The sequence below is a fragment of the Tursiops truncatus genome, chromosome 14, assembly GCF_011762595.2.
Source record: "Tursiops truncatus isolate mTurTru1 chromosome 14, mTurTru1.mat.Y, whole genome shotgun sequence".
NCBI classification, from domain to species: Eukaryota; Metazoa; Chordata; class Mammalia; order Artiodactyla; family Delphinidae; genus Tursiops; species Tursiops truncatus.
Window position 1 is genome coordinate 82,967,684 of NC_047047.1, and position 72,089 is coordinate 83,039,772.

Genomic DNA, 72,089 nt, shown 5'->3' on the forward strand with positions numbered 1-72,089 from the left:
TGGGCGTCTCTCACCCAAGTCCCAACAGGACATTACGTGGGAAACTTTGTGGGTATGAACCAGCTCCCTCTACCAAATGGGAAAGCCGCCGGCCCTCAGCACTCCAGCTCCTGCAAAGGCCAGACTTCTGCCCCCATCCACGTCCCAGGTAAGAGAAGAGACCCCCAGGTAAAGGAGCTGTCACTGCAAGCAGGGAACAACCGGCACGGCTGTATTTCTGTAGCTGTCAAAGTACAGGGGGCAGAGCCACAGATTTTAATGTCGACGTGCCTTAACTTAAGAAATAAAAACAAAAGAGGCTTGCAAAAACTGGGTCTGAAGTCCCCGTGGGAATCACGAGCAAAGGCAGAGTGAAGGCGGGGAGGGGAGGCTGGGAGCACGTGGGGCAGCCTCACGATCAGAGGTCCCCCCCAGTCATTTATAAAAGGCAAGTGCTGCCTTCCCCGGGGCCCCCCAAGCACCACACTGCAGGTGTGATTTACGAGGAAGAGACTGGCTATAAATCAAACCCCCTTGGTTTAAGCAGTAGTTTTGATGTAGCCGATCAATTCACATGCAAAAGAGAGTGAGGAAAAACTACACCATATTATAAGCTACAAATATCATAGATTCCAATTTCAAACGTGAACCAAGTTTCCACTCTCTGACCAAGTGCCCTCCGTGGAGTTCTTTGCAGGGCAGAGACCAGAGAGCAACAGCTGGGGGCCTCCAGGTCACAGGAGGGTGGCTTGATGGGCCCCAGGTGAGGGGCTTCAGAGCTGGGACCTGAGGGGTTCGTTCCTTGTGGAGCTGACCTGACCCTCAGGGCTCTCAGAGCAACCTCATCAGGGACAGACCCTGGGCGGTGATTATCCTCATCACCATTTTTGCCCCTTGCTGTGTGGCCGCTCTGGTGTTCGCTGCATCAGGAAGGAGTAAAAAGACAAGGCTCCAGGCGGATTCTCATCACCCCATGTATCTGGGGGTGAGAAAGAAGGTCTGGTTCAAGAGCACCCAACTGGCTCTCGGAGTTTCTATGGGACACTTGTTCTACTGATTGGACTTGGATACTGTTTACTGTCTTTTTTTTTTTTTTTTTTTTACATCTTTATTGGAGTATAATTGCTTTACAATGGTGTGTTAGTTTCTGCTTTATAACAAAGTGAATCAGCTATACATATACATATGTTCCCATATCTCTTCCCTCTTACATTTTCCTCCCTCCCGCCCTCCCTATCCCACCCCTCCAGGCGGTCACAAAGCACTGAGCTGATCTCCTTGTGCTTTCCGGCTGCTTCCCACTATCTATTTTACGTTTGGTAGTGTATATATGTCTATGCCACTCTCTCGCTTTGTCCCAGCTTACTCTTCCCCCTCCCCATGTCCTCACATCCATTCTCTAGTAGGTCTGTGTCTTTATTCTTGTCTTACCCCTAGGTTTTTCATGACATTTTTCCCCCCTTAAATTCCATATATATGTGTTAGCATACGGTATTTGTCTTTCTCTTTCTGACTACTTCACTCTGTATGACAGACTCTAGGTCTATCCACCTCATTACAAATAGCTCAATTTCGTTTCTTTTTATGGCTGAGTAATATTCCATTGTATATATGTGCCACATCTTCTTTATCACTGAAGAAGTCAAAGAGGAAATCAAAAAATACCTAGAAACAAATGACAATGGAGACACGACGACCCAAAACCTATGGGATGCAGCAAAAGCAGTTCTAAGAAAGAAGTTTATAGCAATACAATCCTACCTTAAGAAACAGGAAACATCTCGAATAAACAATCTAACCTTGCACCTAGAGCAATTAGAGAAAGAAGAACAAAAAAACCCCAAAGTTAGCAGAAGGAAAGAAATCATAAATATCAGATCAGAAATAAATGAAAAAGAAATGAAGGAAACGATAGCAAAGATCAATAAAAGTAAAAGCTGGTTCTTTGAGAAGATAAACAAAATTGATAAACCATTAGGTAGACTCATCAAGAAAAAAAGGGAGAAGACTCAAATCAATAGAATTAGAAATGAAAAAGGAGAAGTAACAACTGACACTGCAGAAATACAAAAGATCATGAGAGATTACTACAAGCAACTCTATGCCAATAAAATGGGCAACCTGGAAGAAATGGACAAATTCTTAGAAATGCACAACCTCCCAAGACTGAATCAGGAAGAAATAGAAAATATGAACAGACCAATCACAAGCACTGAAATTGAAACGGTGATTAAAAATCTGCCAACAAACAAAAGCCCAGGGCCAGATGGCTTCACAGGCAAATTCTATCAAACATTTAGAGAACAGCTAACACCTATCCTTCTCAAACTCTTCCAAAATATAGCAGAGGGAGGAACATTCCCAAACTCATTCTACGAGGCCACCATCACCTGTTTACTGTCTTAATGGTTCATAATTATTTCACTTCTTGTTTCCTTTGAGAGATGAACTCCCCAGAGCAGGGCTCAGACTTTGGTCCTCTTGCATTTCTCAGAATGCTTAGCGCTTTGTTTGGGAAATAAGAGATTCTGCGCCATCCTTGCTGGCTTGAATATCCAAATATCTATGGAAACAGGGGAGAGCCATTGCATGAATCATCAAAACCCTGGGGAGATTCAAAGCCTTCATTTCAGCTCTGAAATTTTGTTCTATTTCCCCTCCAACCTTTTATCATAAATACCACTAGAAAAAAAAGGGAGATTATGATGTCACCTCTTTTTGCTTCTCCTGGCCTCCTGCTGGTATTGAAATGATCAAGAGAGTAGAAAAGTGGCCAAAAACAGGTAGAAGGGAAGAGATGCAAAGGACTTAGAGAACCACAGAGAGGAGGCTGGTGTTGCCCTGACTGGCACCTTCTAAACACCTGCCTCTTTCTTTCGAAACTGTCATGTCTCAGAGTCCATAAATAACGGAGGCTTCTTTGTGGTGCATTCATGGCTTTCCCAGTGGGGCAAACTTAATTTTACACATTTGCATATGTTTTCACATTAGGGTTTCAGGTTGACTTTGAAGTGCATTCTTTCAAGGACAGAAGGGAATTCCTAAGAATTCACTGACAGTAAAGTTTATGATAAAGCACTTCATCTGCATACCAGGGCTGTAGGTTTGGATGTTCTTGGAAACTGTTATCCTTTTCACTCTTAAAAAAAAAATCTGTTTATTGAATACAAATGCTCAGTTTTTAATAAAATTTTGGAGTGTTATCGACATCTGTTAGAGGTGATCTACCGGTTATCAGTACTTTCTAGATTGTCATAATTGCTGGCGGGGAGAACCAGGCCATATTACCAGAGAGTAGCCTCAGTGGATTCCAGCTAAAACAGAGACCATGTGGGTCAAATCCCAGAGGGGAATTGAGGTTGAATTGGGTAAAGGGAAAGCCAGAAACTTTCTGGAACTGCTCGCTTGTTCCTTCAGCAACCATTTACGGAGTGCCCTGCACTCGCTGAGAACAGTGATGAGGGCTTGGGCCTCTCAGGGGAGAGGGGCTGTGGTAATGGACGTGTCCAGGGCCACGGAAAGGAGAGGAGGGGCTGGAGGAAGGGCCCTTCTGGGCAGGACAACTGACCTACTTTTGAGAGATGCACTCTTTAGGCAAAGAAGTGGGGAAGGGTGTTTCAGCTGTGTAGACACATGCCAGGATTTGTAAAGAAAATATCCAGGTAAGGCATTTTCCAAAACACAACTATGATACAAAATCAAACCCTTTAATCTTAAAACACTGGTTACTGGCACGTTAGAGGAGGTACTGGACTGTGAATTGCGTACCCTCCAGCATCTTTTCTGTATACTCAACAATTAGCACCACCTCCTGGCACAGAATAGGGGCTCAGTTTGTGTTTATGGAAGAATCAGTTTACCTCTTTTTTTTTTTTTTCTGGCCGTGTGGCTTGTGGGATCTTAGTTCCCTAACCAGGGATCAAACCCATGCCCCCTGCAATGGAAGCATGGAGTCCTAACCACTGGACTGCCAGGGAAGTCCCTCAGTTTACCTCTTATATGTGTGTTTCCTTCATCTTCTTTTAACACTGAGCAATTAGTAGTAGAATAAAATGTCACCATAGCTGGTAATTCAATGGCTATCTTGGAGATAAGGATGAGATCTTTAATCACTAAGAAAGTTTACTCTGTTTGTAATAACCACATTTTCTCCATCTAAATCAGGATGGTTCTTCTAGGGTGATGAATGACTTTCCTAAGTGACCTACTGCTTCCAGGGCCCAATGGAAGAAGGCAGTGGTTTTATTTTTGAGAGTGAGAATTTTAAAATAAGAGAAGTTTGTAAGCTGTGGGTTCCCTTTGTGCCAAACTCAGAAGGAGAGCACAGGTTTCTGGCTTTTCGGTCTCCTTACCTTCCCACACGAAGACACAGCAAACAAGGAATCAGGACCAAAAGAGTCCGGCATCACATACACAGCCGGGCTAACCCTTCCTCTGCTGGCAGCCTAAGAAGGCACTCACTTCTCAAAAGAGTTGAACTGAGGGACTTCCTTGGTGGTCCAGCGGTTAAGACTTCATCTTCCAGTGCAGCGGGTGTGGGTTTGATCCCTGTTCAGGGAACTGAGATCCCACATGCCTTGCAGCCAAAACAAAACAAAAACAAAGAAACAAAACCCATAAAACAGAAGTAATAATGTAACAAATTCAATAGACACACACACAAAAAAAGGTTCATGTCATGAGACCCCAAATCTGAAAAATAATCATTTGTCACTTCTGGGCCACTTGCCATGGGCTAGTCACTCTTAGGTGTTCTACAAGCATGAACTCATGTAATCCTCACAACAGATTTAGGACAAGGACACTGTGACCATCTTCATTTTACAGATGGGGAATCTGAGGCATGAGGAGGTTACAAATTGCTCAGGGTCACAGACTGGTAAATGCCAGGGCTGGGCTCTGAGGCCTGGCAGCCTGGCTGCTGGGTGATGTGCAGACTTCCCATCTCCGTTCTGAACAAGGCAAAATACTAGAAAATGGAGGAGACCATCCCACGGTAATGATGCTAGGATGTTTTGTGGTCAAAACCAACATGGAAATAGATGGCACTCTGTGTTTTGGTTTAAAACAACTTTAAATGTTGTTATAGGAGCATAACAGAATGGTTATTGCTTTTTTTTCAACAGTTACTGAGATGTGAGTTTTGAGACCCAGAATTTTTATGAGCTCTTTAAGGCTCCAAAGATAAGAATCCTTAAGAACTAATCATGAAATGAGAAACACAGCCAGTAAGAATATACTCCTTTCCTATTGATTAGAATAGATTTTAGATAGTTCTTATATGCATGTGATACAACATTCAAAGCTACGAATAGAATACCATGAAAAGTGAGTCTCTTCCATTTCTGACTCCCATTCACCGAATTCCCTTCCTCAGAAGCAACCACAATTAGGTCTTGTGTACCCTTCTAGTGATAGCCTATGTGTATATAAGCCTATGTGTCTGTATAGTTTATTTTTGGGAGGGAGTGAGGCACAAATCGTAACTTACTATTTATAAATAGTTCAGGACTTTGCTATTTTTACTTAAGACTGTAGACTTTGCTATTTTTACTTCAGGCCGTATGCTGGAATTCAATATGAACTTGGTCCAAAGTAGTACACTGAATCTTATCAAACTAGTCATTATTTATAAAAGCAATGATTTTTCTACATAAAATTTGCATCTTACAAAATTATCTTATTCGTGATAGTTTCTCAATGATTCCTTTTTATTTTCCAAATTAGAGGTCAGAAAATCTGAATTCCTCTTTCAAATTTTTATACTTCATTTGTATTTCTTTGATCAAATTGGATGGGCTACTACTGCTAGAACAATGTCAACAGCTGTGGTAACGGACATTCTTTTCTTTTTCTTGACTGAATTGGAAGCTACTAGCTTTTCTCCATTAAACATATTGCTAACTTTTGGGTTGATACACACACGAACTAAATATACATACACACATACTTAATTGACATTCTTTCAATAGATGTTATATCTTTATATCATGTTGAGGAATCATCCATCTTTTCCTATGTTTAAGAATATTTGTTAAAAATAGATGTTAATGTATATAAAATGCTTCTTTATCTTACACGGAGATGATTATTTGTTTTTTTCTTTTGATATACTCATACGATGGCTTGTGAAAATTAACAATAAATTTTAACCATTCTTGCATTTTGAGATCAATGTTACTTGGTTGTTGTATATTTTTCTTTTAATATTTGGTTTGGGATTTTGAATTGCTATTCAGAAATGAGACTTTTCCATGTCCTCTTTGTTTTTATTGTTGTTGTTGCTCTTAATCAATGTTATGCTAGCTTGAAGGAAAAAAAATGGATTGCCAGCCTCCGTTATTCTTCCATGATCTAGAATAGTTTGAAAGAACACTGGAGTGAATCTGTTTCTTAAGGGTTTGGTAGATGTCCATTATCAAATAATTGAAGCTCACTGCTTTTGGGGGATGTTAGCACTTAAACAATTCTTTCTACTTCCTCTATAGTAATTGATCTAATTTGAATTCTTAATTTTTTTTGATGTGAATTTTAGTGATTTATATTTTCCAGGAAATATTTCAACTCAGATTCTTAATTAGAGCCACATAGAAAACTGGTCTTGTATGATTCCTAAAATGTCTGCCCTTATTATTTCTTATAGTGTTTGTTTGTGGTTTCTTATTTGTTAAAATTAAGCTAATTAATAGCTGACTTATTTATTTACTTATTTAAGCACCTGTATTTATCATGACTATCATTTTTCAGTTTTCTAATTAATCAATTTCACATTTTATGTTTGCCAATTCCTTCCCTCTCATTCTTGGCTTTATCTATGTTCTTTCACCTTTCATTGGATGATCTATTCATGTATTTTTGTCTTTTTCTGTTTATTAACGTATCTAAGCAATTCTATGCCTTTTTTTCCTGAGCCCTGCTGTAAATGTAAACCATAGGTTCTGCTCTATAGCTTTTAAAATGATTGCTGTTTTCTAGTTCTAATAAAATTCCAGCTTTGATTTCTTCTTTGACTATGAATTGAAATTGTTTAAGTTTCCAAGTGGTTAGGACTTGTTTGTTTGTGTGTTTTTGTTTCATTGTTAATTTCTAGTTTGTTCATTGTGGTCAGGGCATTTGGTTTCATTATGTCTACTTTGGGGAATTACTTGATTTTTTTTTTTTGGGTCTAATTATCTTGGTATGTGTATGCATATTTCTTCCAATAGTTTCCAAGGTTTGCATTTTTGTGCTCATGTTCTTTATATTATTTTAGAATATACTTAATCCTCTATTTCTTCAATGTATCTATTGACCCTGTCAATTTTTCCTTGGACATATCTTTTGAGTCTGCATACTAAAGCCTTTTATTTCTGGAAAGTTTTCTTAAAATATCATTTAAATATATGTATTTACCCCTGTTCCATCCTGGGGACACCAATTAGGCATATGCTGGATCTCTTGATCTGTCTTATTTATCTTTCATTTTCTTCCTAGCCCTTCCTAATTCTTTGTTTATTTTAATTTTATTTTGATTGTGCTTCTCTGTCTCTTGATTGCTGTGTCTTTTGCTAGGTTTTCAGTAGTTTCTTTACTCTTCAGAGCTGCTGTCAAAGTGGCCTTCATTTCTGTGATGGCTTCATTTTTCTCTCCTACATCTTTTCTGAGCTCTATTAACTTGTTTTATCTCCTATTCTTAGAAAACCATGGATTCCCTGAGCTCCTGTATCTGCTTTGACATCATGTTTTGTCAAGGTGGTTGCTTTTTAGTTTTTTAAAATATGAGTTGATATGTTGTAGGTCACAATTTCAAGCTTCCCCTTAGTAACATTTTTCTGGTCAGTGTTTGTCTTTTCTTTGTTTTACTGGATCTTTACTTCCTTTTCATGCAGTATTTTAAAAAAATGATCTGGGTGTTGGATCCTTTTTGGTCATTAGTTATATTTGAAAGAGGCAAATTCTTTCTGGTCCAGCTAATTTCAAAGTGACACAATGGAGAGCAGGACCATGTATCATACAGCAGGAGTGACTACCTAACATAGACGCTTAGCAGAGTTCTTCAGAGGACACAAGGCCTTATGTTTAAGAGTATTCTTTCCAGCCTTTACTTTCAAAATCACCTGACATGTTCAGAGGCAACTCTGCCCTGAATAATGCTGGGTTTCTCTTCTGCTTCCTGCTTCACTGATGGACAGCTTCCTGCAGATATGGTGGACCTGACTGATTTCCCATCCAGTCCACCACATCCTGCTTTCCTTTTGAGTTTTGTACGAATCTCAGTCCATGGAAACTTCCCACTTCCCACCTCTGCCTGCTGTCCTCAAGACAGGAGGTGAGCTTGACCCTTAGGCTTGCCACTTTCTTTGGGACCTTTACCCTCTCAGCCTTGTCTACAGTCTACAGCCATGGAATCCTCTCTCCTGTTTGACCATTACTGAATTTCACTTCCATTCCTTATACAGCATGGTTTGGGGCTTCCTATGCCTCTGAGTTTTGTTAAAACTTGCAGGTTGATTTTGCAAGAAGGTTGAAATATCTTCTTTACACTTCTGTATTAAAACTGGAGGTCTCCATCATGTTTGAAAAATATTTGTGTTTTAAATACAGAGAAATTCAAATTTTGGAAAGCGTTTTGTACTGTAACATGTGTAATATTTTAGGATTCTCTCTTGGCAGATATTTCCTAGCAATTCAAGAATTTTGTTAAATACATAGTTTTGTACGGCTTATAAATTTAACTTAGATTATCAGATAAAATGTTTTGATATGAAGAAATAATGATGTGATTTATGAATTCTTATACTCAAATAGTTTTAGTTTATATTCTATATAAATACCATTTTGGTAGATTTTGCATGAAAATCTCTTACAAATTTTCAGTTTCTAAGAAAATTGATGCCACATGCTGAAATCCTCAATGCTGTCTGTTGTAAAACATACACATTTATATTAAAAAAAATCATCATTTCCCTTTGCATGATTCAAACATTAAGGCCTGTTCTCATCTCTCTTTTGTACCATCAGGTGGTGCTAAATATGTCATCTTCTGATGATTACATTTTCAGGAACGTTCTCTATGCATAGTTAATGAAGTCAGAACCTTTGAGTAGATTGACATGATTATTACATCAAAATTAAAAATAGCATGATTAGAAAGTACAACAGCTTAATATAATTACATAAACTATAGAGGATGCTAAGTATCAACAGCATTTTTAGTGTTTCAACATGAATCTCATCATATGTGAAAGTGAATTCATGGCTTTTTGTAAGGAATGGCTCGGGCGTATCCTATCCATGTTTAACAGAGAAGTTATGTAACTTTCCTTCAATATCATTTCACCCCTTTGTTCTTTGGTAAGTGAAAATTTGCTTAGTTTATTTGTCTAACATCAGCATATCTGATTTCTCCATGTCATATTTGATTGGGGTTTATTGCATTAATCTTGACCCTGGGATGAAAAATCGTTTCTATAATTTGCTTAACTGCAGAACCTGGAGGAGGAACTCCACATAACCGTGACCTCAACACATTCTTTTTCTTACATTTACTTTTCTGCTCATTATGGAGGTAGAAACATAATAGACCTTCCAGAGGGGAGTGGGTGACTTTTAGTGACTCTTGATTGAATTTCAGAGGCCAGACATTATACTGAATAGTTTGCATTTAGCAGCAACATAATTACTAAATTTCTTTAGCAAGGGAAAAAAAGAGAGAGAGGTCATATGTTACTGATTTCCAAATCCCTGGGGAGCGCTTGCAGTTATTCAATGTTGTATGCTTTTTAAAACAGATTTTCTGCTTAAAAACAAATATTCACTTCCTATATTTCAAAACTACAGTATCACCATGAATGCAAGTATTTGGTGATTCTCCATTATCTCATATTTAGTAAGTGTTTTTTTTTTATTATTTTATTTTGTTTTTACATCTTTATTGGAGTATAATTGCTTTCCAATGGTGTGTTAGTTTCTGCTTTATAACAAAGTGAATCAGTTATACATATACATAGGTTCCCATATCTCTTCCCTCTTGTGCCTCCCTCCCTCCCACCCTCCCTATCCCACCCCTCTAGGTGGTCACAAAGCACCGAACTGATCTCCCTGTGCTATGCAGCTGCTTCCCACTAGCTATCTATTTTACGTTTGGTAGTGTATATATGTCTATGCCACTCTCTTGCTTTGTCACAGCTTACCCTTCCCCCTCCCCACATCCTCAAGTCCATTTTCTAGTAGGTCTGTGTCTTTATTCCTGTCTTACCCCTAGGTTTTTCATGACATTTTAATTTTTTCTTAAATTCCATATATATGTGTTAGCATACGGTATTTGTTTTTCTCTTTCTGACTTCATTCTGTATGAAAGACTCTAGGTCCATCCACCTCATTACAAATAGCTCAATTTCATTTCTTTTTATGGCTGAGTAATATTCCATTGTATATATGTGCCACATCTTCTTTATCCATTGTTCATCATCGGATGAATGGATAAAGTAAGTGTTTTTTAAATCATTAAAACTTTCATAGCTTCTCTGTTTAACCATCATCAGGCTATGCAGTGGAGAGCTGGATGTGGAAAGCACAGATGCAGGGATATGGTTACCTGAGCTAGGTAAAAGTCAGTTTAGGGGCCAGAGGTCAGAAGAACAGGGACGTTATGCACAGGCAGCTCACACACAGAAAGGATGGGATGAGACTCAACTAGGATTTCATATCCTCTCCCTGGCACTCCCCAGGCCATCCTTAATTATCGTAATTATCACAATCATGACAAAGACCCAGAAGAATAGCCTACTATGATTAGTTAACTGCCTGACACACCTCCATGACGCATTTTCCCCCCACAGTTTTTGGCTGTGTATCCCTTGCTTACCTCTTCATAGGACAGAAATTTTATAAAATTATTTTCTGTCTAGTGAGTAGAAAGAGAATCCAGTCTTTCTCCTGGTGTAAATGATGGATACTTGTTTCAGATTATTGGCGGTTTAGGGAGGGCTCTTTCAGCTGTGGGACTCCATGCTGGTGGTGACACTTTCTGCAGAGCTGCTTCCCGGGATGGCCTGGGAGAAGGGCAGCCTCACACTTCCAGGTGTGGGTTAGTGCACGACTACCTTAGCAGCTCCGTCAGGTCCTTGCACCCCTGGTCCCCAAGCTCAAGAGCTGTTGGTGGTCAGCTGGCCCTTCCGACTGGGCTGTGATAGCCCCAAGCACAGAGCAAGATCCGCAGGACAGATGGCTGCTGTTCGGTTCCTTCCTGATGGTCAGACCTGGGGCCTGGATGCACAGTTTGGGCCAGTTTGTTGGCAGTGGGCTGGCCAGTGTGGCCACAGGGCTGCCACCTGAAGCTTCGGTCCGTCCCCGCGACCATCCCCAGGGCAGAGAGGGAGGCCTGCAGGCTGGAGCTGAGCTGCGTTCTTCCAGGGAGGGGCTGAAGGTGCTGCTTCCTCCCACGTCTGGGAAGAGAGCATGTGGGGCCTCGGAAGGGCACTGGCAAGTGATGGGCCCTGAAGCTTAGGCTGCGTAAGCAGATGGCATCTGCTTGGAGAGCATCGTTGGCTGTCATGACCCTCCCTGAAGGTGGAGATGGATGTGGGATCTTTTCTTTCCCAAGCTCATAATATGGAACAGCTATGAGGCGTGTAAGTGTGTATCTGAGCTTCTGTCTCATGGTAACGGCTCAATGGCTGGCAGCTATTATGGCTATTAGGAAATTACCATCTGCTTTAATCCTTATCCTGTGAGTTTTCTCTGAGCTGAGCGCCCCAGAGTCTGCTCATGCTGGGAGGACTCAACAGGCTGAGCACCAGCTTTGACCGGGGCTCTCCCGGCCCTGTCATTGATACCCTTTGCTGGAACACCTTGAGTAGAAGTGTGGATCCTGCCTGGTGAACAGCGTGTGAATTACCCTTCAATGTCATGACCTGGACTGTCCATCCTCTCCGTAAGCACTGACTCAGTGGGTCCTCTGGGGAGCACCGTGCTGGGTCCAGTGGAGGATACAGGAGAAGATACAGGGCTCTTGCCCTAATCGATTACCCCAGAATCAAGTGAATTCAACACATCATTAATGTAGATGCTTTGATTGCAAGACAGAAATTCTCTTTTGCAGCTTAAGCCAAAGAAGGGAGTTTATTGATTCATGCAGTTGAAAAGTTTAGGGTTGGGCCACCTGGCTTACATGAGTAGAACTGGAGAAATGGGTTAAGAAACCATCAGGACCTTGTGTCTCCCAGCCTGTGGCTTCGTGCTCAGCTGCATGTTCTCCACACAGTGGGTTCAGGCAATTTCAGCTTTACGGCCCCAGATCCAATAAAACAGAGAAAAGAAAACTGCAGTGTCCTAGTTTCCTCCCCTATTCTGGAGGCTGAGGTTCTGGTTCTAACTGGCCTGTATGGGTCACACTGTCCCTCCATCCAGTTGCTGTGCCAGAGTGACAGAATGGTCCAATGGCCCAGGCCTGAGCACTCCGTCCACCCTGGGAGTCGGGCTGCTTGCCAGTCCAACCCTCGCCATCTGGCCTGAGAGTGGATGGGGGGGACCCCTAAGAGTAAGCTTGGTCCTTCCCCAAAGTGGAGGCTTAAGTAGGCAAATACTGTAAACACAATAAAGCAATGTAAGATTTAACTGTCTTAGAACTCAACTGCTGCTACTGCAGCATTCTACATAAATGATAGATTTGGTCACAGTTCTTAGCAAGTGATCAAAAAATGCTTCCTGATTTGATCAGCCACCAGATAAAAGAGTTCTGGCCACAAACACTGGTGTATCCTTGTCACCGAGCAGACTACTTAGCATGTACAGGTGTTTCTTAAGTATGTGTTGAGTGACTTTGCTATAGGATTTCCAGGAAGGAAGAGAGCATATCAAGACTGATTGCTTTAACTTGGTTAACTGGGAGGCTGAGATGATAAACTTTTGGGGTCACAGCTATATTTTTGTGAAAATGCAATGCTGCCATTTTCTCCTGCATTTAGAAGTTTTCCCATGAAAACATGAGTGGAGCCATAGGTTTGTGGCCTCTGATAACAAGCTGTCAATTTTACGAACATTTGTCAAACCTATTTATTTATGCTGTGATGGGAGCGCTTACCTTTTCTTGTATTTTTAGGCTTTTTTTCACCTTGCAGTGGAGGCCATGGCAGATGGATTTCAACATTTGTTCCCTGATGCAAACAGTCCTGGCGTGTTCCTGTCTATAAACACATCTTCACCCTCGAGTGCTGCGTGGGAAGCCGAGAGGCAGATAGTTTAAAGTTGCAGAATTGGGGCTTCCTCTTTGGGGCTCCCACCCTCGTGCTCTGCCCTGATCTTTCTTACACTGCCGGGCATGTGTATGTTATCTGGACTGTTCGCCTCTCCAGCTAGGCAGGAGCCCTGTCACACAGATACCTGGGTCACCGGCACACGGCACCAGCACATAGTAAGTGCTCAAGAAAATACATAGCGACTGAAAGAATGAGTGGGGCTATTTTGAGGGATATTGCCTTTCAAAGGCAGGGACGCATAGTAGTTGTTTGGGGAAAAATTCTATTGAAAACGAAGGCAGCACATCTAAGGTTATGCTAGATGGTACACACAGAAGGTTTACTTACTGAGCATTTATTACTGAGTACTTAGGCCACAGGAGTCCCAGGAGAGTGTAGAATCAGACACTCTGGTTGAGGCACTCAGGATATATTCAGGAAGGCGGTAGAGAAAAATGCAAAGCAGCATGTCCTCTATCCCACAGAAGTGATGCACGTGGGTTCTCTCTACACTTTTTAAGAGCTTCTGTGGAGATGGGGACAGTGAACTGTCAGTGGTCTGTTAGTCAGGATTCTTCCAGGGCGATGACAGGACACCTAATCAAAGCAGGCTTGGAATAAAAGAAAGGATGGGGGAGGGCTTTATTAGCTCAATTAACAGAAATGACCTGGGAGTTCGGGCCTGGAGAGCCTGGGGCTGGCACGGTGTCATCGGGGGACCCCTTTGCTCTGTGTTCTGGCTCTGGTTTCCTCTGGGCCTTTGCTTCAGGCCATCACAACATAGCCCCACACTTACATCCACGTGGGTCTTGCTTAAGGTGGGGCTCTCTTTTCCGATGGCTCCAGCAAATGTCCAGGCTTAATTCTGGTCCTCTCCGGTCGTCTCTGCACCAAGCAAGGCTCTGTGTCTGAGCCTGTACCACATACTAACTCCCCGACCAGTGGTGGATCAGAAATTCCACCTGTCAGGGAAGTGCATTAGGTAAATAATGCTACATAGATAAACCGTGAGTGAGGGAATCCATGGCAGGATCAATCATGGATTTCAGGAGATCCAAGGACATAGCATAGAGAGGAAAGTGCCTCTGGCTTCTGTGGGTGTGAAACCCTCTCACTTGCAGCCCCAAAGGAAGCCCAAGCACAGGCTCAGAGATGCGTTGCCCATGTGGTCCCCATGTGCACAGTCTGGTCCGCTTACAATAGAGCCATACCCACTTTTTTTTTCACTGAGCAGGTGCAATGTCCGCTTGAGGCTGAAGCTACTGGACCTTTCTTGCCCCTGGATGCCTGAGGGCAGGAGTGGGCTCTGGGCATGGGAGGGGACAAGTGAGGTTGCTTAAGCCCTGAGGGGAGACAAAGCCTTGCCTTTGTCCCTGTCTACGTGGTTTGGACAGGCTTGCCCTTCCACGTGTTAGAATCCAGGATCTGAGGTTGGGAAGGTGAAGTTGAATGGAGATCTCAAAAATGCATGTTGCTTCGAATGGCCTGCAGGCCCTTCACTGATGGGTTCTCTGGTCGCTGGTGTACAGCGTGTCACCTGTAACACCCGACCCTTACCATTAAGATCTAACTCAACATCTGGGGGTCAGAATATAAGCAGCGCTCTGCCCCGTCGGGTCCTGCAGGCTGCTTCCTGCCGAGGTGGCCGGGATCCAGCCCTTGGCCGGCAGCTGGTCTTGCCGGTAGTGAACTTGCACAACTGCCCCATGTGGAATGCTGATCACATAGACACCCCCTCTTCTCCATCTCTTGCCTTCGCTCTCCTTTCTTCTGGAAGTATTTTCAATGAAAATACTATGTGATATACAGAAATTAGCAGAGTGTTGTATCAAAGTGCGGATACCCCATACATCATACTATCACCAGTGGCGTTGGAGTCTCCTTTAATTATCTGTCAGCTTTCAGATTGAGCTGAAACAAATTTTTATTATTAGCCAGCTTCCCAAGTCAGTACCTGGGAGTTGCCCTGAAGTCTGTCTTCCCCTCGAGCTCTGGCCAGTCAATCACCAAGTCTAATCAATTTCGCATCCTTCAGATCTCTTGAAGTGCTTCTTGCCTGGCTCTTATTCAAATCACCTAATTGTCTCTCTGCCTTCAGTTCTGCTTACCATCCCATGCATTTTCCACACTTGCACCTGCGTGATATCACTGAAACCCCATCCGCCTACCACCTTTGCTGGTCTCCCCTATCTTAGGGGACACCTGCAGACCCCCGGGAACTGGTCTCCACCTCCTTCTGCAGTCCTAGCTCTCACCTGCTCCTGGCTCTGGATCCTCTGAGAAGAAAGGGGATGGTTTTTTGGCCAAAGGTCACCAGAAAGACCCTGATCTTTGGACTTTCTGGATTTCTTCCTTTGCTAGCTCCCAGGTTCAGGGCCAGCTTGGGATCAAAGGCTGTCTTGAGGCCATGTGTCTCTCTCCTCACCCTGATTTCTTTCACCCACCTGCAGGGTTCTGCATTGGCTCTTACGCTGGCACCCTCAGTTTTACCCCATTGACTTAAACAGGGCAACACAAGTGGCACAGTCCCTGGTAGAGCTGGAGTCAATGTCACGACCAGTTTCTGTTCAGCCCAACTTCCCGATCTGTTATACATTCTCCTGCCCATCTTTATGTCCTCCATAAACATAAGCTGTGACCGTATTTATGCCCATCTGAGTTATTGACCAAGATCTGGATACTGGTTGTGCTGGGGACAGACCTCTTGTGCCTCAGAGAAGACTTTGCTCTGGCTTAATAGAAATCCTTTAATTGGCTCGGCACTCATGGGTTCAGTTTTGCAGCCAGCTACTCCTATGTTTCTTTTCTTTTCAAGGAAAACACAAGAGATTATGTCAAATTAAATGCTGAACTCCAGAACTATCCTGCGTAAGGTATAGGCTGGTATCTGATGGAGTGGGCTTTGAGTCATAACTTCCTGGCACGGACCCGTGTGAGCCTGAACAAGTGGGCAGTGTTCCTCAGCATTTCCGTCTGCCCTGTGGGAGCAATGACCTGGGGGTAGGTCCTGGCTCCACCACTGTTTTCTTGTATGATGCTTGCTGAGTATGAGTGCCGTTTTGAAAGCTGGGGTAGGAACAGTGACAATAACCCACGCAAATGGCTCTGGAAATGTAGCCCGTAGGAAACACTCAGAAGCAGGAGTGTCAGCTCTTGTTTCGGTTATAGTTACCATCATTAAACTTCTCCACGCCTCAGACCCCCATGCACAAAACGGGAGTATGCTACTAAAAACACTTGTTGGGCTGTCCAAGAAACGTGGGAAATGTCCAAGCCCGCCTCCAGCCCGCGTAAATCCTCCGTCAGTGGCGCTGGTTAAATTCACGGCACTCGTTTCCTCTGTCCCTTCAGTGATATTAGAAGAGAAATGATATGGCAGTGGCTTGGGAGGAAAGGGACAGTGTGAGTGTGTGTGTGTGTGTGTGTGTGTGGGTGTGTGTGTGGGTGGGTGTTCATGCTCTATGGTAACAGATTTACTCCTGTGTTTTGAAAAGTGTGATGGCTCCTTGATTTCACAAGTTCGATCCTCTCAGTGTGCCCCAAAACAGGCTGGTAATTACCTCCTTGGCAATTGGTATTCCCTAAGGATTAATGTGTGATGCCAGCTTTAACATTAGAGCCATAATTAGAATATTCATTATGCTGTTAATGTTACACCATTCATCGTATGTATATTTACGTACGAGAAGATAAGATAATTCTGTGTAACTTACTCGGGGAGCAGGCAGGCTCCTGGATCATGTGAAACATTCTTTTCCTAATCAGCTAAGACAGGAAGGAGGAGGAAATGAACATTGGCCGAGGACCCGAGATGTACCCAGACCTGTGTTAAGTGCTGTGAATACATGATTTTGCAGAATATTCACAATAGTGTCCAGAATACGCATTACTGTTTTCTCCATTTTCAGAGGTTTGGGGCAGGAAGGGACTGACTTCATGTCACAATAGTTAACTGGTGCTTAAGTCAGGGGTTGAGCCCAAGGCGTTTGTGAATCAAGATGCCAGGTCTCTGTCCAGCTAAGAGGACCACTCCATCTTCACCTTCCTCGTGAAGGGCGTGGCCGGACTCAGCTATGATTTTTGCAAAGCAGTTGGGGAGATTTTAGCAAGAGAGGGATTGAGGCAAACATGAAGCACCGTTTAAATAATGCAGGATCTCATGACTTAAGTCCTTCGTTAAAGGCATAGAAATGTGTTAATTCGTACAAACCAGAAGCAGCAGTAAGAGAATGGCTGGATTCTCAGTTTGGGGCATTTTTAAGAGATTTCCAGGAGCGACCTAGTCTTTCTGTTGCCGTGACTCTAGGTCAAGAGTGGTCAGGAGAAGGGCTGGAGGGGGTGGGAGGGGACGTGTGAAAGATGCCGGTCACTCATCTTCCTGGGGGTCCACTCTGAGCACAGGCCCTTGGTCGCCTCTCAGCCCATGCAGGGGAGCTGGTGCAGCAGGAAGGCCCTGGCCGGGCCTTGGGAGTCCTGAGGTCTCCTTGCTGTGACCTCGGGAAGTTACTTTGCCCACCTGGTCCTCTTTCTCCTGCCTTGTAAGATGAGATTGTGCTAGTTGGGGTTCTTTGATCTGTAGGTGACAGAAACTCACGTAATAATTGCTGAAACATCTCTCTTTTTATGGCCTGCAGATGAGCTTCCTTTAGGCAGTGAGAAGGCAGTGGCTACAGGTTTACCCTGCCCCCCAGATGAGGACCTGATCCAGACCTAAAATTCCAAGGAAGGATCTGGATGGTCTGTCCTAGTTTCAGCTTTACTCAGGTGCCCGTGACCAAGAGAATGGGATAATGAGGCTGATTTTTATCAGAAGGTAAGGAGCAGAGATGCTGGGCAGGCAGTAACGACCGCTGTCTGCCAAAGAGAAGGAATAATCACCGTGAATTCCAAATTAAGCAAAATATGTTTGCCCGTTTTATCAATTAAATATTTACTGATTTCTCCCAACAAACACTTTCTTCTTTCCTATTTTCTTCCTTCTTTAGTGTGACCGAAATTGTTTATAGAGTAGGTTGGAGTTTTATCTTCCTGTTCAGCATTTCTTCTGCTAAGAATTCGTTTGATCACTGACTGGCCTCTCTTCCCTTCAGCAGGTGCAGAAGACCCTCCCCACTGCCACCCCCCATAAGTCCTGGGCATCTGTAGTCATGATAGACAGACTCCCAGTGCGTAAAGGGGCCCCTTTCACTGCAGTTATCAAGACAGTGAATTTACTCTTCTCTCTATCTTGTTAAAACATACCCAGGTGAAAAGAGATCAACTTCCAAACTTTAAATTTTATTATATGACCCCATTTGCAAAAGAATCTGCAGAAACTTACCCCTAAACACTCACACATACACACACAGACAAACAAACAACAAATCAACCAACCAACCAACCAACCAGCCAACCAACCAACGAACCAGCCAAAACAACTACAGCACCAACACAGTAAGTTCATCAAAACTCGGGTAGAAAGAGACATTTGAGGGAATAAAGAAGACGGCAGCTGGGTCGTCACTGAACATAAGGGTGATAACGGTCCTTGGATTTAACATCACATCAGTCCCAGGTTCTTGGTGTCCAGGACAAAGACAGAGACATCCTGTGTGTGACCTTAGAGAACATCCCAGTTTATAGGGAGCTATAAAGATCCTCCCCCCTTGAGACAGGCATTATTATCCTCATCTTTTCTAGCTCTATATTCTCAAAGAGATTTCACGTCTGAATTTCTGCTTAAACGTCCATGAATGGCACAAGGGCCTATTTCCTCTACTGCAGGAACAGACTGCATGTGACAGGTTCCTGTGACTCCTACTGACAAGAAATGCTGGTCATGACATTGAGGACTTCTGGCTGGCTCTGCATGGAGCTCACTTGGGGGCATTTGAGGGGCACTTGCTGTAGAAACTGAGCTGTGGTTACACATGTCTGTCACTGTCAAGTTCCAGGCCCGTGGATGCATGGCCTGAGTGATTTCACAACTTCCCTTGTGGCCGTGGGCCACGCCTCCTTCCTGAAATGTCCTGAGGTCCTTCAAGTGCCCCTTCTGGGGAGGTTTCTGATCTCTCCCAAGGCTGGCGGCTGCCCCTTCCCCGTGGTTGTCTTCCCCGCACTCAGCCCTCCCAGAGTCCAGCTGTCTGCACATGCCTCCAGTGGATCCTGGAAGCTCCTTAGCAAGTATTTGTCTACTGAATGGACAGAGGCTAAAGGCCCATGATCTTCAGAAAGAGACACTACCTGGACAAATTTCAGGTGAGCCACCATACGGCCTTGAATTAGACACCATTTTTAGTGCCATGGGATGAGAAGGATGAAATGTATCCGCCAAGGGAATCAGAGGTAGGAACTTTCCAAAAGTCTGAATATACTGGTTTTTTAAAATTTATTTTATTTTATTTTTTACTTTTTGGGTCTGCCACACGGTATGGGAGATCTTAGCTCCCCGACCAGGGATCGAACCCATGCCCCCTGCAGTGGCAGCGCAGAGTTTTAACCACTGGACCGCCAGGGAAGCCCCTCAATATACTTTTATTTAAGTGGCTCTTCTACAGAAAACTGAAATACTGGTTATATTGGAAGAATCCACCAGTCAGCTGACGGTAGTTATTGAGTGTCTACCATGGGCTGGTGTCATGGGCGGCGTGAGCGTCGGCTGGATGGCCGTGCAGTGCTGGGGTCCCCACTCGCAGGACCCACGGCTCCTAAGTTCCTGCCTAAGCAGCTGGTGGTGATCCGGCTGTTTCCTGAGAGAGAAGAAACAAGAGGAGACCTGATCTTGGTGATGGGCTTGTAAGGAAGGGGCTGGGTGGGAGGGTCAGGTAATAGGGTTTTTTTGGGGAACACATTACATTTGAGATGTCTATTGGATGTCCTGTCAGTTATAACCAATGGGAAGCTGCTTAATGCCAAGTGCATTTTCCCGAAGATCTTGGAATACACTGTATTCCACTTCTGTTATAGGGGTCTTAATTTTTGTTTGACTTTTCACCAACCGAATGCTGCTCAGGCACCACCTCATTCCTCCTCCACTTCCTTCCATCCTTCTCTTTCTGTTTATTTTGCTTCCTTTCTGTTGATTTGGGGGAAAGAAAATAAGCCCTGTCTTTCTCTACTCTCCTCAGGTACGGTATTTCTAGATAACGGATGCCTGCAATGCATTCATTCATTCAACAGACCTTTACCGACCGCCTTGCTCTGCACTAGGCTAGCATGAGAAGTTGAAAGGGGTAAATACAAAGAAGAATAAAGCAGAATACGAAGTGAAGTGAGGATACAGAATGGTAACCAAGTAACTGGGACATTCAGTTGCAAGCAAACATGAAGAGCACAGGGAACCTCGGAGGGGTGGCTCTAGGTGTACCAGAAAAGCTGCACAGCGGAAGTGTCTTTGAGGTGCTCCTTGAAGAATGCGAGTCCATGAAGCAGAGGGGAGAGGGGAGCAGCTGGGGCCGGGCTGGAAGAGTCCTGGGGGCCGGGCAAAGGGGTTTGCACTTTGAGAGTCTGGAGCTGGTCAAAGTTTAAAATAATAACCTAATGACACCATCAGGTTGGACGATGTCTTACCTGCTGATTCCACAGTAACCCTGTGTCTGGGGAGAGGTTTACTGCTCTCCTCCTGTGTTACAATGAGACCCAAAATTCCAGAACCTTCTGCCCTGGCAGACTCTTCTATCCTGGGGACATAGGGGTGCAGCCATTACTCCCTCCCCATGGGAACAGAGCTCGCTCTCTAGACCCCTGTTACGCTGACCCTCACTTCCAATTCTAGAAGGAATTAAATGTAAAAACTACGGTTGGAGGTAAGATTGCTCACCGCTTTCTGTGGCCAACAAAGTGGGGTCCCATCTGCCAGCATTTCGAAATAAGTATTCTATTTTTTACATCTGGTCAGACCCCCTCTACCCCAGGTGGTGATACACCAGTGTGTGTGCTAGGGATATTTTATATTGGTGTTGTGGTCATGTGTGAGTGTGAGTATTTGTGGGTGTATGTGTGTCTCAAGGTGGCAGCCACAGCTGACCTGCCCTGAAAGAGGGCATGTCAAAATCAAGGTAAAATGCTCGTCAAGCTGATTCACAGGCAAAGAAAAGGATTGCTTTTGTTGTGAGAGTATTTTCACAGTTTAGAACCAGAGGCTTCCAGACATGGTTGAAAGCTATGCTGGGCAGGAAACATAAACCTTCCTTGCGAACCTCCTATGAAGGGCATGCCAACCATAAATATTTAGCATTATTAAATGCAAGTATTTATTAAAAACATGGGGCTTTATTTTAAAGGATTTCTGGGCTTATTGTACTTCGTGTCAACAAACGTTAGCATGTATGGCTTTACCTCCCAGAGAAAAGTTTCAGTAGCGGGCATTTAGTGAGATCTGTACACCTACACGTTGCAGATGGTCTCGTTCTATAAGAGATGAAACTGCATTTGGTGGAGCTGATTAAATATAAAAACACCACCATCTGCCATTTATTCTAATAGAAAATGGTTTGGGCAGATGCTGACATCTTTGGAGATGATTGATTCATCCCTGACAAGAGAAGAGGCTCAGAGCCATCCAGCTGCCCACGGCTCAGACAATCCCTGTTCACAACACAAGGGTCAAGCCGGGCGCTCTGATTTGGATGTAGCAGGTGAACAGACAGCACTTCAATAACGAAAAGCCAAGAATTTCTAAGCGCATCGACTGTCTTCTCCCCACTCCCTGCCTCTCTTGACTTCTGGCCTATATTTAGCTGGAAGAATATTCTAGCCACACGCTGCATTGTATTAAGTGCCGGTTACTCCAGCACCGGGATACCTGGAGGAGAGTCTATTCTCATTTTAGTGTTAAAAACTTTCAAATGCTCTCTTCATGTGCTACTGCTGAGTAGAGAATTATTTTCCCTAAGCCGACTGTAGGGTTTCATTAAAAAATATATTGTTTACAAAGCAACCATGACACCTGTTCCAAACTGACTTGGAAACAGCTGTATCCATACTGTGAAACATCTATGGTGATCAAATGCCCTTTACAAGGAGATAACAAACTGTGTCTTTCTGTAGGAATATTTTTGTAACAATTTTTTTACAGCCTAAATATTTTCAGGAAGAAAACTTAGACATCAAGACATTTATTTGGTGCTACGTTTATAAAATATCTTTCTATTTATGTAGTGATCGTTAGATGTGAACTAATTTTTTTTTTCTCTGATAGAATTAAATTCAGAGGTGAAGCTGGGTTTTCCCATCTTGTTCATCACATTTTAAAATATTTGAATTCTTTATGTTGTGTTAGGCAAAGTGATTTAAGACTATTTCTTGATATTATTTTCAATTAAATGCAGCCAACCTACACCCCAGTGCATTTGTGCTGCAATTAAATATATTTGTGTGCCTAAAATTATGCCTGTTTGTACAGATATGTTTCCATTTTGTGCTCATAGAAAATTCTGTTATTTTGAATTAGGTGCTCGTCCACTTAGTGCCTCTCTATTTCTCTATTTCCTGTTGTCTATTTCTTCTAACTGCTGTCTACTCTAATAATCAAAGCAGCAGAATTAAAGTTCATCTATTTCTCTGCCAGCATTTTACGTGAGACGTGCAGTAAGTGTTACTGGAAACTCCATCTCTCAGTCATGTTCCCAGCATCTCTCTGTCACGTTCCCAGCATCTCTCCTCTACCTCCTCTCTTCTCTGCCTCATAGACCAGCCTTTGAACCACTTTTCATATCCTGCCGACACCTTTCCTCCCCCTGCCCCCGACATTGACCACTGGTCTTCTCTACATTGTTTATGATCTTATTTCTTTCTTATTCCTCCAGGTGATAGGCATCCTAGGAGTCACCTTTCCAGAGCAGTGGGAAACTCTGATGGGGTAGTTTTCTCCTTTCACTGCAGTTATCACCACAGACTTTGGCCACCTGCCCACACCCTTCTTCTTGAACTTTCTCCTTGTCGCTCTACACGCAGATGCATCCTTTTCTTCCCTTTTCCTTCCTCACCTGTCTCTCCCTTTCTGGCCTTGCTTGTTCCTCCTCCCTGCCAAGAGGAACTACTCGCTGAGAGCTGGAAACACCAAGAAGAATAAGATGCCGTTATGGGTAGAATTGTCCCCTACCTTGTCTATGTGCTGAAGTTCTAACCCTCAGTACCTCCAGATGTGACCATCTAGGAGAGAGGGTCTTTAATGAGGGAATCAAGTTAATGTGAGCTCACTAGGGCCGCCCTGATCCAATTGGACTGATGTCCTTATAAGAGAGTCACCTGGAGGGAAGGTGACCCCACGAAGACACAGGGAGAAGATGGCCATCTACAAGCCAAGGAGAGAGGCAGGAAGGACAGAGCCTTCCCTCTCAGCCCTCAGAAGGAACCAATGCTGCTGACACCTTGACCTCGGACTTCCAGCCTCCAGAACTGAGAGACAATACAGGTCTGTCGGTCTTCCCCCAGCCTGTGGTGCTTTGTTACAACAGCCCTAGGAAACTAATACAGAGACCATCCCTGTCCTCGAGAGATAAAGATGCAAAAGGCAATCATGAGATGGTGGCAGTTGCTAAAGAAGCGCGGTGGAAAGACAGAGAAAGTCAGAATTTGGAGGAACGGTCATGTGAACGGGTTGGGAAGGCTTCTTGGAGGATGGGGCACAAATGTTGCAACTTAAATGATGAGTAAGGAGTTTTCCAGCAGATGTTTAGAAGCAAGTATTCTGGGCAAATGGGAAAACTTATGCAAACGTAGGAGGACGCAGGGGAACTGTGGTCACAGGTGAGTTTTGTCTGGGCACTCAGGTAATGATGGTGGTTCATGTGGTACTTTTTCCCTGCATCCCTCTTCCTTCAGGACACGAACCCACTTCCTGCCTCTTCACCCTCCTTCATTCTGACGGACGTTATTTGGAATCCAAACCTTGGATTTGAAATATGAGAGGAACATGCGTCCTGCTACCTCTTGCTGCATAACTTAGTGGTTTAAAGTAATAACAAGTTGCTGTAAATCACAGCTCTGTGGCTTGGCTGATTTCAGCTGGACAGTTCTCTCGGGGTCTCTCAAGTGCTGCCATCAGAGGGTGACTGGAACTGGAATTCATCTGAAGTCTTGACCGGGCAGGAGTCCCAGACAGCTTCTTCACTCACGCCTGGCACCCAGCTCGAATGGATAGCTGGAACAGCTGCGGTTGCCTGCATCTTTCCATGCCGCTTCTCCACATGCCAGCAAGGGCTCCCTCACAGCATGGTGGTACCAGGTGTCCAGACTTCTTGCTTAGGGCCTGGCTTTCTCCAGAACCAGTCTTTCAAGAGGCAAAGGCAGAAACTTGCCCCCAAGCCTTGAAAGTCATACAGCAATGCTTCTGTCACATTTTATCAGCTACTCCAGCTGGGCCAAGATTCAAGGTGAGAGGGACTGCAGGGGGGCATACCTACTGGAGGTGTGGCTAATTAGAGAGCAGTTACCACAAGCAGTTTCCAGGTCCTGTTACTGGCTTGTGTTGAGTTCCACCTTTCTTGTGGTTAGTGAGGTGAATCTGTGAGATCCTTGTCAGGAACTTGAACTAGCAACCAGCACCACAAAATGGATTTTATTTACTTGAGAAAACTGGACCAAAGGAGTGTCAGATCTAATAACTAAGTCCTCTTCACTGGAGCCAGGATGACTGCATGCAGATGTCGCAGTCCGGAGCTCTGTTGGACAGTTCAGCTAGAGCCAAAATTGGCCAGTGATGGAGATCAGAAACTCCTCTGGTGGTTTGATACTTGCAGGGTGACTAGAGGAATAAAGGGCATCATTTGTAAAGCCGTGAAGCCTTCCTTTAACGAATGAGGGCCCATTAACGTGATCATTCGGCCCCTTTATAGGAAGTGCCTGGGTGCTCTCTGATGCTATGACCCACGGGTCATGATGCGGAGCCTTTCAAGGACATCCTCTTTGAAGCCAAAGCAACTAAAATATAAGTCAAGGTAAAAATTAAACTGACTGCTAATTCCCTTTCTGTGAAGTATCTTTCAATCCTAGTTAACAGGATTTAATCTTCAAAGCAAGGAGCCTTGTTTGCTAAATCCTTGTAAGAGACACAGTCGTCAGCAGGGACAGGACAGCTGGATTTTCAGTTGCAGTCAGAAGCCACGAGTGGTCTGAACTCCGCACACACAGCATCCTCCCCTGGGGTGGCCCACCGTGTGGGCAGCTCCCAGCTCTTCATCCTCAGGTTGGCATTGCTGTGTCCACAGACTCTTGGACCACTCTGTGTAATTTGTACCATTTCCCTGTGATATTAGTTTTCTTTCTTTTTTTTCCTGTGAGCAGATTTTTCCTGCCATATGCTCATTTAATTCTAATTGTGGTGCATGAACATCTTGTGCAGTAAGTGGCCATGTCCCTGGAGGCTCTGTGAAGCTGAGCTCCATGTGACCGGTGACACCCTGTCAACGTGAGACACTCATTGGGCAGGTCCCAATAACATGGATCTCCCATCCCCATGCACAGGTCCAGAATTTTTTTGTTCTCTTAGTAGGAAGCCTGTATTGTTTGATTGCTCCTAAATTGCTTACACATTGGTTAGGGAAAAAAATCCCTATGTGATGTGTTTTTAGAAACAGTTTTCCTGAGTCCTGGGCCCTACAGTTTGAACCTGGCCAGTGAAGGCTGAAAGGTGAAATGTTCATTTTTAAATTCCCCAGGGCCAGCAGTAGAATTTCTTGGCCCCGGCAAGTTGACGAGACATAATGGTCCTCACCAGTAGGTCTTGAGAACATCCAAGGCAGGCTTTTTCCCAAATGTTCACCTTCTCAATGGAAAGCTTGGCTTCTGTCAGCTCAGTGTCACTTGGCCTGGCCTTGCAGGTAAAGGGAGATGAAGGAAGGGGCTGGGCAATGACATCCTGCCCTGTGATGTTCTCACCTCAGAGATGAGCAGGGCAACGATTTCTGTAGAACTGTAGCATCTCTTCCTGTGAAACTGATTGATGCCTCCTTGTTTCTGGCTTGGCCAATGGTCAATTAACCTTCTCCTCTCATTGCCCGCTTTTCTCTCAGTGCCCACCCTTTTTAGGAATGAGTCCTACTCATTTCCAAAAAATTTCTCCCAGCTAGATTTGAGTCACCCTCCTGCTGGCTGTGTGCATATTTGCGTGTCTCCAGCCAGCATGTGGAAGAGATCAACCATGGTAGTTTTTTTTTAATGTTCTCCCTTTCTATTTATACTTTAATGCCTTTGCAGGTCTCAATCAGTTCACTTCTCAGTCTTCATATTTCCAAACTTCATATTTCTATATTTCGTTCATGTCGAAGCTCTTCTAATCCTTTGGATGACTTTTGTTGCCTTTCTTCTGCTTCTCTAATCTCTTTCTGTAGAGATATTAATCTCTTTCTGTAGAGATATTCACCAGAACAGCACCAGGTATGTCAGGGGGAAATTAATTCATTCACCATTTCACTAAGATTTAATCTGGTCCTGTGTTTTCCCAAGAGCTATGTTAGCTGTGTCAAGGTTGACAGATGTTTTTTGTTTCCTTTACGATCACGTTTCGGAGTTTGGTTTGCTCTTTAGGAGGCTAGAAGCACCTTGAATTTTCAAGAAATAGCCTAGACAACTCCTTGAAGGTTGTGAAGCACAGCCTTCCTTCAAATCAGCTACAGTGGGAGCATTTACACCATGGAAATTGGCAGACACTGCAAAGGCTTTTTTTTTTTTTTTTTAATGAAGAGCCAGTTTACCTTTGCATCACTAGTTATGATGGATAGATTTGGTATCCATGGGCTCATATGTACAATTCAGGTCAGTTTAGGGTTCATGAAACATTGATGCTCTATAAGACTATAATAGGTGTTCATTCAGCAAAGGGATTTTGAACAATTATGGGGTAAAGACAATTAAAGATGGTTTTTTTAAATCAAAGGGCATCTTCTGGTCTTTAAAAATGGTAATGTACTTCGTGAATATTCAAGAGAGAGAGAGAGAGAAATTGAATAAGTTGTTTCCCTAATTATTTAACTGAAGAACCCTCTCCCCTAGAATGCTGACCTGTTATGATGTCACTGGTCCCTGAGCGATTGTGTTTTAGATTCTTTCTCCTGAAAGTATACCATTAGATGCATCTCAGTGGGTTTGTGAAAGCTTGCTGTAGGTGGGGCTCCACCCAAAGTCAGGGAGCTCACAGACTTCATGGTCCCTTATTCAGCCTGCATTCTTCCATCTCTGTCTTAGCCAGTTCTTACTCAGTGTTCCATTCCTAACAAAAACATCCTTGTCCATAACACCCAGTCTTTGGGACTTGACGAAATATCTTTTTTGAAAGTCTAAATAAATGTGTTTTCTTTTTCCTCAAGGAAAACCCTAATTAGTTAGATATTGCTGTAAGAAGAAAGCACCCCCCGCCCCAGTAATTGTGCTTATGTGTTGGGTGACCTCACCCTTGATTACAGGTTATGCCTACGTGTGACGAGCAAAGCGGTCCTCAGCTAAATACAACACAGCTACATGCTTCTTGTCTCGTAACCATGATCCAGTGCCTGTGTTTGGACAAGGCCATGACTGTTAATTCTGCTTAAATTTGATTAAATATTGACAGTAATATTGGTGATTTTGTAAAGCGATTTTTTTGTATGCTAGTAGATTTTATTTTGATGGTCCATTGATATGAATTGTGAGGAACAATTCAAATAGAGTATTAACAGATAGCAAGAAAAGATTTTAATATGGAAGTAAGAATTGGAAGGGAATTGTTAACTCTCTGAATAAATACACATACATTTTTCTCAAGATCTTAGTTTTATGTTTCCTGAGGTCTGTGCCCTGACAATGTGCAAGTCTGTTTTATTGAGATTTTACTAAGGGGGTGGGGGACCCGAGACCACTTAGGGATGGTCTAAACAAATGAACTTCCAAGTGATAGATGACCCTGAGGTCCAGAGCCGTTGAGAGACTGGACCTCTCACATAAATATTCATGAGCTGCTACATGGAGTTCAGTTTGGCAACAGATAACTAAAAATGGGCTTAGATCTGATGATTTCACTCTTAGGAACTTAAGGAACTAACATACAAGGATATTTACTGCAGCACCATTTATAAATTCAAGAAAATGGGAAAACTTTAATATCTACCAATGGAGGATTTGTAAAGACTATCATGGTAGATGTATAAAATAAATATTATACCAATCATTTAAAATGATGATATTGATCAATATTTTTTGACATAGGGAACATGCATGATATATTGTTAGGTTTCAAAAAGCTGCTCGTGAAAGAGTCTGGTAGTATACCTATTTTACTAGCCCATGGGGGTTAGTTACTCCATTTTGGGGGCTAAAATTTACATAAGTATAGATGTAAACCCAGAAATATATGTGCATATATCTGCATAGGAAAAATATAGAAGTTTATACATCAGGCTGTTAATGTTCAATTGCTTTTAGGGAAAGAAATATGGGTTAACTTTCTGGTTAGTGTTTTCTGTTATCTGCTTTTTTTTTCACTTTTTAAAAATAATTTTTATTGGAGTATAGTTGATTTACAATTGTGTTAGTTTCAGGTGTACAGCAAAGTGAATCAGTTAATGACCTATATGGGAGAAGAATCTAAAAATGAGTGGAGATATATATGGAACTCAGCCTCCAGGGACTGCCTACCTGGATTCTGCCTTGTTCCTGAGCCCAGGACTGGTCTTTGTTTTTTTTCTGATTCCCCATCCTTGAGTCCTCGAAGTGTAACCTGTAGCATCCTGGCTCTTCTGGTGCCATCTTGCCTTGGTTGGGGCCTCCCTTGGCACTGGCTTGTGGCCTCCCAACCCGCCCTGTGTCTGCTGAGGTCCTGCTCCTGGCTGACAGGCCAACTGAGACCCCCCTTCTTGGGATCCATCACCCATCGAGACGGTTACCTCCTTGCACACCTTCCAGACGCCCAGGACAGTGCACCCACCCGATGGATTGCCTCTCAGTTCCCACGGGGGTCCTGTCCCCTCATCCCTGTGCCTGGCCCTGCTGGTGGGTCTCCTTCCTGCTTGGGCCTGTGTCCATTCTCAGGTATGAATCCCAGGAGATTCCACCCTGTTAGGCCCCATGGCCCCGGACAAAACCAACTCAGACCGGATGCTGGATATACGTGTATAGAACGACCTGGATAAACTCACCCAGTTAGCGGGGATTCTGTCAGAACCAGTGACATGCTGGGGCAGGAAAGCTCATGTGAGAATCCTTAGAAGGGTTGCTTGTGGATCACGGGTCCTTTGGGGGCTTTTGGTGGAGGCATTCCTGTGTGTCACTTTAGGGCCCTGTGCGGCCTTCTCACTTTCCTACCCCGGCCTTCTCCCCATCCCTGTGAGGCCTGCCCTCTGATAAGAACCAAAGAAGCCTTGCCAATGAGCCATTATGACGCGGGAGCAAAGGTTTGTCTTCGAGCAGGGTTTTTCTGGGACTGCGTCCCAGCCCCGAGATTAGGCGAGGGTGATGCTGGCAGGAGTAGTTCTGTTATTCTGTGTGGAAGTCACAGACCCCGCTCTTTCCTTAAAACTAAGTGGCAGCTGCACCCCCGTGAGCTTGAGCTCCGCTCTCTTCTCTCCCATCCTGAGTTCATCTCTTCTGCCTTCGTCCTATTGCCCCTTCAGCGCCCACCCCCCTGTCATTAATGATGATTTTTTTGTGGGACACAGTTCAACCCAAATAGCCCCTCCTCTGGCCCCTAAATTGATATCCTTCTTACATGCAAAATACATTTCTACCCATTCTATTGGCCCAAGTAGTTCAATATCCCTAGCTCACCATACAGGGGCTCTGAAAGGGAGCCTATCTGGCAGACAGGCAGTTTTAGGTCGGTGTGCAGCACACACAATGCTTTTGCATCAGGAATTTACTTGATACTCACAACTGGCAGGAGACAAACCAAGCCTGACACAGATGGAGCAGACATTAAAAAAATAAGTCAGTTTTTTAATATGGAAACAAGGCCCAGGGGGCTTCAGTGGGGGGTGGAAGGTCACATGGCTGGTGGGGAGGGAGGGGGGCCAGGTCAAGGCCCTTTCAGGCATTCTGTAGCATTCATTTGTCTGTGTCTTGTCTGCAGGAATTGATTTATTGATGGGTGACCTCAGAATCGATGTGTTTTTTCAGGTAGGCTCTGTAACATGCATGGTGTGGTGCAGAACAGGGGAAACCAGGTCCCTGTAAAGGCCAAACAACCAGCCTGCAGATCACCGTGTCTGGGTTCTAGAAACTGGGGGTATGTTCTCTTTAGTCAAACTGTTTGGAATTCGATTTCAGGGATTCCACTGTGTTGAACTGTAGCTTGGAAAGCACACAGCGATGCTTTTGGAGAGCGGAGGAGAATCTGGGGGGCCGTTCTCTTTTGCACCTCGCTTTGTCACTCCGTTCTCGTCACAGCCCTGCCGGGACAGCCTCTAACTCTTTGGGTGAGGCATCTGCTTTTTCTTTGGCTTTGTCCAGTGTCCCGAACAGTCCGCAGCTGTTCAAATGGGGCTTTTTCTAAGCAACACCTCTGTGTTCACTTCCGCTGTTACAGGCTTTACTTCAGCAGGTAAATAAGATACAACGGAACTTGGTGTTCGGTAACATTGAATAAGTGGGCAGTGAAAAAACAAACGTGAGATGGGATTGCCCTGGAGGCAGGACAGGAAGCTCTCTTCTCCCTCTGGCCAAGACGCTCTTCTGGCTTCACTGCGTGCAAGTCACTTAAAATCTCTTTTTCCCTCTCTCTCTTCCTGCCTCTCCCCCTTCTAAAATTCATTTTGTAGATCAATACTATGTCTCTAGGGTCAAATAATTGATGCAAACGCCTCTTCTCCTTCAGAGGCCATTTGCCAAAAGGAAAATCATTTCTCTAACGAAAATTAGGCCCTAAAATTTTTGCCAGGGTGTTAGCTATAGGAATGGTGGTTAGGAAACGTCCATTGTAAATCACGCAAGTACAACGTTGAAAGCTTATTAAAGTCACGCTTTACCACTCAAAGCAATTTTTGGCTATTGCAGATGTGGCTTCTTTGTTTTGTAGCACTATGTGGCCAATGCCATGGTGTGGAGTTCCCTAAAGAAATCTTATCCTTAGATCCACAGAGTGAAATTGAACCGCGTGTGAACACCTGAGAAATGCGTGTGGCAAGTACAATATAATGGCCTTTGTTTTCTACTGGTCAGCACAAACGATAAGGAATCAATCCTAGAAACATGGAATAGAAGTTAAAACAGCCATAGCAGGCCTCCATCTCTATTTTTTTCCACTGTCTCAACTATTTAGCCTGCCACTGTCTCCTATCCGGCTCTGTGCCTCAGTTTCCTCATCTGCATCTGCACTGTGTGACTATTGAAAGGTTAAGTGAAATAACACACACCGTGTTTAGAAGAGTGCCTGGCATGCAGTAAGCGCACAAAGACGTGTGTTATTACGATCATTATTATAATGCCATCAGCAGCCCAGACTCGGAGTGGGCTCTATTCCTCCAAGGTGATGGCCGGCAGAACGATGTTTTTGTCAAACTGGTCCTTCCATAAGCACCATCTGTCTCTGGACCAGGAGGGTGCAGTGCTTTGGAACGTGTCTAACGGACTGCGGGATGATTTACAAATTGGACATCAATGCTTCTCGGAATCTGCAGGTCATAAAATCCGCTTCAAGCAAAGCCCACTCAGAGCTGTCAGGATAACTTCAATGGGATGCTTTCCAACAATATATGGGGAGATGGGGCCCTGGCAGAAATTACATCTATTTTGATCATTTTATACAAAACCGCCCAAACTTTATGACTGGAACCTCATATGTCAATCTCACTGATACATACGCTGTCAGCTCAGTGATCACGATCATGTATTTTGACAGCAACATCTGTCACCTGTTCCGAGGCCTCTGTTTATTTGATGTAACAGACTATGTGGCATCGTACGCTTTCTGTTCCTTCAAGTACATTTTCCCAAATTCCACGGGCTCCTGGAGGAAATGCCGCTTCAGATGGAGGAGGAAGGACCTGGGGTCTCAGCCACGCTTCTAGCTACATGCCCATGGCCTGTCTGGCAAATACGGGGTTGCGTCACAATCGTCAAAAATATTTGTGTATCCCTCAGACCGAGGCCCTTCGGAAGACTAAATACACAGGATTTATAATGAGACTCGATTATGGCTGCAGCAAAGGTGAGAATTACAATAAAACCCAAAGCCAAGTCTCATTTCTATGAGAACGTGCAGCCGCCTCTCGCAAACCACATTTTTTACCAGAGTTGTTCACAAGTCCATCTATGGACATGTGCTAGTTTCATTTGTAGTAAGATGATGCATGGGGCCTTTCTCGTGCAATGAGGACCCGCGGGGAGAAAACAAAACAGGTTAAGTGCTCCCACATTCTAACAGAGTGCTAGAAGTTGGGGTCGGACACCTCCACAGGCCCCACCAATGTCACCCGCCCCCCTCGTCCCCAGGCTCAGCCCCCCTTGCCCCAGGCTGTATGAGAAGAGGAATGGGGAGAGAAAGGCAGGTCTGGAGGCTGACCTTCTGGGAAGTGCAGAGTTGGGTGGTGGTGGTGAGAGCCTTTCCTTTCTGCCATGGTGGAGGGTGGTGTCTTCATCCTTGAAGTCAAGGGCAAGTCTCCAAGGGCATCATCAGGGTTGATAGAAGTGTCTGTGAACGAGGGGCCTGCAGCTCATCCTTTGGTAGATGCTTGCTGAGCTCTATCTCCTCCCTGTATCTTATCCCTGGGCCCATCCTGGTGCTACTGTCTAAGTGGAATTGGGGAGGGTTCTAAGGAGAGCTCCTTAGAGATTCTCTGACAATTAAAGATGTGCTCCGTTGTGGAGACTGTTACCTTTTTGGGTGCAGAGATTTCTGAAGGCAGGAGGCCAGCTGGGATGAGAGTCTGATGTGCCTTGGAGAAAGGTGGGTTTGACCCCCATCCATTCCAGCTTTCCAAGGCCATTAGCAGGCACAGAAGAGAGGATGCCGGGCTTCTTGCGGTTCCACATGAGACCATGATGTTATTAGAGGTGCAGGGCCCCGGAACCAGGGCTTCAGGACACGGAGAGGCCAAAGTGGAGCTGAACAGCATCCCGAGAAGACCACACCAGCCAACCACGGGGAGAGGGTCCTATAGCAGGGGGCGTGGCAGCAGACTGGCGCCCTCCTCTCTACTGCACCCATCCAGGAGCTGTGCCCCGGGCCCTCATCCCCCTGCTGCCCTTTGCCTAGAAGTCTCCTCCATCTGCATCTACCACCCGTCCCCTGGCTTCATTCAGGCCGCCACTGACACGTCTTCTCCTTGTAGACACCCTCCCTGGCTGCTTCATCTGTGCGAACACCTCTTGTCCCTCTGCATTCCCAGACCCTGCTTTATCTTTCGACAGCACTGTCTGACATTGTACTACACGTTCATCCGTTCCCTGGTATCTCCCCTGCCCCCGACACAGGGTGTGTCAGGTCCAAGGGGACCCGGGATTTGCTTCAGCCGACACGTTCTCTCCATGGCCTAGGAGAGGTGCTGCATGTGTCAGGTGCTCAGAAAACATCTCTTAGATGAATGAATGAATGAATGAATGAGCTGGCCTTATCCTTCCTCCTTCGTCAGGCGGTCGGTCGTGGTGGGCAGTCCCCAGCGGGAGTCGTTCAGGTTTCTTCCCTTCGAGAACCATCGTCTGTCCTTCTTGGGCCTGACCCGTGCCTTGGGCTCAGCCACCAGGGCTGGGTTTGACCAGGAGAGACACCTGCAGAAAACTTGGAGGAGAGAGAGTTAGGGGTCATTCTTCCCAGGCTCCGTCCCTGCTGGGCTGTGCCTGGCAGCGGCTGAGGCCACCAGTGCCCACCGTGGGTGCCCCCTCCCATGGCTGGAACTCCCGCCTCATGCCCCTGAGACCTGGGCAAGGCTTCCTGCCACGGCCCATGTCCTGGTCTTCCCTGCGCCGCCCCCTGCTCTGTGAACAGGCTCTTCATCAAGCTCATCCACGGCCCCTTGAGCGTGTGGTCTCTTTCCTGCTGAGACGTGACTGATGCACCAGCCTCCCCACGCGCTCGCCCTCCTTCACCCTGAGCTAGCCACGCAACCTCGCTGCCAGGGTGCAGTCCATGGCCAGCTGCATCAGTGGTACCTGTGAGTGTGTTAGAATGCAGACTCTGGCCTCCCCGTGGTCTGAATCTGTATTTTGAGACACCCCGGATGATCTGCGTTTGAGTCTGCACAGCACCAACTGGAGAAGGGGGGGCGTTGTGTGACTGTGGGGACACGCTCTACCCCGACACTCCGTGGTTCATTTGTAAACTAGCAAGGCAGGCTCTTCAAACATCGCCTACACACTTCTTCCCTCTGCCTCTTGTGGGCAGAGTCGGGGATGCTCTCCTGCTCTGGATTCAGGCTGCCTGGATTCCAATCTTTCTTCTCCTCCTCACTAGCTGTGCAACTCAGGGAAATTTCCTAACCCTCTCTGTTCCCTTGCTTGTCCAGTGAGGATGGTAATCGTGCTGCCTAATGGGATTGAGATGTAAGTCACATGATGCATATGCCTAATGGGATTGAGATGATTAAGTAAGTCACATGATGCATAAGAAGTGAGGGAACCAAGTATGCGGATATATGTGGTAAGATGGACTCAAACCAGGAAGAAAAGCCAAGGAAGCAGTGCCTGGAGCCGGTGCCGCCCACAGCATCACTGCACGGAAGCTGAGGAATCCTGGTGGAGGTGCCGGTGTGTCATTTTGGGTAGGAGTGAGGGTGGTCGGGTTCGGTAATATACAGGCTGGAAAACCCTTTTGTGTAGTTCACCTCCTAAATAAGAGGCGATCACCTGAAATGATAATCACTAAAGCACTTATATTTACTTGAGAGTTTGCAAGGCCCTTTCGAAGACATAATACAGATACTTAAAAGCCTGAGAAGCAAAGTCCTGAAAAGATCATTCTGGGCAGTGCTCAGTCAGATGGAACCCTTCCAGAATAAAGTTGACTGCAAATGAATCCCTGCTTCCAAATGTAATTCTGCAGATGCACTCTGATTTCACAGCCATTGATCAATAATTCATTTGGCTCGTGACTGCCGATGACATGATTTAATATGTCCAACTAAATTATGTCCCCATAGGAACACTCATGGGGTGTTTGGAACATGCATACCAAAGGAAAAAATTACAATTACCACAGTGTCGGCCCCGAATTGAAGCAAGGCAGCATACGTGCCTAGACATGCAGTTTGAAATAAAAGAGGGACTTGTGATCAGATCAACGGAAGACCTAAAGCAGAGACAGCTCCATGAGCCCAGGACCTTCTGTTGATATCCACAGCTCCTAGTCTGGAGCACCGACCCTTGCTCAGGATCTGTCAATACCCACGGCCAAGATCAGAACAGGAAAGGCCAAGGTGGGGCACACCCAGAGAAATTAACGTTGCTTGAGTAATCCCAAGTACTTATTCGGACTTCCTAAGAAACACGTTTATCATCTTTACTGTTGGTGGGTCTCTGCCTAGTTCTCTGTAATTGTCTTTTGGGCCCCCCCTCATTTAGTGTGAGGCAATTTGGGCGAACCGACAGAAGTAGCAAGGCACGTGTGTGAAGACACTGTGGTGTGTTACCTGAAGAAAAAATACTACAAGGCTTAGTTTCTAACAATAGCAACAAAAGGAATACGCCATCCAGGAGATTTTGTGTGAGACAAAGTTAAACACTAAAAAGAGCCAGATCTGGGCTTCCCTGGTGGCACAGTGGTTGAGAGTCCGCCTGCCGATGCAGGGGACACGGGTTCGTGCCCCGGTCCGGGAAGATCCCACATGCCGCGGAGCAGCTGGGCCCGTGAGCCATGGCCGCTGAGCCTGCGCGTCCGGGGCCTGTGCTCCGCAGCGGGAGAGGCGACAGCAGTGAGAGGCCCGCGTACCACCAAAAAAAAAAAAAAAAAAAAAGAGCCAGATCCTACCCCTCCTTTGTTTTCGCTGGGGTTACACATTTTGGAGCCATATCTGATGGCTTTTCCTCATGTTGGGATCTCCTTCTTTCCTTGTCTGCTGCCACTGTCTTTGAGTGTAACAGTAATCACAGCATAAAAATGGTAACTAGGAACATGGGGCGTGACATCAGACAGCCTGGGTTCAAATTGTAACTCCATTGCTCACTGGCTGTGTGATGTTGGCAAGTTACTTGACCTCTCTGTGCTTCAGTTTTCATGTCTATTAAATAGACATAATAATACCACCTCCATAATAATACCACCTAATAATACCACCTCCATAATAATACCACCTCCATAATATTAAATATGTCTATTTAATGTCTATTAAATAGACATAATAATACCACCATTAAATGAACTCTAATGCAACTACATTATTAGTGCAGTGCTTGCTATATATTTATGATACAATAAATGTTAATAATTCACATTCTCTATTATTATTATTATTACATGTGGTTTCCTAATTGGTCAGCTTACCTCCAATCTTTCTATCTCAAATGCTGTTTACACAGCTGCCAAAGTAAAATTCTGGAAGACCTCCTCTGACTGCAAAAACCTTAGAGGCTTCCTAATTCCTGTGAATTAAAAAGCGGGATTTTTGGAATAATATAAGAACATCCATTACCTGTTTTACTTATCTTTAGATTCCTCTCTAGCCATGCTAGCCTATTCCCAGTTTCCTAAAAGTCCTGCATTTGTCAACCTGTGTGTTCATGCCCCCCTTCCTTCCACCCCTCTCTCCACTCATCTGCTCACCTATCCACCTGCCCATCCACCCATCCAACAAATATTTATTGAATGCTTACTCTGTGCCAGGTGCATTGAGGACACAATGATGAACAAGTAAAGAAAAAGCTAAAAAGATATTGGGGATAATGACAACTCTTCTGAAGAAATGCGACAGGCTCACGTGGGTGGAGGTGCTCCTTTATGAAGGATGCTCCGGAAGCTTTTATGGAAAGGCCTTTGACCCGAGACTTGGGGAGGCCGCTATGGAAATACCTGGAGTGAGAATGTTCTAGGCAGGGGTGACAGCTCCGGCATAGGTTTTGCAGAAAGCCAGCTGTTGCGACAAATAACCCCCAAATCTCAGCTGCTTAACACAATTAGTGCATTTCTTTCTCACTTCAGAACCCAGTGTGGGTGGAGGGCATTGCTCCACCTGGCCACACTCGGATGATGTAGCTCAACAGCCTCCAGGGGGCCAATAGCTTACGGCATCTGAGCAGAGTCAGAGCAGGGAGGGTCGTAGGGGGAGGAGCTGGAGTGGTAAATACCACGCTATGAGCTAACTGCAAGGGAGTTTTGAAATGTAGCCTCTTTTTTTTTTAACATCTTTTTTTTTTTTTTTGCAGTACGCGGGCCTCTCACTGTTGTGGCCTCTCCTGTTGCGGAGCACAGGCTCTGGACGCGCAGGCTCAGCGGGCATGGCTCACGGGCCTAGCCGCTCCGCGGCATGTGGGATCTTCCCGTACCGGCGCACGAACCCGTGTCCCCTGCATTGGCAGGCGGACTCTCAACCACTGCGTCACCATGGAAGCCCTTTTTTAACATCTTTATTGGAGTATAATTGCTTTACAATGGTGTGTTAGTTTCTGCTGTATAACAAAGTGAATCAGTTATACATATACATATGTTCCCATATCTCTTCCCTCTTGCGTCTCCCTCCCACCCTCCCTATCCCACCCCTCTAGGTGGTCACAAAGCACCGAGCTGATCTCCCTGTGCTATGCGGCTGCATCCCACTAGCTATCTATTTTACATTTGGTAGTGTATATATGTCCATGCCACTCTCTCACTTCGTCCCATCTTCCCCTTCCCCCTCCCTGTGTCCTCAAGTCCATTCTCTACGTCTGCATCTTTATTCCTGTCCTGCCCCTAGGTTCTTCAGAACCATTTTTTTTTTTTTTGAGATTCCATATATATGTGTTAGCATACGGTATTTGTTTTTCTCTTTCTGACTTAGTTCACTCTGCAGCTTCTCCATGCGACTAGGGAGAAAAAAGGACGTGGAAACGCATTCTGATCTCTGTCCCAGGCCTGAAGGCAGGAAGAACCTGGACTTATCTGAGGAACAGGAAGAGGTCTCCAGGCTTGGTCTTCTATTCAGTGTGAGGGAGGGGAGAATGGAAAGACGCCAGGGCAGAGGGTGGGCTGGAACAGGGCTGGTGGGCTATTTGTAGGAATTTGGATTTTATTTTAATCTCAGATGGAAGCCTTTAGAGAGAGTTTGATGCGAGGGAGTGACTTCAGCAAATTTATAACCTAAAGAGACCTTGCTGATGGGGGAAAGAATTGAGGGCATGTATTGGATTCCTATTGCCGTGGTTACAAATTACTACCAATTTAGTGGCTTAAACCAGCACACATTGTTCTGCTACAGTCTGGAGGTCAGACTCCCAGAATCTAAGTGTCAGCACGGCTGTGTTCCTCGGGGAGAGTCCATTTCTGGCCTTTCCAGCCTCAGAGGCTGCGTACATTCCTGGGCTCAGGTCTCCTCCCGCATCTTCAAAGTGCATCTCTCCAACTTCTGGCTCCATCACCACATCCCCTTCTCGCTGAGTGTAATTCTACTGCCTTCCTCTTGCATGAACCCTTATGACCACATTGGCTCACCCAGGTTATCCCGGGTAACCTTCCCATCTCAGAATCCTTCACTTTACCAGAGCTGCAAAGTGCCTTTTGTCATGTAAGATAACATACTTCCAGGTGCCAGGGATTAAGATGTGGACATCTGTGGGGGGGGGGGGGGGAGGCATTATTCAAAGGATGATGACAAGACACTCAGTAGCAAGACTGATGTCTTGGTCCTAAACTAAGATAGCTGCGATGGGCTGCATGGATTTGAAAGCTATTTGGGGGCAGGATGTACAGGTGGTGACTGGTCCTGGGAAATAATGAAGAAGGAGCACAAGAGAGGTCCAGGTTTCTTACTTGGATGTAATTGATGAAATAATGACCGGAATTGCTCAAGGCGTCTATTCAGTAACCAATGATGAGTAAAAATTCTAAAATTGTCTGTAATTTGTAAGGTTTATGACAAGGAAAGAACTCATAATTATAACCTGGTTATCACTGGATATTACACACTGATTTTGTCTGAATCATTAATTAGCAAATGAATCAACAGTCACTGATAGCTCATAAACAAGCTATTATTTATTTTTCAAAAAGCACCATGCAGTAAAAGGGAAGACTTATAGAGGTGAAAACTGAGAAATGTTCTTAGAATTAATTTCATGTTCCAGGGCATGTTTTAAAAACGGTATTGGTGAGTCATCAACTTTCACTCAGTAAACTAAAGCAAAGGTCGAGCTACAATAATTTAAACATACACGGTTGCATAGTTTCCTATGTCTCAGAGACATTTGAGATTTTCCTTGCTCTTCAGAGACTGTGGGCCTTAGCTTCGACTTCCTTTTTCCACCTTCTTTCTTTCTCATTTCTCTCTGATTATCAACTGCTGCATGGCGAGCTACCCCACCATGCAGTGGCGAAAGACAATACCCATCTTATCATGGTCTATGACTGTGTGGGTCACGATTTCAGGCTGGTGATTCTCTGCTTCCCTTGGTGTAGACTGGGATGGCTCGGTGGTGCTCATCTGGGGGCTGGTCTGGTCAGGACCATTCCAGATGGTTTCACTCACATACTTGGAGCCTCGGCAGGGTGAGCTGCATGGCTGGACTCAACCAGACCCCCCACACCCCGTGGTCTCTCCAGCAGAGTAGTTCAGCCTCGTTACATGGCTGCTCAGGCCAACAAGGGACCAAAGCAGAGGTTCCCAGTTCTCTCGAAGTCTAGTCTTAAAATTTGTGCAGGGCTGCCAGATGTAGCAAAGAAAATGATAGGATGCCCAGTTCAATTTGAATTTCATCTGAACAATAATAACTATTAGTATAGGCGTGTCTCAAATGTTGCGTGGGGCGTACTCATCCAAAGACAACTGTTATTTATCTGAAATTAGAGTTGAACTGGGGATTCTGCATTTTTTCTGACAACTATGGCCTGGAATCACTTTTACTGTCCACTATTGGTCAAAGCAGTCACAGGCCAGCCCAGACCCAGGGTGGGGGGCAGATGGAACCCATCTCCCCATGAGAAAAGTGGCAATGAGTGTGTGTCCTTCCTTTAATCACATCCAACCCTGAAGTCCTCCTGGGACACTTTGCTCGCCCTTTAGGACCTCGGAACTGCCAGTGTGATGCTCTCTGTGCTTTTCCTAAATGCTTTCCCTATTGTTTCTATCTTCCTAAATAGTGCTTGGTGACACTATTTGCCTCAAATGCCAAATACCTTGGTCCAGCAGGCAGCAGGGTACCTGGGGGAAGGATCAGACAGACCCAGGTGAGAATTCCGTGTGACTGAGACAGGACCTTCATCTCTCTGAGCCTTGGTTTCCTGCACAGCCTACATGGTTGTCATCGTAATGCCACAGGTAAGGACTAAAGAGGGCAAGGAATAGACCTAGAACAAAGCACCAGAAGACAGAACGTGCTCTCCATCGCTGGGAGCTGCTCCTACCCTTATCATTACTTTAGCGAGTAGAAGAGACGTGAAACGGAAAGATGGAACTTCAGTGGCCATGACATTTGTGAGTTGGGCCAGCTGCTTGCTGACTTACTTGGCTTTGCTCTTGAGATTTCACTTCTATGAAGTTTTGGTTCCTTTTAATGCAGAAAATGCCTAGTCTTCCAGGGGATCCAATACAAACGTGCATGCAGCTCTTAGCGCTTTTCACCAAGGCGTCCCGCCAGGAGTAATGTTGTAACGATTTTAGTATTCGAAGATCAGGCTGGGAGGACATGGATTTTCTTTAACCCCACCCAAGTGTCTTAATATCTCCTAAATTGCTATAAATATTGACACATGTATCTTTTTAACATGCCAGGTGATTTCATCCTGTCCATCCCACAGTTGCCATCTAAGTGTAAAGAATAAAGGCCATTTCTGGGCACAGAAATGCATTTCCAGCTCTGGTCCCAATTGCAGGTTCACGTAGCCACCCTCGAGTTGACTCTTCTCGCTCCTGCCCTTACCTGGCGCTCAGTTTTTCACCTCCCCTAGTGGAGACTTGGAGAGGACAGTCAGAGTTCTTTGTATTCTAAAGATGGATCAAATTACAGATAGGCAAAATAGTCGCCAAAACGCATTTTGAAAAATAAAAATGAGTTTTAGGGCCTGTCACAGCCAGTAACTTCACGTAGATGGAAGGCCCTATGTGTAATAAAATGTCACATTTAAGAAATTAAACGATCTTGTCACTGGTAACAAGAATTAATGGAATTTTTAAACGGAGTGAGCTCACATGAAGCTGGTGAGTCACAATGGCCTTTCACATTTGCAATATTCCTAAGATAATTATTAATTAACACTTCAGGAACGATTTTAATGTGACATAATGGTACAGATTTAAACACCCAAGTGGAAAATGCTTCTTATGAAGATTTCTCATCCTTTCTTAAAATTAAAATGCTAATTAAAACCAAAGGTACTTTAAAAACAGTTTGCTTCCAAACAGATTTTTAATATATGGCAAGCCAAGTATGAGCCTAGAGCTATTTCGCTGGGGACAGAATCAGAAATCTATTAACAATGAAGTTTCTGAATGATGTCTTAACAGGCTCTCCTCCACCTCCAGGTAACTGCAGGGCAATAAGGCCATTTATGGCAGAGTTTTGTACCAGGTGGTGTATTTATTAAGAGGGTTAGTGAAAATTTTCTAAAAGATAAATCACACTTTATCATTACTTTGTTTAAGATATTCCTATGATCGTCCATTGGCTCTCCTGTAAATTTCAATTTCCTTGCTGTGACCAAGAAATCTCTACATGATCCAGCCTCTAGCTATATTTTCTCCTTCATGTCATTTTTCTTGTTGCTGTTTGTACTTCTGCCATTTTAGTCCTCATTTTTTTTTTTTTTTGAACAGGTCAAGCTTGTTCTTGCCCCAAAGATTTTGTATTTTCAATTCCTTCTAGAATGTTCTTCCCCAAATCATCTCACAGCTCATTCCTTCTTATCATTCTGGTTCTAACAGTCTTATCCGATAGGCTTCTAGTCTAGCCTATGACCCTGTGTTATCCATTTGGGGACACTTCTCACGGTCTATGGTCACTTCATGTTTGCTTCCTTCTTTAGCATCTGTCTCTTTCAACTAGAACACAAGCTCCATGGAAGACGGGTCCTTTTCTTCCTTGTTCAAATCTGGATCCTCAGCACCTGTCCCAAAGCTCGATCCACCTCAGTGGACTGACGGAGGACATCTGTGCCATCCATAAATCACAACAGGAAATGATGACCCGACAGCTGGCTAGGAAAACTGCATCCGTTTTTAAAGAAGTTGCTCTTGTCTCATTGTGGGACCTTGAAGAAATTTAGATAAAAGTGTGTGGGCAGGAAGTGGGAAACATATGTATTAATATGCTCGTCTAATCTCTGAATCAAAGAGAAAGAAAAAAGAATGATGACATTGAAATGAAAAGGCTGATAGCAGTGAGGGGCCTGAGTATCAGTGTTAAGAGATGGAGACTGTTTTTTTTTTTTTTTAATCTTTCTTTAAATTTATTCTGTTGTTCTTTTTCTAATTTCTTTTTTTTTACATCTTTATTAGAGTATAATTGCTTTACAATGGTGTGTTAGTTGTTAAATTTTATTTTATGGTTATTATTTTATAATCTGAGTCTCTTTTTTAAGTCTCATTTTTTCTTTTCTTTCTAGGTTTGGAAGCGTTCACGTAATGCTTGTCAAATGCTTATCTGAGAGTCCCAATTCTCTCTTTCTTCCTATTCCTCACAACTAGGAAGATTCACGTTCACCCACAATAGTGAATAAATGGCTTACTTACAACATGACAAGATTGTGCTCTTTTGCCCTGTCTCCTCTCTCTTCTCTGGTGCAAAGTCACTCTAGCCTCCTCCATCCCCTCTGCTCCATCTCACTTTCTGACCTGGTTGCACCTGGTACCCAGGAATTTATCTGACAATGTGTTGATGGATTTGATCATTCTGTGGAAACTTGCTGTTGTTCTGGAGGGACATTTTTTAGGAAAACTTCTGTTGTAGAAGTTTTGGTAGAATGATCATCTTTTTCCCCCCTATTTTAGGATTGCGTACTTTTATCCTTCACTTTCTAAATGACTCTCCCTTATGCACCCTGAAGCCATGCATTTGTTGCTAATTTATCAGGAAGGTCTCAACCAGCCAGCCTCAGCTGTGGTCATCACCATGTGAAAAATGGACCTGACATATTGAAAGACTCACTATGGTATCTGCTAAGAGTGAGTATAAATAAAACAGCTACAGGAGAAAGAAAATTTCTCTCAGCACTTATTACCCCTCATTGGTCTACAAGATTAAGAGTGATAATTCTTGTTTTCCTTTAGTACAGCTCTAATGTAATTTAGAAACAAATTTAAATCAAAGACAATCTATGTATCTATCTATCTATCTATCTATCTATATCATAAATGCAATACATGTACTAGATAGGCAATTTGACATACATGTATTGACTGTCTCTGTGAGCCAGGATACGTGAAGGAGTTGGTAGTGACTCTAGCCCCAGAGAAGGTCCCCTCTGGTCAAGAACACACGTTTGTCAGGAAGTAACTCTATCACTTCATTCCATTTCTGAAATTTTAAAAATATAGTTTCTGATTTCAGAACACTGAGCAAGCACTCTGTGTCCACACTTTATAAAAATTTTTGTCAAAAGTAAACCACCCAAGTAATAAGTTAGGGTAGAATGTTGACTGTCTCTGAGAAATCAGGGCAGGGAGACACCAACCCACCAAAGAGCCTGGAGAAAGAAATTGCCGATTTTAGGAAATCAGCACAAGACAGGTGAAGGAGCCTAGCTCTTGGAATTAGGAAGGACCGTGTTGGAATCCCTTTCCAACGTCTACTAGCTTTTAGCATTAGTTCAGTTAATGTCACTGCCTTCATTTATGGCTTCTGTAAACTGGAAGCTGCACCATCTTTGTACTCCCAAGAGAATTACTGAAGGTAACATATGTAGAATGGCCAGCAGGACGTCATACCCTTTGCTTGAGCTGCTAACAATCACAAGGGACCACAGTTACTCTCTGAGGGGTCTGGTCTGTTTCCAAGTGTGTGTCTAAATCTCTCACCTTCGGAGGCACATCTGTACGTTACACCCTGCTCCAGCCTTCACTGCCCCGTGGGTGCCCTTCATCTGCAACTCGGTGATCACTGTACCCCTTGAAAGCTTGGTTTACCATCGAACCTTCCATTCTCAATTCCTAGTGACTTATTGTCGACACAGTGTTAATTTCTACATGGTTAAGTATTGATAACACTCATACAGAAAAATCCTTCGGAATTGCAATTGTTAAGAGTGCAAAGTGGTCCTGAGACCAGGAAGTTTGAACTGTTGAGCTATTAGATCGGGTGTAAGCTTCGCTGGCCATCTGGACTGGGGATTCTTTCCTGTCCTTTATTCATTCTGTTATTTAGCAAAGCTAGCTGGAAATCTAGTTTGTACAAATTATTTATCTGTATTTTGGGGGCACAGCAGCCTCTTCGGGAGGCTGATGTGAGTTGCGGTGGACGGCCACCTGTCTGTTAGGAGATTGATGGCTTACTTTGCAGGGTGATGCTTAGCTCACAAAGCAGGCCCACAACCCCTCTGTCTTTCTAGGGAGCGGGCACGGCAGTTGAGGTGGTGACAAGGGTAACACACATGGGAGTAACTGCTGTTTCTGCTTTTCTACTTGTGGGGCTCCTTCGTGGAGGCCCTGGGTTAGCAGAGCCTTCCACATCACGCCCACGGGTGTGCAGCCCTGCGATGCTGACCACTGACCACACTCCCAGCAGATAACAATCTCCAGCTCCCCTCTGCCTGGAACTAAAGTGCGCTCTGAACACATTTGGGTTCTGCGGTCTTAACTGGGTAACTGCTTTTCTACACTCTGCTCCTTTTCGAAACAAAGTCTTCTGGTGTTGGACCTTCAGAAGAATTGCCTCCCAAGACTGAGCTGTGCTCCTTTTACAAACCACTTCGGGTTCGAGAGGCCGCATGTGCTGTCGGAAAACTTCTCTTTTTACCCCTGGCTTGTGTTGTAGCCCCTTTCATTCTCAAGTTGAATGCATGACCCAGTTTTCTTTCCTTTAAATTGGTAGCAAAGGGGAATAGGAACAAAGGGCATTTTCAATCATTTTATGAGGAAATTCAAGACTGATTGAAACTTCCTGTTGGTTTAGCCCATGGGACATTTCATCTTCTGTTGGTTTACACTGGATTTTCCAAGTAACTTCCAGGGCTTTAATATTTGCTTCCTTATTCAATAAGTGACATGATTTTACCCAAAATAGTTGTACACAGAAACAGATATGTTCTTGGGACCAGTTCTTACCTTCCATATTATTACTGTATCCTTTCGCAGGGAGAAGTCTTGTCTGATAAATATATTATTATATTATAGTAATTTACACATCCCTTCGCATTCTCAATAATAAGGATAAGAATAAGTTGCATTAAGGGTTTCGCAGTTTGCACATATGTCTTCAAAACTTTGAGTTTCATTTTACTTTGAAACCAGCACCAAAAATATAGCAAATCATATGATACCTCCTCCATGCCGGACTTGCTTAAAGCACTGTACTGATATTAATTCATTCACTCCTCATTGAAACCCTGTGAAGTAGAGTTTCTTCCCCCCATTTTACAGATGAGAAAACCGAGGCATGAGAGGTTAAATGACTTGTCCAGGTCACACAGCTGGTGCAGTGATGGGGCAAGATTTCTTTCCTCCGTCTACACCCCAAGCCCACGAGCATAACCATAAAGATTTGGAAGGGTCACCTAGTGGATCACTGAGCACCTAGTGTCTTGTGGATCACCTAGAGGATCATGGACCCCTTAGTGGATCAGTGATCACCTCATGGATCATGGAGCCCCTGCAGAGCATCCCGCAGGCAGGGTCTGGGGGCGGCAGGTTAAATGTCTACTGGGAGCCGACAGCAAACAGGTCAGGATATTTACTTATTTTCAAGATCTTTCCCCTCACATGTACTGGGCTCTTCCCCTCCTCATTTATGAGCTAAAGTTGCTGAAACGATGAGGGTTCCCCCACGATGAGTTGGGTGGCGACAAGAAGAGGAAAGGTCCCCAGGGAATGAGTGCTGGGAGAGGTCTCCCTTTCCCTGCACAGTATCCTCTGAACAGAGAGCTCACGGGCTCTGCTGATCACTGATTCTGGACGAACACTGGCCCCGGAGAGCTCAGCGAGGACCCCAGGTGCCAGGTCTCGAGCTGGGTGCGGGGAACCAGCCCTAACCACGAGGAAGGGCTCAGTTTTAGGGGCTGCAGGTGGGATTTTCCTTTCCTTTCTCACATCCCCTAATCGTAGAATAAAGAGAGCACGTGTGACATTTTTATTCTGTAAAACACTATATATTTAAAGGCCGCAATGGATGTGCTTGGCTGTGCAAACCAGAGCTGCGGCCTTTGGGCAGACCTGTATGGGGTGCACCCTCCGACGGCCCTGGTCACGGGGGCGCCTGCACAGCTGGGGCCACCTTCTCTGGTGAAGTCCTTCTGTGCGCACAGAAGTTCCTGGTCTGAGGCTCACGGTTTGTAGCTTGCTCTGCGTTTGCTGCATCATTTCTGGACTCCCCTGATTCCAGGGCACACGACGCCTCACCCGTCTGCTAGCTAAGAGCCTCAGCTGTCAGGGGCGCTTCCAACAGCTGTGCAGCCAAAACCAAGCTGGCTTTGCACCGTCACCTAGTAGACGCCCGCTCTCGCTCCCTCTTTGTTTATTTCGGCGCATCCACTCCCTTCTTTTTGATCAGGGACTCATGGTCCGGTGCAGAATGGCAACGCCTGGCCGCTGTGCGTCCGGATGCCGGGCTGCTAGGACAAGGGTGCCATGGAGACCATGCTGGGTGTGGAGTACCTGTGCTATGTGCTTTACCTAATTGTTTCATTTAACCCTCACAACAGCCCTCTGAAGAATACAGAACTATCCTTGTCTATACACATGAGGAAGTCTAGGTCAAGCGAGGCTAAGTCTCTAAGATGTGGTCCCACAGCTAGCAGTTAAGTGGCAGAGTGAGGATCCCCATAAGCCCACACCTGGCGGTGGCACAGGGCAGCAGCCGGGTCCTTACGTGGGTGCTCCCAGAGCCAGCCCCTGTGGTTGGTGGTCGGAGCGAGGACCAGCCCTGGACTGCCCTCAGCACCCTGGGGGGCTGGTGCAGCCAAAGGAGCACAGGAAACTTGCAAACAGGTTTTTCAGGATTGAAGTTGAGCTGGAACGTGGGCGGAAGTTCGTTTATCCAATTGGCAGCTCTGGGGTCCTCTGGTAACTCTGCATCTGAATCCTTGACTGCTGGTGCGGGAGGGGCAGGGGCCGCCAGCCACTCATCCCAGGCCTGTAGTAGGTGCTCAGGAAACACCTCTTCGACAAACCAGTTAATGAAGAGGGAAACCGGCGGCTGGCTTCCCTCCCAGGCCCGGGGATCCTGGACGGCGTGGAGGTGGCCGGGAGGGGCCCTGGCGGGGACAGCAGCCAGGGAGGATGCCTCCTCCAGCCACTGGGCACCCTCTGCTACTTCCGGTTGCCTGTCACCTTGCTCACCTGCATCTGTGCCCTGGGTTCAGTGCAGGCATCTAGTTTCAGAAAAAGGAGCCCTTGAGACAATGAGGCGGAAGGCTGGCAGAGCTGGAAATGTGGGTGTGGGTATGTGTTCAGTCCTCACGTGTCCACCCCTGAAAGAGAAGATGGGTGGTTTCTGGTCCACCTTCGACAAACAGGTGTTTCATTCCCTTGGGCGTTGGAGAGGTGACCCATCGCGGTAGCTTTTAGCCTGTTTGAGGGGCTGGTGAGAGCCGTGGCAACTGTCTCTCCAAGAGAAAGACAGTCAGCACAATAATTTCAGAAGCCCTGTGGACCCCTGCACCCGTCTGGCTTTGGAAACTTTGCATTAAAGGCACGAAGTGAGGGGTTTACCGGAGGCCAGGTGAAACGAGCAACAGCTACACACAAGACTGTCAGGCTGTCGTCTTTTTAAAATTTGTATCATTTAATGCAATTACGGTCTTCAGCATAAAAAAAAAGATCACGAGAATACCAGTACTTTCTACCAACAATTTTTTAATCCCTTGGCCGAGCTAAAATTTACTTGGAAAAAAATTCTACACCCCTGAACTTAAAACCCATGAAAGGTCACCCAAAGTTCTCTTTGGTGGGAGGAGGTGACCAAGTGAGGTGGGGTCATGTCCCCTCACGCACGTCCCTTTTAGGGTCACGGGAGAGCAGCACATCTTCACTGAATTTCTTCAATTTCTTCCAGAAACCTGCCTGGTACCCCTGCTGATCATAGAACACCTCCGTGACTGTTCTTCAGAGATGTTTCTGAGGATTATCTAGATGCTTCTCAGCTAAGATAAAGGCTGGGGCTCAGAGACGCTGACCCCCCCACAGAGCCACAGAGCCAGGCCAGGGCTTGGACATGGGACTTCCCAGAGCTGCCCCACGAAGCCGTGTCCATCCCTGGTCATTAGCCTTTCAGCAATAAGAAGTAATCAGGCAGCACAGCGCTGGCCCATGGATGGGTCAGGAGCTGCCGGGCTGGGCTCTGGCGGGTGGGAGCAGGGCTGTGATCCTTGCAGGGACGTTTGCCAGGCCACAGCTCTCCCCTACGCCTGCCGTCTCACACGGAGTCTCTCTGTGGTCAGCTGTGGCCCTGAGGTCTGGCCAGCACCCCGGCCAGTGGGAAGGGCGGTGAGGACAGCCGGGCTGTGTGAACACACACCTGTGTTCTCCTCCCAGCTGTTGGCTTCACAACAGGGCTGCTGTTAGCGATTGCAAAACATTTTCACACCAGCCACCCACCTACTCCCCACTGCTCTGTAACATGTGTTGGCACTCACCAGCGGGGTTGAACCGCTTTATTTATTTTTATTTAAAAAGGGACACCAGAATTCTTTACGTCTGGGACTGAGCCAACCTGGCCCAGCGTTGAGTGCAGAAATATTCCATCTCCCTTCTGCGCCCAGAATTATTTTTATTTTCTTTGATACACAACCTAGATACGGCTACAGCAAGGAAATCAGTTGATTTGCGAAACCCAAACTCCTTTCCTGTTTATCAGCATAGAAAAAAAATTCCACTGTTGTCGATCGGCTCCAGTTTAGCTCTTGTGGGTGGTGTTGGATTCATTTTCTCTTTCATCTGCTGTGTGCTCCTAACATTGTACCAAAGGAAGTAGCTGTCCTATCTTCCGACCAAGATTAGTGAATGAACATGATTCTCAGGATTGATGCTAATCCCTGACACAGGAGGGATCTGGGAGTGGAAGGCACACAGGCCTGGCATCCGCCCTGCTTGGTCCCTTGGGAGGGAAGTGCCACAGGTAGGGGGTCTGGACGAGCTCCCCGAGCCTCATGGGCTTCATTTGAAGGGAGCAGCGGGGACGCTCGGGCACGAGGGTGTTGGTCACCACCCTTCCTGACACTCAGTTGACTGCCTTCCTGTGTGTCATCTGCCCCTAGAATGTAAGCCCCAGGAGCCCAGGGCCTCCTGCCCTGTTCACTGCTGTACCTCCAGAGCATGGTGCGGACACAGAGCAGACACTCAACAAATACTTGTTGAAGAAATGAATGGACGTGTGAATAAGTGAGTGAATACCAGCATCTCTTTGGGAACTCAGCCTTCCTGAAGGGCGTTCTTTCCATCAGTAAAGCAAAGAGAACGCTTGAGGTCAAGTGTGCAGTGGCGGAAGTGGAAGTGCCCAGGTCTAGGAGGATTTGATAACTCCCACCCTCTGCCACCTGCCTGAATGTTTATCCCGCTCCCTCTGATAAATGAGGCTATATGGGGGAGAGCCTGCCGCAGCAGAGGGCAGTGGAAGGTGCTGGAAAGGGCCCTGAATGCTTGCAGGCACCAAGGGCAAGGGCAAACGAGCGCTCACACGTGAACGATCTTCATGTTTAAAACGATGTGTTTAGCTTATGAACTGTTGACTGGAGTAGTTTCTCTCCTCCTGCCTTGGATGGTCAGCTTCGAGTTTGGAATTCAGACTCCGTGAGGCTCAGTGCCAGCACGTGGCAGCAGAGGGAGAGCAGCCCCCTGGCGCTCCCCCTCCGCATGCGTACCCTCCCGTAGCACCTCCCAGGACCTCCCTCCGTCCCCCAGGGGCTCCCGTGAGTGTGGATGCGCCAGCCCTTGCATCCCAGCTCCTCTGTCCCCACCCGCAGGGGAGGCCCCAGCTTCCCTGATCTCAGGGGTGGGCGTGCCACAGCGGATTTCCCCGAGGAGGACCTTAGCATCATCTTCTGGAAAATGGGGGTAACGACAACATTTACACCAGAGGATTGGTGAGCAAATTAAATGAAATAAGGTCAATGCAAGGCCCATGCAAAGCACACTGTGAATGTTAATTGTCATTTTGAGCTGCTCAAAACAAGCCGACCCTCTGTGACCCGATAGCTCTTAAATTTTTTTTTTTTTCTTGCCGTACGTGGGCCTCTCACCGCCGTGGCCTCTCCCGTTGTGGAGCACAGGCTCCGGACGCGCAGGCTCAGCGGCCATGGCCCACGGGCGCAGCCGCCCCGCGGCATCTGGGATCTTCCCGGACTGGGGCACGAGCCCGCGTCCCCTGCATCGTCAGGTGGACTCTCAACCACTGTGCCACCAGGGAAGCCCTCTTAAAATACTTGATAATTGTTACCATATATTGAGTATCTTCCACACATCCAGATGTTGCCCACGCTCTCTCTCTTAACTCTGGCCTTTTACAGGAGAACATGAGGCTCCAGGGCAATCAGAAGGCAGATGTCTTGAGATGTCGTGCCCAAGCTGGTCCAATCTCAAAGCCCATACTCTCTCCACTACATGGGTTTGAACAACACTTTCATTCTTCCCTTTCTCCCAGAAACACCTGCCCCATCTTTTCACCACGAAATTTCTAGAGCTGACCTTTGAAGTGCAAAGAGGAAAGGACAGATGCTAACCCCAGGGAGTGGGTTCCACCAGGAGGGAAGGTGTGGACAGGGGCTGCAGGCAACCAAGAAGCCAGCTTACGGCAGGGGTTACCGCATAGAGCAGACCTCCCCTGAGGCGCCAAACAAGCAGAGGAAACTGACAAACTGAATTTAGCTTTGTTTGAAGGTGTCAAGAGAATGCCTGGCGCTGAGAGACATTTCCACCCAGCAAAAGACCTCGGGGGTGGGCAGCTTTCCTGATGCAGGAGGACGCAGACGCACTTCCCCTCTGAGATCACACGTCCTATGTGTTGGATGGTGTCTGGCAAGTGTGAGAAAGGCGGCCTTGAGAGAGTCCGATTGACATCTGGAGCGGGTGGGGTTGAGCCCCGCGTTCACGCCCTGCCGAGTGTCCTGTCGTGAAGCAGTGGAAGCACCGAGCGTTGATAGTTTTTCTTTTTGAGTTGATGAGGAAAATGACTTCTTTCACCACCTCGGGTATGTGAGCACCTTGAGTGAGGTCGTGGCCTTCACTGTTGGCTCCTTTGGGGAAAGTGTGGCTTAGCTCCGTGCAATGCTCAGAGGTGACAGCCATCGAGGGGAGCATCAGGACCCGCCAGACAGTTGTCAGGGTCATGAGGCTCTTTCATCATTATTAACCGGGCTAAGCTTGGCCGTGGTCTTCAAACATAGCACGGCATCCAGCCCACCTCTTGCAGCTTCGAGGAACACGCTTTCACTGGTGGCTGTAATAACATCTGGTGCTTTACCTATCTTTTTTTTTTAAACACTTCATTGGGGTTGCTTGTTTAAATCACTCTTTAAGTAGCTTACTGAGATTTATGTCTCTTACTAAACTGAGATAACCAAAGGATATTTCCTGGACAGCTGTGGGTGGGACTTTGGAGGATGTGTGGAAGGTCTTTGTCAGCATAGGTAACACTATAGAGCAGAGTGAAATGCAGATGAAATTCCTAGTTGCAGTTTTTCAACTTCACTTTGGTATTTGCGGATTTTAGAAGTGGGATCATCCGGGTTCATCCTCAGAAAACTCCTTGTAATTGCAGATCTTTTGTTAAAAACTGTGCTTTTTTAAAAAATTAATAAAAGTGTACTTTGGTGCAAAAATATTTTGAAAACAGATCTGGATATGAATTTTGGTTTAAGTTTATAGTGGCAGTGGGACACCAGGTAAGGGAATTTCTGAGTTTCTATTTCCTCACCCATAAAAGGGGGGATACTAAAAGATACCTCAAAGGGTTACAAAGATCAGAGGTGATACGTGTGGAAAAGAGCAGAGAGCGCAGTTTCAATTAGTTTACTTTCACTGAGGCAGAACGGCTGGCGGGCCAGCGAAGAGTGAAGGCGAAGTAACAGGAAAGTAGGAGGCTGTGTTTTTACCTTAGAAGGAAGAATGAAGGGGCAAATCTGTCAGCGATGGATCAAATCACCCCGATGGTGAGAAACAAGATAAAAGCCCTGTGGGGCCCTGCGCTGATGTCTGGGGGCTTGGTTCAAAGAGAAGGACACCTGACGACATCTGAAGGAAACTGCACGTTACTAGCAGGCATGCATGCTGAGCAGGCTTCATCACTTAGACTCTGGATGGTAAATGCTTCTCTCCCCCCTGCAAATTCCAACTCACAACTGGGCATCACAGTTGAAAGATACCTGCTTGTTCATTTTTACTAAGCCGACTGTTTAGCTTTCTGACACCTCTCCTGAAGTGACATTGTTGGGGGACTTCCCTGGTGGTCCAGTGGTTAAGACTCCATGCTTCCACTGCAGAGGGCAGGGGTTCGATCCCTGGTGAGGGAACTAAGATCCCGCGTGCCGAGTGGCGTGGCCAAAAAAATTAAAAAGTGAGATCTTGGGTGGGTCTGGGAGTAAAAAGCTGTGGACGCCATTCTTGGCTCTCCCCAGATTCATCACTTCAGCCCCTGGGTTTATGTTTCCTCACTTGTGGGTGAGGGTTTGGAAGGGACGCTGCCTCAGTTCCTTCCTGCTCCAAGGGTCTAGTGTCTTCTACTCCAGGACCATCGACCCCTTCACTGACTTCACCCAGTTATGAAGTCTTGCCATCAAAATGCATCCATTCTATTCCCTGTTACTAAGTAATTGCCAAAGTGAAGGAAATTAGCATCGATAAACATGCTTTTGAAAAATATAAAGACATCAGAAGAAACTGGGAGGGAGAAATTCATTATTCTTTTCACTAATAATAAGGGATGCTTAGTTTCCATGGGCAAGGTTCAGAAGCTGGTTAATACCATACACATACAGTATTTGATGGATATAAAGATTTCTGTTTACCTGTAGGCTGAAGATAATGATGTTAGCTTCAGACTTGGAGGTAAGACTTTTATTGTAAGAAAGCTCATGGACTTTTAAAAATTTGGTCAAGATTTTTAACTAATGACAATCCTGAAATTCAAAGTAAGATTCCCTAATGTTTGCTCATGGCTTTCAACACTTTCACAGCACGTTCACAAACACAATCTTAGATCTTATTGCATTCCCCAACCTCGTGAGGCTGGGAGACCGGGGGAGTTCTACCCGTTTTATAGAATGTGATTCCCTTGAGTTAAAAAAAAATCTTGTCTATTTCATTCCCCATTTTGTTTTCAGCGGTTGGCATAGTGTCTGGAACATGGAAAGAACTTTGAAAATATGTTATATGAGTATGTGAATGCCTGACTGAATAAATGAATGAATGAGAAACTGAAGCACACACACAAAATTAAGTGATGTAGCCAAGATGATTTGGTATCAGTGCCAAGATTTTCATGAAAGAGACAAACATTTTGTACTCTTCAGAAATCAAACCTCAGAATGGTTCATGATCCTATTGCAACAATGAATGGTTAAACAGAACAGTTAAATAGTTTTGTCATTGTATTATTCCATTGTTGCCCAAATAATGCTGTAACAAACAGCTTTAAACTCTCAGTGGCTTGTAGCAAACACTGATGTGCTGCAGATGCGGGTCTGTGGGTTGGCTGAGGTTCTGCTGATCTTATTAGGTTGGCCAGGCTTGGTCCCAGGCTCAGGTCAGGCTCAGGCTTGCTCCATGGGTCTTATTCTGGGGCCCACATTAAGGGGAAGTGACTATCTGGGCCATGTTCCCCTCATACTGCATCACAGGAGCACAAAAGGACAAACCAACCGGGCACGCTCATTGAAAACCTTTGCTCCCATCGTGTTTGCTCACAGCCCATTGGAGAACAAGCAGCTGGCCGATTCCATAGTCAGTAGGGCAGGAACGTACGCTCTATTCCAAGAAGGAGGGGGAGTGACTATTTGCTAAACCATGATTCAATTTATCACTGTTAATCCGAAGCCAAGCAATTCAATTAAAAAAATTCTCAAGCTCTCCATCCGCTTTGTGGACCTCCAGTTCTTGTATCAAACATTCAAGGGAGCTCAGTCCTTCACAGGTAGAAACAGTCTGGTGTACCCCGATCAGAATTCAAGGCCAAGCAGGGACCGTTATCTGAGCCGTAGATTTAGCTGTTTGGTATTCACACATCCCTAATGATCTTGGAAAGTATAATGTGTTCTAACAGCTGTAAGGACAAGAGATTCTAACATGATCAACTGTATATCATATCCATGAAATTACATTGAAAAATGTAATGAAGTGCTGTGCTGTCATTAACACATTAAGAATACCTGATTTGCAAGGTTAATGAAATTGACAAACATGTGAATACTGCTACTATCATCAATATTACTTAATGACAAATCTCTTGCCTTCATTTATGGAATCATCTGAAAATGGAAGACTCTGTCACTATAACTGTATTTTTCCCTAAATTAAAAAGAGTCTGCACAATATGTTTTGTTTTAATTTGAGTGTAGGTTTATAAAGTATTTTATACTGTAGGTCTATGTGTAAATAATATATAATGTAATAAGACCATCATTATTTGAAATGGCCATTTTGTAGTTTTCCTGAGAAGGGTTACCCTTGCTAAGGGTGGGTATTTTTTCCTTGGACAGATCAAAGACAGCATCAGGCCCAAAGACAACTGCTGTGGGAGAAAGAATCCTTAACAGCAGGTTGTGTTCCTGTGAAAGGACACTCCCATCTGGGTTAAAGGAAGTAGAGCTTTTCACCTTAAAACTGGGAAGAATGATATGAGGAGACTATTTCCTTTCTCTCCAGAACCCTGGGTAAGCTTTTAGTTTAAGTGATTAGTTTTAAGCAGTTGAATGTCTATAAATAAGCTAATGAATATCAAGAAAACTCAAACAGGCAGATGGGACCCACATTATTTTCATTCTCAGTATAGCAGCCCTCAAAGAATGAATATCATCTATGTTAAGATTTTCAAATAAAGAAAAATTTTAAATATATGTTGTTCCTCAGTGTGCAAGTTACCTCTACGTCAGTAATAGGAATACGAATACAAATACTAATACTAGTACTACAAGCGCAACAAGAGCAATGACAGCATGGGTGCCTTTACACTATACGAAGCACTTTATATGCATAAGCGTTTGGTTCTTTGAGAAATCCAGTGAAATTATTGAGAAAACATTGCAACTCCACTTTGTCAATGGTGGAATGAGGTCTGGAAAGATTGTACGCGATTTACCTAAAGTATAATGGTCAAGATGTGGCAGGGCTGTGACTTGCCAATTATGTGCTTTTCAAATTGTGCTTCGCAGCTTTGCCATCTCCAGGGTCTAGAAGCCACGACTTCCTATTAGCCCTTTGTAGTTATATATCGTTTCTGTTTAAAATGATTATTATTTTTCTGACTACGAAAATGAAAAGTGGTCATTGTAGGAAATTTGAAAATATGGAGAGTTAAGGAAAAAATAATAGCCACCTTACTCCTGGAATCCAACCATGCAGGAAGAACACATGTTAACTCCATTCTATCTGGTGTATGTGTGCGTGTATGTGTTTCTATGTGTGTGTGTGTGTGTGTGTGTGTGTGTGTGTGTGTGTTTGTGAACAAACTCCATTCTCCTTGGTTCTGCCACATGGTTGGATGTGACCAGTGAGAACCTTGGAGAGTACCAGGTCAGAAAACTGACCCCAAATCCTGAGCCTCATGGAATTGCAGAGTCTGGAGGTAGAAGAGACAAGATGTAGGAATTGTTGCAAAGTTCCAGGAAAATGGTCTTCCACCTTGAAAGCCCCAGATCGCGTGAAGCTTACTGGGAGTGGGCTGGCTGCCCCTCTCGTGGTTTTCAGGCAGCTATGAGGTTGCACTGTGGGTGGGGAAGGCTTCATGGAGGGTTCCGGACATTCCTTACTTATTCCTCAGACTCTCAGAGTCCCACTTCACAACAAATTTCAAGTCACGGAGCCCTTCCAAGCCTCTGCTTCTTCATCTATCACGTGGTGATATGAGCACAATTGATTAATACGTGGTCAGGACCTTGAACAGGACCCAACTGCAGTTCATCCTCAGTAAGTGTTAGTTGTTGTGACTGTGGTTCTCACGGTCAGTACTATTGTCACCATCACCCTTTCATCCCCTGCCTGGCTCCTTTGGCATGAGCCGTGTTCACTTGTTCTCACTGGTCCCAGACATAGGACACACGTTGTACCTGCACATCTCATCCCGGTTCCTGTGGTTTCCACCCCAGAAGAGGTTCCTGGAAGACCTCCTTCCCCAGTCCGTCACCCACACAGAGGCGCCCTCTGCCCTCTCGGAGACTGTCGCTCACCCTCAGGAGCTCAGCTCCAACCATTTTGTCACAGGCACGCTGCCTCAGCTGGGAGACCAGTGGCCGGGGTACGGGGGTGAGTCCAGTCCCTTAGAACTCTGCACTTTGGGAATATTTACTTAGCTCTGTGTGCTTCATGGTTCTTATTCTTAAACCAGAGACAATGCTTCTGGGAAGGTTGTTCTGAACACAAAACAAGACGAGATATTGCAGCTGTGTGTTGAATAACAGGCGTGTTCAGAAGACCGGTGGGTCGTTACCTCCTTCCAACACATTTCCCCACTTGGACCTCCCTGCAGCCTGGGAGGCAGGGATCATCACAGGTGAAAACACGGAGCTTTGGGGGAGAAGTGGCAGGCTCAAGTCCTCCCAGTTACTCAGGGACTGAACTCAACCTTGAATCTAGGACTTCAGACTTTCCATCCTATGTGTTATCTACTGTAAATTTGCAAGGGTATTGCTGCTTTATCTAGCAGGCTCTCAAACTTTCTCAAATTAAATCAAATCAGACAGCAAAATACTATTATATTCTGATTATTTATTTATTTATTTATTTATCTAATTTATTTATTCTTATTGTATGTTGGGTTTTGGTTGTAAGGCTATCTGGAAAAATCATCAATACTTCTACTAGAAAGGAAAGAAATAGATGGATAGAGAAGTTGCTTTCTTGTAGCAGGGCACCAAAGGAAGCTTCCTAGGCAGCTTATTTTGGGGGGCCTTGAGACCCCAGATGTTGCAGCACATGCATTCAAAAGCTCAAAAGACAAAGTAGCCTCTTCTGACACGTTCATGATGTTTCCTGACACCAGAATCTGTGCATGAAAGAAACCACGATACATACATGTTGAAAAGTGCTTTACTCTGTATAGGATAACTTTTGCAGCTTGGCATGTTAGTTGATGTTAACCAGCCAGCAATACTGTGGGGTGTGTGTGTGTGCATGTGTGTGTGTGTGTGTGTGTGTGTGCAGTTTTCTGTCTCCAGCCGACCCTGGCTTTACCTTCCAGCCCAGTGGGGCTCTCTCCATCCCCAGATCTGGTGTCATAGCTCACCCTTCCACTTCCGAAATCACATCAGGTATGATTCTGTCTCAAAGACTGAGGATCTGACTTGAAAAGGAGCCAGCTCTCGTAGCGTCATTCCTGACAGATTTCTTAATTAATTTGCTCAGATTGTCAATAATGTAATTCACTGTTGATTTAGAAACTAGTTATATGAGCACTGCTAGTGCCGTTGTGGGAAAACATCTGAATAATTCAGCTAATAGATGGGAAACTAACCCAGATTGCTGGGGCACAGGAAGAGAACAGCAAATCTGAATGAGATGAGCTCAAGCAGCGTGATTCCAGCACATTCCAGGGAGCGGGGAGAGGTTGTCATATTACTGGGGGTGGCAGCTGCCTGGTTTAATTATTGTCATTTTGGTTTTTGGAAAAAAGAACATGTGCCTCACACTCTCTCAGGCAGAGGCCATTAACACGCTCTTGAGAAATACTGTGGAATTTCAGGGTAAAGTATGTGGTCTAGTTGATTATTAACTCTCACCTACACTTGTGCGTTAGAGGGTCTTATTCTTGCCATGCAATATTATTTTTGTATGATTCTTACTGAAATATGTGAATTTAGTAATAGGCATCATCAAAGGAATATGAAAGTGACTTCTTTTTGTTTCTGGGGGATTCACGGTAATTCAGGTGTTTCCCAGAACTGGAGAGACATGCCTTGAGATTTTATGGTGATCACTCTTTTTACACCAAAACTTGAGGCTGTGTTGAAAATGAAGTTTATAGATTGGTGAGTCTAATTATGTGAAAAGTCTTACATAAACATAGAAACTCAATCACTTTTAGTTCTATACTTAACATTTCATTTTATTGAAAATAATAAAATCATATGGAGTTGAGCGGTTATACTAAATTTTTCTCTATGATGGTTAGAGTTTTAACAACACTTAAGTGCAGATGAGTTAGTGCTTCACTGTAAATGTTAATAAGAATCATGGTGCTTTTGATAGGAGATGTGAATTCAGTAACATTTATCTGCAGTCTCAACTTTTCTTCTGTTTCTTTCTCTCTCTTCCTCTAAAATACACACACACACACACACACACACACACACACACACCCTTCTCTGTCACATCTCTTCCAAATTTCTATCCTGAGCCCTTCAAAAGGAGGGAAAAACCAAACAGTGTCCAGTTCTGATACTTTGACACTGACAAGCTTCTAGCAGGTGAGACTCAATTCTGTATGGGACCTGTTGCCTTATACTGGAATAGAGTCACGTCTGATTTTACATCCTAAACTGCACTGGGAAACTTAGGGGACAGAATTACCTTCCAGGGGCATAATAAACAGAACATCAGCAAATAGTTCTGAATGAATTGATGATAGAATGACAAGAGCGCTGCCTCTAGATAAACTGTGGGTTCCTGATGCCCACACGTCTTGGGCTGTATAGAGGAGGTGTGTAGAACGTGGCACGGGTTAGGATTGGCTGTCTGTGACAGAACACCCCGACCCACAGTGGCTCGAAAAAGATAAGGGCTGTTTCTCTCTTCCTAAAGGAGTTGGTGCTGGCAGCCGAGGGCAGGGGCGGCCGCTCCACCATCACAGTCACAGGGACCAGCCTCCTTCTGGCTTCCTGCTCCACCATCCCAGTACATGGTCTGCTTCAGTCTCATGGCAACCTCATGGTCAAGGTATCTGTGGGCGTTGGAGATATCACATCCATATTTCAAAGAGCAGAGAAGGGGAAGAGGATGAAAGGGCGGCCACTCCCTTCCCTTCTGCTTTTATTAAGCAGCCTTTCTGGAAGCTCTCCCTGGCCACACCTACACACATTTCATCTTGCACATCCTTGGCGGGGGCTCAGAGGACCACGCCTAGCTGCAGAGAGGCTGGCAAACGTTGTGCTTTCAGATGGGCATAAATAATACTGAAGTTGTGTTACAGGGAAGGAGGGGAACTGGATTTCTGATGATAGCCTGAAGCTAGCTTCTAAGACCTAACCGATTCCTGTAAAGAGTGGATGCTTCAGAACAAGCAGTTATGTTATCTTAGCTCTCATGAAAGCACAAATAAATGCTTCCTCTTTTTACCGAGTGCTAGAGTATTTTGAATTGAGAAAATAATTGGAAAAGACTAATGTTTAATGATAGCTTAAGAGGAGAGGACATGGATCATGGCTTGCTGTGACTTGCACTGTATACATTCCCAGCTCCTATCAGGGGGAGAAAGTGATGATAAATGCTCTCAGCTGTGGGTGGATGAGGTGGCAGGTCCCTGAGTTTCCTAATGACACTGGTTATTTGGAGACAGGTTGGTCTTTTACTGAGAAAAGCAATTTGTTGTTATTTATGTGTGTAACACTAGCATTCTCTGACCATATATTCCCAGGGAATCTAATTTGTAAATAATTACTTGACAGAATGGAACTGGCTGGAAAATTCTGAATATGCAGGGGCAGAGGCAGCCTCCCGAGAGGGGATTTTAGCTGAAAGGCCAAGCACCTGAATGGTCAAATCACAATTTCTCATCTTTCAGCAGTTAGCAGCTAATAAGGTCCCCAGTTAAAAAAAACAAAAATTCTCAGGCTGCAGACGCAGTGGATATAGGCAGTCATTAGCAGAGGTGCAGGGAGCAGCTGTCCCTCTGGGAGTGCTGATGAAATGCTTCTTCCCTTTCACCTCCCCACACCAGAGGATGGTGGCTGGGACAGCAGAGTTGTTCTTCATGTGTGTAGGGTTGGAAGTAGGGGGGTGTCTGGAGCGGTGGGGAAAGCGATGCTCTAGACTGAATGTTTGCATCCCCTTCAAATTCATACGTCAAAGCTCTAACCCCAGTGTGACTATATTTGGAAATGGGGCCTGTAAGTAAGTAATTAAGGTTAAATGAGGTCATAAGGGTGGGGTCCTGATCCAATAGGATTAGTGTCCTTAGAAGAAGAAGAAGAGATACCAGAGCTCTCTGTGCATGCACCTAGGCAAGGTCACGTGAGGACACCATGAGGGGCTGGGAAGAGAGCCCTCACCAGAAATCTACCTGCCCAGACCATGGTCTTGCACTTCCAACCTCCAAAACTGAGAGAAAATAAATGTCTGTTGTTTACGCTGACCAGTCAGTGGTTGGGTAGCAGCACAAGTAGACTAATGTGAGGTGGTGGAATGGAAGTGATGCCTCAGAAGGAAGATTCTGCACCATGGCCCTCCCCGGAGTTCTCCTGTGACTCCCCAGCACCAGTGCTCCTGTTCCTGCCAGCTGCAAGCACAGCACCGGCTGTGCTCTCTGCAGGGAACGCTGGGCTTTTTCTTCCCTTCTGGATTCTTTCTTCAGATTATTTATTTCAGCAGAGTCACTGAGCACCTACCAAGTCCCAACGTGGTGATACAACAGCAGGAAGAAAGAAACCGCCCAGTTCTCACGATGACCAGTCAAAGGGGTGAAAATAGGCAAGAGGGCCAGTGTTAGTTACCTCTTTGGGAGTGCTTGCTGTGGGCCAGGGGCTGTCGTAAGCACACAGGGCACACACGTAAAATCACTCAAGGCTCATAATAACCCTCTAAGGTAGAGGCTGGTATTTCCCTATTTTACAGGAAAGAAAGAGGCCCTGAAGGTGCAGTGGCTGCTCCATGGACACAATGCTGGAAAGTGGCAGAGACAAGAGTCACAGCCAAGCAATCTGCACCAGCCCTACTACACTCAACCCTGCTGTAAAGACAGGTCCTTACCACTCAGTAGAGAGGTGCTTCCATGGCTCAAGCCCAGGACCCTGTGGGAGCACAAGTGGGGGACCCTCCGAGATCTGGAGGGGAAGGGAAAGTCTCCTTGAGGAAGTCATGTCCAAGCAGAGATCTCAAGGACCATAGGAGCAAAGGTGGTGCTTCCAGCAGCAGGGACGGGGGAACAGGGGAGCCGGGGGTGAGCTGTGAGTACGTCATGCAGGGGATGGCAGGGACCCCGTGGAGAGGCAGGGAGTTCACATTATGGAGGGAGCTGGAAACCGTAGAGAACCATCGGAGAGTTTTATTCAGGGGGTGACATGATCATCCTGCATTTTAGATAGATTACTATGGCTACATAGAGGTAGGGAGCCTGGTTAGGGAGACAATGTAATAGCTCCCCCAGAGACAGGATGGCGGACTGAACCCAGGTTGTAGAGGTACGTGAAGGGATACCCCAGGGGAGTTCTGGAGAGCTGACTGTTAAATTTTCAGCAATTTTGGCATCTGGTTATTCAACACAGCCATTATTACAAATTAAAATATAAACATTTATCATTAAATGATTTATAGTAAAAACAAAGATAATAAATACTCAAATTCATCATTTTCTAATTACCTTTCTCTAGCCTCTTGAAGTTATCTGTGCCCCTTGCATCTATATGGTGGACATAACAGTGTGTCACACCTGTCATGTGTGAATTCCCAACTCTGTGTTCAGAGATGTCACTTCGGTGACTTGAAATTTGCAGTTATTCAGTAGGAGTATTTACACCAAGGACTCTGGCAAACATTATAAATCAAGTTTTTTCTTTTCAACACACTCTGGATGTGTCATTACCTTTTCGAGGTAAAGAACCTCGAAGAACCCTCGAAGAATTTATCCTTCCAGGCTCCATCTGGAACCCTCTCCAGCCATTCTCTCCTCTGGGGCCCCCTGATGTGCTCTGCATGCCTTCCTCGTAGGTTTCATCTCTTGTAACTGTTACTTGTGTCTGCCTTTCCTTTCCTTCTGCAAGCATCTTGATTCTTCTGTAGAACAGAACTTAGCCCAGACTTGGAGCTCATTCTGCACTCATGAAATAATGGACTTGTGAGCAAGTGAGTAAGAGTGGCTCCCCCTCTCCTGCATTTGTGTCTGTTCTACCTTTGGGATGAGCCCTCCCTCCCTCACTAATGGGCAAAACATGGAGACAGCGATAATCCTGCCCTGCTTGCAGCCTCAGAAGCAGACCGATGGTTGAGGTGACATTTTATAAATGTGTGTACAACTTGATGCTGAAATGTCTACTGAGAAACTCCTTGGAAAGGGTCACTTTTGAAAGCAACTACTTCCAAAACGACTTGATAGTCAGCTGAGCTGAGGAAAGTGTACCCAGGGACCTAGGAGGACACATCAAAGGCATTCTGCAGGACGATTTGAAAGGAGAGCCAAAATCCCGGATCACCTTGGGGAAAGTTTTCCTTGTAACTGATCTCAATCGAGGGCAGTAGCGCACAAGGACATCAGATTTGTTTGAAGAAAACAGCACGCTGTTACTCTTGGGAAATAATTACACAAAACCACCAAAGCGCCACTTCCTCCCCTCCCCCCACGCCCTCCTCACCAAGGAAGACGTCATGCATCAAAGATTCTTCGAGCCGGACATCTGCCTCGCATGTCAGCTCAGTTTACCATTTGCTGGCAGATGCTCAGAGTGTTGATTTGAGGGTTAGAAAGAGACCCCTCCCTGCCCGTTCGCTAAGTCATGGGACCTCAGTTCCACTGCACCCTCTTCTCTGGGGCTCACCCACACCCCCAGCCTTGTTTTGGTAATTTTTCTAGATTCCGAGTCTGGAGAGCTGAGCTCATGGCCTGACTCCACCAGCTCCCAAGAGAGCTGGGCAGATCAGGCCGACCCACTGCCCCGTCTGCATGGTGAGGTCTTGCTGTTGGCTTGCCCACCCCAGGGAGCTCTGGGGAGACATCTAGACTCCACAGAGCTTTCAGCTGCTGGCCTTGGACTCCTTGCTGCCTGTATTAGTGTCTCAGTTCCCTCTCAGAGGCGTGAAGGACCTGACCAGGGCCCGCCCGGGGTCTCACTGGTGGATCTGGGGTGAGACCTGGGCGCCTTCTGCTTAGAATGTGTGACTTTCTGGGCGGCCTTTCTTATCAACTGTCACTCATCAGTCCTGCGGCGGTAAATAATCTAATAATAGAAAACAACGGCCACCCATTTGCTATGAATTTCCATCCCGGAATGCAGACACACCCCTATGCCCCCGCCCCTTGCTGCTTGGTTTTAGAATGCGAAAAAGTGCACCCCGGTAATGCTGCCACCATAGCGAGATGAGTGCATGCTCTCTCACCACCTAATAACACCATAAAATCAGGTTTCCCATGTCTTTAGTGTTATGTCCCTTTATTACTGTATAAATAATAATAACGGCAACAGCGGACATAGTGCTGACTATACCTGACTCTTCCTGGCAATTTGCATATAGTAGCTCATTGAATTCTCAGCTCTGTTATGTAGGTACTGTTGTTAGTCCCATTTTTCAAATGAGGAAACTGAGGTACAGAGAGACAGTGTAATTTGCTGAAGTCTCGCAGCTCGTATGTGATAGTCAGGATTGAACCCAAACAGCCCAGTTTCAAAATCTACGCATGTTACGCAAGGCTTTGTGATGCTTAGTACCCGAGACCACGTGTGCCGAGTGTTAGGGTGGTGTGGGGCTGTCAGGGTTCTGAGCAGCTAACTGCGGACACAATCCCCATTGCATTTTCCTTTCTTTCTTTTTTTTTTTTTTCCGGTACGCGGGCCTCTTACCATTGTGGCCTCTCCCGTTGCGGAGCACAGGCTCCAGACGCGCAGGCTCAGCGGCCATGGCTCACGGGCCCAGATGCTCCACGGCATGTGGGATCTTCGCGGACCGGGGCACGAACCCGTCTCCCCTGCATCGGCAGGCGGACTCTCAGCCACTGCGCCACCAGGGAAGCCCTTCCTTTCTTTTTTTAATTGAAGTATAGTTGAGTTACAATGTTGTGTTAGTTTCAGGTGTACAGCAGAGTGATTCAGTTGTACACACACACACACACACACACACACACACACACACACACATTATCTATCTATCTATCTATCTATATCTCTCTTCTTTTTTAGATTCTTTTCCATTACAGGTTATTACAGATAATAATACAGTGAATACAGTTCCTTGTGCTATACAGTAGGTTCTTGTTTATCTCTTTTATATACAGTAGTGTGTATCTGTTATTCCCAAACTCCTAACTGTATTTTCATAAGCCTGACCGCAGAACAGTAGCTAATCCCAGGAGGCTGGGAAAAGACAAAACGAATCAGGCATGCATGTCCTCGGCCCTGGCTGGGGATTTCAGTCCCGAGCTGTGTCTGGACCTCTCCCCTCCCAGGTTCGTGTAGCTATTTCCCTCTATTGCTCTGGCCATTGTTTGGCCTCTTTTTCACTGTCCTGTTCCTTCTGTGTATTGTGCCCTTGGGATCACAGCTCTTTGGCCACCTTGGTGACCTGGCCCTACACTGATCTCAGCTACCCCCCTATTCCAAGGCAGCCAGTCTCCTCAGCTTCTAGCCCTTTTCCCTGGGGAAGAGTGTCATTTCCATGTTAAGACCTTCCTAAGCATCTCCCAAGCTCGGAGGTGACCGTATTGGCACTTGCTGGGCTCCCTTGCATGCTGAGAGGTTCAGGAAGGAGGGCAATGATTGCAGTGCACTCCAGTGAGTGCTTGGGGTGGTGGCAAGCCTTTCAATGGGGGGCAAGCCTGGAAATGTCCCTGTCCCCTGACACCGCACCCTGTGCATCCCACTGTCCTTTGGTCCAGCAACAGAGCTGGCCCTCAGTAAATATTCATTGAATAAATGCATTCTTGAGTCTTCCCTTCCTTGTCAGTTTTGCTCATTCATTCAATTAGTCTTCATTCAACCTTTATCATGTGCCACCTCTGTGTGAGGCACTGAGCTAAGTCCTGAGAGTACAGAGACCACTTAGATACACACCTGCCTCATAGAACCTCACTCCAACGAAGGAGGTGGGAATATACACACGTAATCCTTTTGCAATGAAGTGAGAGCAACAGGGGGGAAACATGACAAGGCACTGGTGAGAGCAGGGCCTGGTGGACGGGAAGGCAGGCTGTATGAGGGGTGCAGGAGGGGTCCAGGGAAGATGCCCAGGAGGAGGGAGGCTGGGAGAGCCAGAGCCCGGGGTTGGCAGCAGATGGCTCCCGGGGATCCACGGCCAGCGATCTTTTCAGGACAGATGATGTCTGCTCTCTCTGCATTAGTTTTCTACCAAATTTTCTTGTTCTGGCTTCTGGGTGACACTTGGACCAGGGGGAAGACCAGAGCTCCTGAGTTCAACACCTGACCCTCTTCCCTTCTTTCTCCTCTTTCTGCCTTTCTTTCCTTTGTCAGCAACTTTCAAGTGGGCTTGGGAAAGTAGGTCTGTAAATCTCTGCCTTTGTGCCTCAGAATCCACGGTCCAATTACTGTAATTTGCTCAGAGCACTGCTCCTTGCAGAAGTCATTTCATTACCCCGTGGACTTCAATAATCGCCGGTTCTTCCGGAGGCAAAGTGCCCTTCAGAGCGGCTTTAAAGTGCAGTCCTCGGATAGAACAGTTTTCCAAGGCTTTAGAATGCAGTGGGTCTCCTGAGTGGGTCTCGGTTCCACATAAATCAGAAGCCATTCAGAAACAGCAAAGCCCTCAGCTAGCATGCAGAACTATACCCTAGTATATAGGTATATAGCTATACCTGTACCCTGAAGAATTGCCTTTTCTTTACATCCCCTTTGATGAAAAGAAACATTTAGAATGGGTGGTCTCTGGGTGAGTTCCTTCTGAGGCTGGGTTCTTGGTAACAAGCTCACAGAGAAGCATAACGCCAAATGGGTCTTGCACTTCACATTTGGTACAAACTCTTGATTTTATAGATAAGGAAACTGAGGTCAGGGAAGGTCACGGAAGTTCCTGAGTTAAAGCAGCTGGTGAGTGTTCTTGCTACCACAGAGCATTCATAGGCAATAACTTAATTCAATTGATCAAACAGCTATGATCACCTATGTGACAAGCACTGGACAGGTGTCCTGGGGAGACACCAGTGAAGAATGCAGAATCTTGATCCCTAAGTATATTACAGTCTAGTAGAGGACAAACTCCTGTATGGTAACCTCACCTTCAATGCCAAATGACATCATCGCTAAATAGAGAGGAACAAGGAGCTCCAAACACCAAAATTTTCCTTTGAAAAATAGTATTTGAACAGGACAAATAGTCCAAACTGAGAGATGGCTGAAGAAATGGCGGTAAATTTATGGTAAACTGTGTCTCTGGAAATATACTTGGAAACAACTCTCAAAATCACTACTTCAACTACAATTTTGACAATTATTCTTGCATTTATTTCTAAATGAAATAGACGTTTTGGATCCTTTTTCTTCTTCTTTTCTGTTTTCTTGGAATGGGTGGTTTTGTTTTAAGTTGTGCGCATGCCCACACACCCTCACATACACACTCACACACACTCATACATGTACACACACACACACACACACACACACACACACGCACACACACACACGGAGCTGTCCTTTCAGGAAAGAGCAGCTGCATTCAACATGGAGAATTCTCCCCTATAAACTTTTCTCCAGCTAGATTATATGTGGGACAAGCACTGACTTTCAATTTGTACCTCTGACATGAGTCACTGAGTGCTCTGATTCTTAGTTTATTTGTTCTGTCTGCAGTAAAATGGATTGAATGTAGGGTTATCCAACCATGATGTGGTGCCTTGATGCCTCCAATATGGGGCTGATGAACTCTGAGTGCCTGGCACTATCTTACAGAAATATAAAAATTTGATTTGGTCCTTAGCCAGCTTCCCTCCAGCTTTGGAACATGGGTGGAACATCTGGGGAAAACATGCAACTCATTAACTGCAGCCTCGGACATTTGCATAATACCTGATCTATCAGAACCTGACACACTTCCAGTTGGCCTCAGATACAGCTTTCATAGCTTATCACAAGAATAAATCTTGCTTTGATATCTTGCATCTTTTAATTTTTTGATGTACTATCCAGAATTGTGGCTCAGTTTTTGAAAACTCAGAATGAGGTAGCTATATTTATTTCTAAACTAAAATTTCACATTGCCATACTTCTCCAGCTGCTGTATCTTTTGCTTCTTTTTCAGAGACATAGTCTTTGGAGATCTCTTCCTAAAGCCAGAAGTTTTAAGCCCATTCTCCACAATTGGCTCCAGGGGTTCTCTGAATCCTCTCTCACACTCTATCCATAAACTGTGTGTTTATGAAGCTTTGTGTATATTTCTAAAGAGAAGACCCATGTTTTCATCAGATACTTCTAGTGACCCGTGGTCCCAAGGGGTTAAAAAGCTATTTTTACAAGGGGTTTTAGAGTGATTTCCCATCATTTTGAAACTAGAAAGGATCTGAGATGCCATTTAATGTAAACTCTGATTTCACAGATGGGGAAACTGAGCCCCAGAAAGATACAATTATTTTTCCCAGGCCAATGCAACAAGATAGTGACAAAATAGCTTGAGAATCCAGCAGCAGAACTTTGATTTTCTTTTAGCTTGTAAGTCTGAGCAACCGTCTGTGCTTCTTCATCTCATCTAAGGCTTAGTAATCTGTGTTCCTAGGGAGTTAGGATGGTGGATGTATGTTAAATGGATCATTTTCCTCATTTACGTTTTTTGGTAATTTATTCTGGCACCTGGTGGGTATCTTATCCCACAGTCCTGTCCAGAAAATCTTGTTCACAATGTTAAACCACCCACCCAGGCAAATAGCCGGTGCTGTTTTTCTTGGCCATTAAGAATTGTCAAACCTCAGGCAGTACTCCACCGTGTGTGTGTGTGTGTGCCCTTGCACACACGTGTGTATACATGTGCTAATGCAATTGCAGAGCAAACAGCAAATGCCTATAATAGGGAATCAAGAGAAAAATCTCAAGGTTTGCTTTTGATTAACACTTGTCTTCTGAGAGGTTTTTAAAGAAGGAATATGTTTAGGGGATGTCTTCTTAAGTCTGGATGGGTGCCCTTACAGATGAGAGTGTGGACTCGACTTTGCTTTTTGTTGTGAGCTGTAAGCCTGGTGAAATTCAAGCACATCGGAAATTTACTCATCAGCTGTAATCACAGCAAGGGATACAAACACTCTCTAAGGGTGGCTTCCGCATGGGGAGGATGCCATGAGTGGCTTGGAAAGGCTGAGGTTGGTCTCGGAGACTAACTTCATGCATGGACAAGCCGGCTCCATCATAGACTGTGTTTTATGAAAGCACAGCCTCAGGAACTGTTAGACGGGAAGACAGTTCAGAGAACAAGAAGCAAGAAGCTTGCATTTTACCAGCTAAGGAAACTGAGACCCCAGAGAAGCGACTGGCTCAGTGGCAGGTTGGAGATGAAAACCCCAGCCGGGGGTCTTGCTCTTGTGTGGTGTTGTTTAGTGCCGTTTGGCTGTGTTAGGTGACATCCCAAAGTGAGCTCCCGACGTACACGTTAATCATCTACTCAGTATTGCAATGCTGCAAAAAACCTGCAAAATTTACACAATAATAAAGTAACGGGCAGCATGGAGGCCAATGTGCTAAGCACTTTACAAGAACTGTCCTATTTAATCTTTACAACAATACTGTGAGGAAGATAGCACCGTTATCATTGTCATTTTACAGGTGAGGAAACTGAGGTTCTGAGAGGTTAAGAAGCTTGTTCAAACGGCATAATTAGTGAGTGGCCAATCTGGAACGTACAATGAAGAGTTTGTAAAGATCATGCTCTATAAGATTCCCTTGCCTACCTGTCTGCTTTGTTTTCCCCTAGAGCATTACTCAAACTTCTCTGAGTTACCTATCTCATGGAGCAGGATGTCAAGGGCTTTCATTTGCACTGGGCAGAAACTTGAGTCGATCTACACTAAGCCTAGATTCCTGAGATGTGACATGCCCTGGGCAGGTGAGTCCATCCCAGGCAGGACAGGGTTTGACCTACAGGTTCTTTATCTCCTCCATTGGCCACCTGCTCTTCTGGAATCCCCTTTCAGCAGGAAGTTGAGCTCTTGGACCAGAGGCCTTTTATAGCAATCTATAAATTGCTTTATAGCAATTACACCATTATCCTTTACAATAATTTGCATTTTATTTCTAAACAAAATAACAGTTTGGGATCCCTTTTACTTCTTTTCCTTTTTTGGTTCACAGTCAACTCGATTCCGATTTTGTTGTGACAAGTTCACTGACTCCTTGCTTACTTTCATTCATCCTTCTATTCATTGAACAAACAGTTCCTGAGCACCTCCTACTCCAAGGCACCCAGGGCTCATGGCTCAGCACAGGTGAGGTTTTTCTTTCCCTTCCTTTGACTCTTAACAACACAAATGGTATTTTAATAAATATCTTGATTTAGACTCAACCACCCAAATGTCTGTGGTTGATTGCTTCTGTTTGTCCTTCATTACTCCTTGGATGCAATTCTCTGACTTACCCATGAGGGCTTCTCTCTGGGAAGAGTCAACAGTGGTTTGGCAGAAAGGGGAGAATTCTTCATGAATTCAATGTGTGCTGTGTGCCAGGCCCTGAAGAGGTAGAGGCGAGCATGACAGCCCTGACCTCTTGGCAGTCTCTGTCACTCACATGCATCTTTCATTTACTTTGATTCCTGCCTCATGGGTGGAAGGGGACCTGTTGACCTGATAAATAAGCTGCCAGTTATTTCTCCAGTAAAAATGAGTTTATTAATGATCAGCAAAGAATTGCAATATGGGGTCTGCAGCTATGGCAAGCCATGTGTAAGAATACACTCAACAAGGGAAGGAGAATGCTTTTATAGAGAAAAAAGGAAGTTGGAAGGGCAACAGCAAATGGAGTTCATGGCTTTTCATGGGCTGAGTTGTTGCCAGGAAAGAAGAGGAGTCTTTCTTCTTCCTGTTGGGCTCCACTATCATTGCAGGTCTTGAGAGCTCCCCTCTTCTGGTCTTCCAACTTTTTTTAATGGAGGTTTCTGTTTATTAACTTTTTTACATTTCCCCCTTTTGCTCAAGATTTGTTTCTGAAAGCATCACTGATCAAGAGTATGGTTTTCCAAATTCAGCAGCTTTTAGTCCCTCAATGTCTGAAAGGATCTTTCCTGGGTATAGTGTCCAGGAGAAAAAGTGAACAGATTAAAAGCCTATTGAAATGACATTCAAATCTTTTTAATACAAGCAATTAGATCTTTGCAATATTGGAATATCTCTTCTTTTATCAGTTGTGGGTCAATAAAGGCAGGAACCAAGTGCATTGGGTGTCCTATGACTATTTCAAAGGGTAAGAGTTTATGAATTCCAAGAGGAGGAGGATATGAGATTTAGAAGGACAAATGGCAATGCTTTTGGCCAAGATATTTTGAGGGCCTCTACAAATTTTGCCAATTGAGTGTTAATAATGCTGTTAGTGTGTTTGACTAAACCAGAGGACTGAGCATGGTAAGCACAGTGAAAGTGTTGTAAAACTGGCCAAACAGTGCAGACTTGTTGAAGTACTTGGCCAGTAAAATGGAGTCCTTGTTCACTATAAAGTTTGAGAGGAGTTCCTGAGATAGGGTTAATCTTTTCTAAAAGGACTTTACAGACAAAAGAGTCAGTAGCTTGCCTGCAAGCAAAGGCTTTAGTCCAGTGTGAAAACATACAGACCATGACTAAAACATATTTATATTCACAAGATGGAGAAACTGTATGAAACCCATACAATTGCCAGACCTTGAATGGTCCAGTAGGCAGTTTAAAATGTCCATCAGTGTTAGATAGTCCGAAGGATTTTGTTGATAACAGAGGGGAGAAAATATCAGGGTTAAGGTTATTATAATGTAAAGGTGTTATGTGAGTAGCAAAAAAGGACTTCATAGGAGGTGAGGTGGCTGACTGAGAAACGTTGATTGTGATAAGAATTCAGGAGGCCCTCTATGACATGAGGCACAAAAATGGTTAAAGGGGACCCCACAACTAGTTTGTCAGTGGCCTTAACCAAAAGGGCAGTGGCTATAATGGCTCTCAGGCAAAGGGAATGTCCCCATGCTTCAGGGTCCATTTGGTTGGCTCTAATGGTCAATGGTAGTCCATGTGTATTGGGGTGAGTACCCCAAGGGCATTCTCTTCCTTTTCATATAGAAAAAGGAAAAGGGGAATCTGATAATTGGGATGTCCAATGGCAGGTGGGCTCATCAAACTCCCATTTAAGGCCTTAAAGTTTATGTCCTCTGGTTCTTCCTATAAAATTAAGTCAGGGCTACTGTTTAGTAAAACATACAGAGGTTGGTTGGAAGAGAGAAATTTGGAAATCAGTTTCAGTAATAACCAAATAGCTCAAGAAAACCTTGTAGCTGGTGTTTAGTTTTGGATTTTGGGAGACTTAGGATGCTAGGAAGCTGTCTGGATGTAGGGGTAGCTCTTGTTCTGATATCAGATGCCCTAAGTATTGAACCTGGGTTTGGGAAAAGTGCAATTTTTCTTTGGTGACTTTATGTCCCTTTAAGGCTAAAAGTTTTAGGAAGTGGATGTTGTCTTCCTGTGAGGAGGCTTGAGAAGGAGAGCAAAGAAGCAAATCATCCACATACTGCAACAATGTAG

At 45.2% G+C, this 72,089-nt stretch overlaps 1 long non-coding RNA gene across 1 annotated transcript; it reads left to right on the top strand.

Annotated features, from left to right (window-relative positions):
* Window positions 1–13,061: 13,061 nt before the first annotated feature.
* On the top strand, window positions 13,062–43,245 carry LOC109551228 (uncharacterized). The gene is made up of 11 exons (XR_012325829.1): window positions 13,062–13,372; window positions 16,012–16,196; window positions 17,831–19,433; window positions 20,303–23,589; window positions 24,000–25,114; window positions 28,682–29,177; window positions 30,214–30,369; window positions 31,213–32,289; window positions 37,434–37,661; window positions 40,339–40,516; window positions 42,799–43,245. It is a non-coding gene; the product is annotated as an uncharacterized lncRNA (long non-coding RNA).
* The last annotated feature ends 28,844 nt before the right edge of the window (window positions 43,246–72,089 follow it).